Source organism: Urocitellus parryii, chromosome 9 (assembly GCF_045843805.1).
Source record: "Urocitellus parryii isolate mUroPar1 chromosome 9, mUroPar1.hap1, whole genome shotgun sequence".
Classification (NCBI taxonomy): domain Eukaryota; kingdom Metazoa; phylum Chordata; class Mammalia; order Rodentia; family Sciuridae; genus Urocitellus; species Urocitellus parryii.
The window spans coordinates 98,051,691-98,123,779 of NC_135539.1; positions in this window are offsets into that span (position 1 = coordinate 98,051,691).

Here is a 72,089-nt window from a genome sequence, read left to right on the forward strand (position 1 = left end):
CTTTATTGATTCCCCCCTCATTCCATTCCTCACGTCCTACACGGTGGGGCGGCACTCTGGTGGTAGCCCTCTGCCCTTCCATACTCTCAATTGGAAAGTGGCTCTTCTTAACCTCAGTTATCATTTCAAAATGTTCCCTCTGGAAAGATGAGATGGATAACCCCTAATCTAACATTCCAGCTCCAAAAAGCCTACTAGACACCCCTTTTAACTTCATCTTGCTGGGCCATAAAGTCTTTATTTATTTAGTGTGTGTGTGTGTGTGTGTGTGTGTGTGTGTGACTGTTTTAGAGAGTACTTAATTTTATCAGCTAATTTGTAGGTATAAATAATCCAGTTAAAAACAAGAGAGATGCTCAGGCCAGGCACCTAGAAGTTCAGAATAATAAGATCACCATGAAGGAGAAAAAAGGAAAAAAAAAAAAAAAAAAGAAAAGGAATCTGACCAGTCAGGCCATGGGTCTTGCTGCTACCCTCCATGAATGTGTACAATATTAGGGACCAATCCCTGAACAGGGAGTACTAATACTTTTTTCTGTTAAACTCATGCAGCTTGGGAAGGGGTAGATGCTGTTCATCATCTACATCTATGAATGTAAAATGAATGTAACCAGACGATACTTTTGTCTCTCCAAAAATTTAACCGCTGAAATCAGCAGCACTGTGACCTCCTATTAAGTAGACAGGTTGGCACCCTTACCCTACCCCCACCTGGCATTTTTTTCCAAAAAATATTCTTTGGTAATATTCAAAGCGCATCTATTTTAATACTAAATGTTTAATACATAAATTCAGAAGCAGATACTCTATTTAAATCATGCTATTTTATAAGTTCTGGACTAGAACTTCTCTGTAGGTTTGTGGCATCATTGAAATGAATGATCAGTGACAATGACCCTGTATATAATGGGAATTTAGTGGGAAATAGTAGTTTTTTTCCTTCCAATGAATGTTTCTTTTGAGTTTAAAACTGACTATAAATTTTCAGTCATTAAGAGACTAGGGTTAAATAGACATCGTACAAAAAAATGTTTATAATGACAAAGAGATGATTGGTGAATTATTTTGCCTATTCACCAAGATCCCATACTTAGATTATTTATTTTTATGGGAATTCAATGTTTGGGGGGCAGAGGAAGGTGGAGTTGTTACATTGTTAAACTACACATTTATTCAACAATTGTTTTTAGCTGAAGGACCACCTACTCTGCACCCCATGAAAAGCCCTGGACTTACAAGTAGGAAAGGATTGTTCCCTTAGAGAACTTCCAAACTGTGTGTGGCAAAGGGTGATAAAAAGTGATACAGGACCAAAAGCAAAGCAGAAGAGGGAGAGATCACAGACAGGAGAGTCTCCACGAAGGCTTCCTGAAGGAGGCAGCATGTGCTGAGGCCTTAAAGGAAGATGTGATTTGTACCAGGGAGGACCGTGGTGGGGGGTTTTCAGGGGAATGAATAGATGAGCAGAGGCAGAGGAGGTAGAAACCACAGGCGGCTGCATTTGGTTGGAAAACACTCCAGGGGGAAAGACATTGACTAGGATGGAAGGACTGATTAGTGAGGAGCCTGCTGACTGCATCTTGCCATCTCTTTTAGTTGCAAATAAGGAGATGTTGTAGGTCTTTGGAAAATGAAATGGATTCATCAGGTGTGTGTATTAGGACAATTTTGATGAGGAAGATCAGGGATGGGGGATGTGGTGGGAGAAGAAGGATTTGATTGCCAATAGATTAATCATTCTGAAGTTGGGATGGTGTCTTCATCTGTTTTGTGTGGCTGTAACAGAATACTTGAGTCTGGGTAATTTACAGCAAACAGAAATTTACGAACTCTAGTTCTAGAGGCTGGGAAGTCCAAGACTAAGGACCTACATTTTGCAAAGGGTTTATTGCTCTGTCACCCCCATGATGGAAGGTTGAAGGGAGAGACAGAGAAATGGACAGAAAGACAAAGGGACCAAGTTTGTCCTTTTATAAAGGCACCAAACTCCTATGGCCTAATCCCTTTTTTAAGATTTCACTTTTTACTAGTGTTACAATGGCAATGAAATTTCAGCATGAATTTTGGAGGAGATGGTCTAGCCATAGCAGATAGATTTAATTTTAGCTTATTAAACAGCACAGTGTGATGAAGAAATGCATTAAAAATTAAGAGGTCTGAGTTCTATCCGTAGCTTTGCTACTAATTCATTTTGTGTCAGGATGAGTCATTCGCCTCACTGATCCTTAGTTTTCTCATCTGTTTAGGAGAAGGGGAAGGGTGTGGATTACTTGATTACGAAGGTTAAGTTGAATGATCCCGAGTGATACGTTCAGACATCATTTCCTCCTTTCCTATTTTCATCTAGTAATTTCAAAACAGATCTGAATAGGATGTTTAGCAATTTCTGCCTCATTTTAAAACGAGCCATCTCCCTTGGGATGGCTATACAGCATCTACCTGTCAGATTTCCTCACATTGTGTTTGAAAATTTATCACTTAAATATTTTATCAAGGAAAAGCAAAGGGCGATAACTTGAGGCTACCATGTCTCTCTAAATTTTATAGTCAAAACTTTAGGGTTCAAACACTCCTGATGCTGGTAAAGTGGCTCTTAAGGATAGCTAATAGTTGATGCAAGTGAGAAGGTGATGACCCAAGAGAGAACTAGTCCAGGGTAACAAGAAGAGCATTAACTGTTCTTGCTTCCAGACCTGGCTTGGGAAATTCTCTCCTGTGGTTGGATTTAATCATGGCTCTGCTGTTCAAGATTATGTGCATTTTTCCAAAAGAAGTACCCACAGACACCTCGGACTGCTGTTTCCAAATGCAGAACATTAACAAGAGAAAAAGCATGTAAAGCAAGTACCCATGAATATGCAATGAAGGTTGCTTCTATTAAACACCCAATGCTTAGAAAGAAATGAGATTTCTGTCAATCAATTAAATGACTACATATTTGAAAATATCTTCAGTCAATTTCATATTTTCAAAAATTTTTGTCTTGATGTTTATGTAGTTTTTCTTACCTTTTGTTTTATTTTTATTTTATGTTTCTTTCATGACTAGCCCTTTTCATCAACTTATATTAGTCTACTAAGAAGAGCAATCCCTTTCAGGTGGAGAAAATTTAGCAAAAAGACAGAACCATCAAATGCACATCTTTCTATACTCTACCATCTTAACCAAGAGCTTGTCAAAGCCAGTCTGTGGCCATGCTTTTTCAGTCAGATGTTTTCAATTTGTCTTCCAATATGATGTTGACTCAAACATTTGGCAGATTTATAATTCTCCATTTTCCCCTGCCACTCATTCTCAAGTTTTAGATTTTCTCATTTCTAGTTTGTAGCAGCATTTTACACTTTCCATAAATCTTCATGAAGTTTCTCACCCCGGTGCCATACGAGTTGAGAATTAACTTATCCTTTGAGGAAATGCATGCTATATTTTATAGTTCTGTGTTAATTAATGCTTAGCCTAAGGTAACGAGCATGTATGAGGCTACTGTAACTCAGAAGGCACTGAGCCTAATTATCCCCACGGGGGAACAGAGATGTGACAAGCAAGTTCTCCTTTTTACCCCACATCTGGCCTGAGAGCCCAAATTTTGTTGCCTAAAGATGGAGCATCAGCCACCTCAGCCTCCAGCTTTGTCCTCTTTCCATCCTGTGGCTGCAGTACGGACAGACCCCATTTCTGCCATTTCTGCCTCTTTCTCTGTATGAGCAGAAATTCCCCAGTCTGGTATCTTCATTCCTTCTAGGACTTCTTCTCTATCCTTGTCAGCCACCAGGAACCTCACCTGCTTTCATACTCTTCTTGCACTCACTACCTGGACACAGAATTTTATCTGATTCTGCTTTGTATCTCCTTCATGGGTGTTGGGTCTGGTGTCAACTGTTAAGCCCTCAAACTCCCCAAATAAATGGCATGTCCATACTGTATTAGAGATAATCTGTTGTGTATCTCAGCATCTTCCACATTACTAGGCACAGAGGATGCTCCCTTAACTATAGATTATATATCTGCATTTAGAGTAACAGAAAATGAAAGAAAAGAACAGAAGGAACTTCTCTAATCCCATGCACACTTCCCAGCCTGCCATCTCTGGAACTGTTCATAACACACACACAAACTTATGAAGAAGCACTCGATTGTGTTTGTGTGTGTGTGAGTTTAAAATATATCCTTGTGTAACTTTCAGGTTTAAGACAATTACTTTTCCATAATTATATAGCACATTATATTTATGTTTAGGGGATGCCAACTTTCCTTTAAAGGGGTGACCTGTCAATCCTATAGCATCTCCCAAAGAAAGAGCTTTCCTCTGGTTAGCCATCAGCTATTATGTGAACTTAAGTATGTCCCTATTTACACACCTCCATATCTTCTTCTGAAAAATGGAAAAAGTAGACCCATTGATTTCAAGTTTCCTTTCAAATCTGAGTCTTTAGCATTAGGTCATTTCTACCATTGTTTCCACCCTTCTTCAGAAACTTAACAAAATACCCTTGCCAGCAGCATCCATCAAGTTCCACTCTGAAGTTCAAGGGCAGAGTTGAGCAACATACCCTGGAATTGTTCCAGGCTGCCTCTGTCCTCTCTCACCCTCCTTCTCATGCACTGCTTTGTTGACATTTGCCTTTCCCATGCCATCAACAGAAACATCAATGCAAAGCAGCCCTTCCCACCCCTTGTAACCTCAGAGCCATGGTGGTATAGAGGAAGATAATGCAGGAGAGTGGCTTTTGTGTAATGAATAAAAGAATAAGACTAGCTGTAATCCCGAGCCACAGGCATCTGGGTGGGATCTTGGGTCTTCATAATTTTGCCTCTTCTGGGAATGTCAATTCCCCTCAAGTTTAATGACCATCCTCAAGTGTCAAAGATAGTCTTGTTAAGCACAAAGATATATGAGAAACAAACCTACCTTTCAGAAAACTATATCATAGTTGGAGAGTAATACCAAGCAATGTGAGAATGTGGGGTACATGGAGGTCTAAACAGCATGCTCACCCCTGGAGGACTGGCATAGTGCTTGATGGGGTCCAGGAAGAACTGCAACATGAACTTCAAGAGTCAAGGGCTGTTTTTTGAAACTGGGATTCAGAGGTTTGAAAAGAGAGGATACAAAGTGGCCACTTCCATCAGAGCATTGTTAGGTGACTCATAAACTCACATTGAAGCCATTTCTATCCAGAATCTGTATCTAGAGACTTACAAAGTTTTGGTAGACAAACATGATTTTGGTTGAGACTGGTTAGTGCCATGCAAATGTAACCCATTTAACCCAGTCTAGGGAACTTGTACTAAGATCTTGGAGACATGTTTTTAGGAAGATTGATAACATGTCAGTCTTTGGGGGAACTTTTTAACCTGAATTATGATGCTAGTGAGGAAGTAGTTACATCCCACAGCAGCCCTAATTGCATAGGAGGTATACTCAAGCAGAAGTCATTGATGCAGTTGATTGTCACTAAGACAGGCAGGGAGCAGAAAGCAACATAAGTAGAATTCATGAAGAACTTTCTATGCTGTGCTAGAAACTGAGGGCCCAGAGCAATATCCCCTATACTTCCTACACTTTCTACCTTCCAACCATCAGCTCTTGCATTTCTTTGCTCGGGGACTTTCTCCGTCCACCAGATACTGGTTTTCCCATCTGTGCAATGAGCCAGAAATGCGAGGAAATGAAGGCTCCCTTCACAAGAGCTCTTCATGGGCACTGATGGAGTTATGTGTCAATACTGCACTTCCTCTGCCTCTCTGGTAGTGTCCTCTGAAACATGTATTTCCTGAAGTTTTCCTGAACTTCTCCAACAGGAGTAAACCTCAGTTGCCCACCATGGTAACTAACCTGATAATAAGTCAGTACTGGATGCCTTCTCTTCCCTGATTCATATCGTCAACACCGGTGTTTCCTGCAATCATCTTTTGAATGAACAACTTGCACCCTAATCTTTGTCTCAGCACTTCCTTCTGCAAGGAATGGGGAGAAGAACTCAAGTCCAAACTTCAGCAAGACCTGGAATCAGGCAGGTAAAACAAAGTTAGAGTCACTGGATGCTGAGTGACTCCATTGGGACTCATTTTTATGAATGACTTCTGCTCCCACCAGAATTTTCAGTTTCGTCATTGCTTCCGCTCCAATATTATGGGATGATGGGGAAATGAGGGTTCAGGAAGTAGAAACAGGTCCTTATAGAAAGAACAGAAGGAATAGGGTAGGGCAGAAGGAAGCAGCTTGCATGACCTCGTGGGTTGGGGAAGAAACACGAGATGGAGTCTCAGCATAGTAGCAATTATCTGAGAGTACGTCCCTGTCACTGTTGTGACATTTTTCACCTACAAGTGAATCCTGTTTACAAGACAAGGTGGGCAGTTTCTTGCACTTTGAACTTCTACTACAGATGCTTTACCCTTCGGGCTTAAAGTCCTTTGGTTGGATAAGTGAGTCTTCAGAATTATGAACGTCTACAGAGGCCCACAGGCCCTTGGCCTTCAGCATTGTCCACTGGGACTTTCTTTTCTGTTCATAACTTGGATATTTCTTATATGAGTTATGCTATAAAAATAAACTGGTGGTCATAAAATAAGAAATGCCAAACTTAAAAAAATAGCAATAGTAAGTCGCCTGATTTGTCTGCTTAAAAATTCCTTAAATTCAATTTAAAGAAAATTATTAGTAACCTTCAGTTTAGTGGCTTCCACTCTGACACATCCCCAGGTCTCTTCAATGGCTATGGATAACTTTCCCTTCAATTGTGTACTCTTCCCTCCTATAGGTCTTTGCTTTTTTTCCCAAAGCAGAAAAACCTAATAACAGTACTTTGGTAAGCTCCCGGATATGCTCTTAATTCTACATAACCTACTCTCCTCCAACCTGGTTTGTGGTAGGTACAAAGTCTGGGATCCAGCCTTCACTCTGGGGCACTGCCCTGGGAGAACTAGTCCTCCCATTCAAGGCCCAGTTATTTCCTTCACTGACTGACTGCTGAGGATGCAGTTTTCCTGATCTTGCTAATAGGATTGCATGTGATTCACAGAATAGCAGGTATGGGGGCTGGAATCAGGGAGGGAGGCCAGTCAAAGTTGATATATCAACTCTGCTGCTTCAAAACAAAACAGCTGGATGTCAGTCCAACTTCCCAGAGCTGCAGCCTTCAACGTGAGATGGCAAGGTTGGCTGGCATTTCTCAAGCTGACTTATCAGCTGAAAATTGAACAACACTTTGTTGGAAGAAAAGAACAAAAGGGATATTTTTGAGAATCATGAGAGCCCTTGAAAATCAGAACTATGGACTTAACTTAACTCTTCTGTCTATGACACCCTAGGATTAGTTAATAACATATATGATCTCATTTTTCCTCCATTCTGTCTCAAGGGAGATCAAAAACGGTCTGATCAGGATATTTTATAGGAGCATTGACAATGGTGCAGAACAGCCAAGCTACTGATCATCACATGGCCAGTGAAGACACCTTGATTCAATTGAGGAAAAATATTAGAAAAAGGAAAATTTAAGACTTTTATACTTCCACAATTTAGACTTGTTTGAGAATTATGCTTTTAGGCTCCTCCAGTTGGATCTTTTAGTTGTGAATAACAGTTATTTTCTGGAGCAAAGAAAACCGCTTAGATATTTTTACGGGATTTAAAATGTTTTCAATGGAAATACCTGATCTATTATTTTAAATAATATGGAGTGTGGTTTATTAGTAATTGCCATGGTTGGAATGTTTGTGTCCCCTCCAAAATGTATATGTTAAAATCCTAACTCCCACTGGGTGCAGTGACACATGCCTGTAATCCCAGCAGCTCAGGAAGCTGGGGCAGGAGAATGGCAAGTTCAAAGCCAGCCTCAGCAACACTGAAGTACTAAGCAATTCAGTGAGACCCTGTCTCTAAATAAAATACAAAAAAAAAAAAAAAAAAAGAGGCTGGGAATGTGGTTCAGTTGTTGAGTGCCCGTGAGTTAAATTCCTAGTACCACGCATTCCCCCCAAAAAATCCTAACTCCCAAACTGATAGTATCAGGAGGTGGATCTTTTGCCAGGTGATGAAGTCATAAGGTTGGAGTCCGAATGAATGGGACTAGAATCAATATAAAAGAGACCCTGAGAGACCCTACCCTTCCCACCATGTGAGAACGTAGTGAGAAGCCCCCTGTCTAGGAGGAAGCAGACCCGCTGCTTCTGCTGGTACCTTGATCTTGGACTCTGACTCCAGAACTGTGAGAAATAAATTCCTGTTGTTTAAAAGCCACCCACTTGATGGTATTTTGGTAGACTAAGACAGTAATTATAATAAGTGAGAACATATTTGCACATTTATAAGCACAGATGAACTTCACTGACCTGGAATTGTGTATCAAGGACCCAGGGGATTAATAGTACCCTTATGACTATATATTTTTTTTCCAGCTGACAAAGTACGTTGGCATCTAATTTCATATATAAACACTTGGTGTTATTTTAATTATGTTAATGAAAATAGTGAGTCTAGATTGAGAAAGGCAACCGGCTGGTAACAAGGTACAACTAGGTCTCTTTCCTTCTCTCTGCCTCTTCTTTATCTGGTCACCCACTCTAGTGCCTGACATGGACTTCTTGCCTGACCAATCTGAGGATTCTTCACACTAGTAGGAACTGCATTCCTGTCTAGGACCAAATGAGTTCATATTTCAGTTGTTCAAGTTGCTCTAAATCTCTAACCTTCATGCCTGGTCTACTCATTTCCAGACTGGCGAGACTTGTACAGAACTTGATAACTGTTAATAACACTGTTTCCCAGCTTTGCGCTACTTTCTAAAGTAATAAGGGAAAGAAAATATGTTAGGACTATGGTTATCAAACACCTGAGATCAGGCCTCAAACTGAGGTTTTTCTTGACCAGCTGGTTTTCAGTCAAAACATGATCACACCTGCCAGTAATTTCCAACACATCATATTTTTCAAGGCTAAGAAAAACACATTTTCAAACTCAGTTTAATAGCCACAGAAGTAGACTGATGGAACTATAAAAACATAATTAAACACTTGGGATAGATGAGGTTAAAAATAATCATTCATATTTTTCAGACCCTGACTTAAAACTCACACTATTTAGGACATCCTTCCAGATTAATGGGGTACATGTGGAACCTATGCTTTTAACCCTCTATTTTTGGCATGTTGCTGTTAGTCCACGTAAGTTAAGTCCTTCTCCCTGTTCTTAATTGTTCTGGAGTCATTTTACTCTTGGTAATCTGGAAGGCTAAAATCACATTTTTAAACTCCCTTCAATCTCTTCATACTCCAAGAAGAAAAAAAAAATGTTGAAAAGTAATAAACACAGGATCTGCAGTTAGGCAATTGTGGATCAGTGTCTTTATTTGACCAACCACCATGTGGGTTCATTATATAGCTTTTCTAAGCTTCAGAAGACTTGTCCTTAAAAATAAAGATAATTTAAAAAAAGAAAAATAAATAAATAAAGATAATAACATTTGCCTAAAACCTATTGGGGAGATTAAATCATTCAGTATATGTGAAATACTCAGTTGTAGTGCCCAGAATTCAAGAGACGTATGTATTTTAAGGGTTCCATGTTTATTGCAAGGCTCCTAATGTGCTCTGTACTTTTGGACACTTATTGTGTAAATGTGCCGCAGTCTGGCTGGGCACAAATCACCGAGCCGCCACAAAGCACTTGTATGTTCAATCAGGAAACTTTATTGCCCGAACTCCACCAGCACTCCACGCACACTCCCCGGGAACTCTCCCAGCTCTCCCCCGTGCTCCGGGCCTACCTTCTAGGACCCAGCGAGAACTCAATGGGAACTCCAAAGTAGCCAGCGCCCAATGCAGCAAGAGCCGCCCTATTGCCAGACAGAAAAGGTCTATATACAATTGAATACACAGTTTAACATAACCATAATCATCCCAATGGCTCGCTGGTGTTACCTCTCAACCACTCCCTTCTGGCAAAATGCCATGCATCATTCCGACTGGGCTGTGGCCCTCAACATAAATGTTTACCCCATATGTGCACCTAGACTTAGGCATTTGCAGACAGAGTTGGTTCCATGATCACTGTTTCCTGCCTGTTTACCTGAGAAAAGTTGCTTTGAACAACCTCAGAATTAGAGCCATCTTCCCTCTGTAATTCAGTTGCTTTGTACACGGGTCCCCTATCCACTGGGTTCTGAAGGTATTTGGTCTTCTTCAGAGGGTGCCATCATGCCAATGAAGTGAGAAAGCAGCCACTGCTTCACAAATGGCAGTGCACACAAGACTCCATCTTTTAATTACCAGATTGCAGGTATAATTGCTCAGTAATTGCTTGAACACATGTAGTGACAAGGGTGTGCTTACAAGTCATTGGCCGTGCAATAAATGCCCCGCTAATTCACATTCCTCCCAAGCAGCATTGGCTAGGGTTTTGAAGATCCAAATGCCAGCAGCCCTGACAGTGAGCTGAAAGTGCACAGCACGTTTATTTCCAGTGTCTCTTTGGAATATGTTTCTTCACGTGTCCTTTCTGAAGAAGGGCATTCTAATCATAGACGGAAGTCATTTATTTTTCCCTCTGCCTCTTAAAACCCCAAGTAAACTTTACTTCAACAAATATGCAAAATAGTCCAATAACACACTAACATTTATTCTTTCATTTCTCAGAGCTGCATTAATCAAACAGAATCAAGTGAAAGAGACAGTTTTGAGCAGGCAATGTCTGCTGGTCTCTGTGATGATGGCATGAGTATACCTAATGGAGACCTAATTGTGATGTATCATTAGGGCCAGGCATGAGGAAATCATTGAGTAAAGACTAGTCAGATTGAAACACATTTTTCACGTCTTATGCAGTTAAGTATGACTGTTAGAATGATTTCTTTTTGACAATGAATCACTTTTGGACAATGAAAGCCATTGACTTTTGGAGCATCTGACTGAGGGTTTGCAATTGAAAATTAACAGCATATGGCTCTTGTGATCAAGCTTAAGTTTTGGGGAGACTAACCACAAAATGTAGTGAAAAGTTGGAAGAACTGTTTGGAGTCTAGTCTCTGCCATTTGCAACATGCATGGCAATTTACTTCAATTAGTTAGGTCCTACCTTATCTATTCAGGAGATGATGGATTTGGAAGGATTGGTGGTTTTCACAGAATAAAACCTATGAAACTCTGGGGATCCTGTTGGGCAAAGTTCTTAACCTTTCCCACAAGTCAGCTCTACTTTCATCTGTTTGCCATACTGGGTTTCCCTGTTCAATTATTACTTTTTAAAAATAAAATAATTGCTGAATTTTGTTGGAATACCATTGGGCTAGATGATCACACTGTCACTCTGAGTTTTTTGACCTTCTTTAGAGCTAGAATTGCACTCCAGAATGTTTAAGTTTGTGAGGCTCTTCATCTGCTCCCTATATTTGCCCCAAGTGATGATAAATTCCTCTTGGCTTGGGGACAGCTCCATTGAGGTCAGCTCAGCCATATTGTCTGGTTGAGTGGCAGGACCCTTGAAGCTTAAATCTTAGCTTTCTTTTCCACATTTCACTCCTGTGTGTCAAGAGAAGCATTTGGAAACAGAATCCAGATACTTGAGGGGATGACCAAGTGAGCAACAACCATGTACTCTAGAAACCAAAGAAGCTGAAGGACTCATGGCAGTCCCCTCTGTCTCAAAATAGCAGCAATCACTCCATTACCCTCAATCTCTGAAGATGACCACCTCCCAGGAGGGGAGGCAGAGGTATCTGAAAGCCAAGTATTCATTGTAAATAATCACTAATGAGACTATGTAAGTAAAAGTTTGAAATTTCTAGGTTCTAAGATTCTCCCCCACTCCAGCCAGTCCGTAAGCTCTCAAGATAGAAACTATAATCAATCTAGACAAAATAAAGGAATGTGTCTCATGCATGTGCATACTTGAGTTATAGTGTGAGCTAAATTTGTGATCTCACTGTACTCAGAAACTATTACAACATTTTGCTGAAGATCATCCTCTGGGGTTTGAAGGACTGTTTAGTTGTTCATTTCTTTCCTTCCTGTGTGCTTTCACCTCTGTATCAAAAAGCACTTCCTTTTGCTTTTTCCCACTCTGAGAGCCAGAGTGATTTTCAAGTCTATTTTTTTCTGGGCCCCTGAGGAGTCATATTACCCTAGAAGACCTGTTTGCATGGATGTCATTGTGTGTGCCTTTTGCATACATATTGGCTGCATGGGGGATTTGCTCACTCTGGCCTGTGAACAAGACAGCTCCATTTTCTCCTTTAAGTAACATGATGGACTAGACTGAACATGAAGGGTCAGTCTCCTCCTGGTGGGACTGAATGTCCTGCCAAAGTAGCTGAAGAGCACTCCCCACACACAGGTATACCTACCATCCTGCCGCTGGCTCCCTGCTCCCTGACCCCTCCTAAGAACATGTCCACACCTTCATTGGTGCCAGAAAGGGCTTCATTCTTCGACACAGTGATCCTCATAGGTTAATGCAATTGTAAACATTGAGTCACCGCCAGAGAGTTTAAATACTGGAGGAAACACAGCCAGCGGTGAAAAGATGACCTCACAGACCGTGGCTGCCAAATGGAGACATCAGACATCACTGCTGGCAGGCAATACAGCCAAGAGATGAAGGGCAGAGGAGCTTTTAAAGAATAGTCTCAGGCTGGGCATGCTGGTGCAGGCCTGTAATCCCAGCTATTCAGGAGAATGAGAAAGGGAGATCACAAGTTCAAGGCCAACCTGGGCAACATAGCAAGACCCCACCTCAAAAAACATAAATAAGTAAATAATAGAGAAAGAAGAGTCTCTCTGAGAAGGATAATAGAATGAGTCGGACATTAATACCCCATGTGCATATGGGACTACACAACGGGTGTGATCCTACATCATGTACAATCAGAAGAATGAGAAGTCATACTCCTTTTATGCATAATATATCAGAATTCTACTGTCATGTATACCTAATTAGAACAACAACAAAAAATGTCTCTCTGAGAATGAGCTGTGTACCCCAAAGGGTCAAGCCATAGGTAGTGGCCATAATGAAAACCACCAGGGACCAGACCTTCATTCCAGGTTGGAAGACTGAAAAGTGAATTCTATCCTGTCCAGAGATTCTTTAAGTGCTAGAATTGTGAGAGAAGCTGCATTTACCAAATTATGCACTACCAGTGAAGGGGAGGTGGTGTGCAAGCTATTGTAAAATGTTCTCAAGTTCTCTTTTGGTGATTTGAGGTATCCTAAAGAATTGTTCTTAAAAAGTCAAAAGAAGTCAGTTGCTAGTTGATGCTGCCAATGGTTAAAATACAGGAGATGACTTTGAATTTGCATACTAGCAGAGGAAGATAATGCTTAGTGGTGAGGTCTCTATTATGGTCTCTACAATTACACAGCAATTACATGACACACTAAGTGCTCAACCTGTATCATAATGGGTAGAGGGAAATGAGCAGGAAGGTGAGACAAAGAATGCAAAGGGATTTTTGCCTTCAGGGTGCTCAGAATCTTGTTCCAGAGAAGCAATTAACTCATAAACAACCAAAGAACATGGAGTGGTTCTCATTATCATAAATGCTGAGAATCCCAGGAAGTCTTTAAGGAAGCTGTCAAAGATAGGAGCTGGATTTCAAAGACTGGCTGTGTGTATGTATGTATGTATGCATGTACATGGGTATGCATGTATGTGTGTTTGTATATAATACCTTTGTAATATGTATGTGTATGTAGGTATAAAACTTCCATGTTTGCGTGGTTAGCCAATTAGGATCACTGGGGCACTGGCTTTGATCATACTGGATGCAATCTAGTACAGGTGGAATAAAGTATAATAAACCAAATGTCATAAAGTATAATCAAAACACTGTTTCTCAAATAAACAGTTTTGTTTCCTAAAGAAATGCTTTGAAAGCTGAAATATCACCTTTCCTCCATAAACTGTAATCTGTAATTGTTTTTCATTGTTAGATCTTTTTCTTTTGTTAGATCTTTTTCATTGTTAGATTCTTTTTCTTTTATTTTCTATTCATGTGTGTGTGTGTGTATATGTGTGTGTGTGTGTGTGCATGTGTGCATCCGGGATTGAACTGGGACCTTAGGCCTGCAAAGTACATCCACCCTATCACGAAGTTACACTTCCGGCTCATACCTGGTTTATGATGAAGGGAAGATTTTCACATTTGCATCATATCTAACATTTATTAACATATCTTGGCTCTATTCAGCAACCATAATCAAGAAAAGAACAAGAAGTGGAAAAATTATATGCATATTCCAGTGGGGAGGATCTTTCTTTCTCCTTCTTTCTGAGTCCCAACCTCTCTCTCCCTTTCCCTTCAAGGAGTTAGCATGAAATTAAAAAAAAAAAAAAAAGAAATAAAAATAAAAATAAAAAGAATCTGAACTGCTTTCCTTTCCTTAATGGCTGCCTTTTCTTCCTGTGTCTTTGATTTCCCTGCACCTCAGGTTCCAAGACCCTCCTAACTGCACAGATAGAGATTCTGGGGTATCCTCTATCTCAGAATCTTGCAGTCTCCAGATCTCTGTGTGAAAAAAAGAATAGAAACCAAAGCTTTGTGAGGGGAATGTGTGTGTGTTCATGTAAGGACAGTGGAGATGGTAGATTAGTTTGGGTCCAAGGAAAGGTACATCCAGTCAATAAGCTCAGTTTCTTTCCAAGCTCTGAAGAGCATGTACATTACAACCTGGGTCCAAAACAAGTTACCTGAGTGCTGCTGGATGCTTCTTTTCTTCTGGCTATCTGCTTATGGGTTTAGGTCTTTGCCAATCTAGAAGCTGATCATTTGGAGGAGAAACAGGGCACCTAGAGTAGATCTGATGACAGGACACTAGTCAGTCTCTTTGTGATCCTCTGTCATATGTTCTTACTGGGGCTAATGAAAATCAGCTTATTCTGCTGGACCAGTCTCTTGGGTAATCACTGGGAAATGGGGACTTGAGGTCATTAAAACAACCATAGCAATCAACTCCCTTTGTTGTTTACTATGATATCCATTGTGCTGGTGCTTTAATTGTGTTATATCATGAACTACCCTATTCTTTCTATTTAATACCCTATTCTTTCTATTTAAAACAAAAATTGAGAGAGGTTAAGTAACTTTAAGTGATATAGACTAGTTCTCTTCCTTCAATACAATATTTATTAATAATATGTATGTGTGTGTATAGAGAGATAACTTGTAATATATAGTATATATTTAGTATAACATAATGCATATTATTAAATGATTGCATATATTTATATTATATGTGTGTGTGTGTGTGTATGTAAACATGTTTTTTCTTTGGGAATGGTATTTTATCCGATCCTTGGGAAGAGCACAGGAAGGTAAGGACTCTCCAAGATTAAAATTTCTAAGTAGAAAAGGTGAGACTTGAAAATTATTCTTGTCAAATAATGACATAAAGGCAAAAAGGTCAGATTATTTGGTCATTAGAAAGAAAGAGATAGCTTAGGAGTCACATTTCTACCTTCAGTATTCAAATCTCATCTCGGAAATGAAAGAACATGAAAGGTGTCCATGGCTTTGACCATTCCATTTAAAGGAAAATCTCCTGAGCTGAGAAATGGACGAAGTGGGTGTGCCTGGGAAATTGAGCCACAGTGAAAAATTGCCACAAAAATAACTTTATCAGAAGTAAAAATAAGTAAATCAGTCAAGGATATATGTTTTCAATGGCATATAAATTGTTTCAAAGCTACAAAATGAAGGGAAATTTCCAAATTCTTTTCATAATATGCAGTATAGCATACTGATAAAGTAGCATAAGAAAGTTACAGACTAACATGACATTGATATGAGAATTGTAAATAAAATTTTAGACTCCCCAACTCTAAAATTGCACCATGTACAAATGGGATTTGTGCTAAGAATTCAAAGAATATTAAATATTAGGAATTATACAAATGAAATTCACCATATTAGTATGTCTAAGGGGAGAGACCATATGATTATTTCTAGAGATGCTAAAAAATATCTTTTGATGAATTTCAACATCCTTTTTAAACTCTTGAGAAAATATGAATGTATGTATATTTCTTTTAAAAAGATAATATAAGATATATACCTAAAGACAGCATCTTAATAAATGAAAAATTCTAGGACATTCCTACATAGAGCAGGAACAAAACCAGAATGCCCACTACCTTCACTCCCAATTAACATACTTCTGAAAATACTGGCAAATGTCATTGGACTATACAAAACAAAGACAAATGAATATTATAATAAGAAAAAAATTAATATCTAGTTATAGAAAACATAACAGTAAAAACTGAAATAAAAAAGAGAATTCCAGACAGCAGCAAGATATAAATTTAACATGAAACAAAATTCACATACTCAAACAACCCCTAGAATATATAACGAATGAAAAATCTCCACTTAAATTTAAAAAGGAAAAAATAAAGCATTTGGTAATAAAACTATATCTTATTAAAAATGTGCCCACATAAAATCTTACATGCTCATAGTATCTTTATTCATAATAGCCAAAAGTTGGATACAACTCAAATACCCTTTAACTTATTTTATGGGCAGACAAGTACATTCATATAATAGCAATAACAAGGAACAGATTTGTGTTTGATACAAAAACATACCTGAATCTCAAAAGCTAAACTACAAAGCTAACTTTCTATTTAATTACATCACATGAAATTCTACAAAGGCAAAAACCACAGAAAAACTAATGATTGTCAAAACTTTGGGGTAATAAAGGGACAGTTTCATAACTTGATTTTAGAAGCAGTTCTATAGCTCTACATTTACCATACTTATGGGACAGTACACCCCAAATTGTTTATCTTTATTGTGTATAAATTATACTTCACAACTACAGCTCTTGATGAGAGTACCTTGTTTTCTGGAATTTTCAAGACAACCAGCAGAGAGGATCCCCAAGGGAAATTGAGGCAGAAATGGATTATCTTTGTATAAAATAGTCAAGTAGAGTGTGAAGATGTAAAGTGGATGCTTTTAGGCAAAATTCTCAGTGTTATCAGGTCATATCTCTGGGACTTAAAGATTCTGAATGTCGTGGTATTTCTGGCGAAGCTCAGGGTAGATGGAAAGTAATAGGAACATTGGGAGCAGTTCACAGCCCTCTCTCTCAGGGCACCAAATCACCCACTTCACTTATCTTCTCTTCTTCCTAATTCATCCCTCATCCAAAATATTTGCCTCACATATGGATGGGTTTGGTTAGGGATGAGATGGGCAGGATCAGGGACTAGGGGTGTGTGTGTGTGTGTGTGTGTGTGTGTATGTGTGTGTGTGCATGCACACGTGTGCACAAACCTCCATTTCCTTTTGTCCCCATCTCAAATCCAGGATTATTTCTTATCCTTTAAAAACTGTGCAATCTGATTTTTTCAATAATTTTTTTTCTTAAACAATTTACTCTGGCTTTAATCTTATTCCCAATAAAGAAGAAAATAGGGGAAATTGCCTTTTCTGCATAATTTATGAGGACGCTCATGCATCCACATGTTCTTCCATTGTTTAAATAGAGTATTCACTGCTGCTGATTGAGAGTCAGTAAAATGTTTTCTTTGGTTTACACACTTAAGTCTTAGGTTGGGTTTCTTCATTCTCAATTTTTTAACTGTCTCTATCTCACTTTTCCTTGTATCCTTGGTCTGGGAAAGAAGGAATGGTTCATGGAACCCAGAAGGGTTCACTAGCATGACTGTAGGAACCCTTTCCTTTTTTATCTAAAGTACACAATAAAAATGAATTAAGGCCTGAAACTAAAACTTGCATGTAAAGAGTCTTCTTAAAAAATCAGTGCCTCATTTATTTTATGGATTGTTTTACCTTTTATTCTCTTTTGTCTTTTTCTTTCTTATAATTGGTGCTTGCCTGTGTCTGTATATCTGGTACTATCATTTCAATTATTGATCATCATCTTTTAGTAATTGATGGTCTTGTTATTATCCATTAATTGACCGTGGAGAACCAGGACTCAAACTTCATTTCCCAGCAACTTCTGACCCTTAAGTGGTGATATGAATAAAAACACCAGTGTAAGAAAAAGGGGTGGGGGAGACTATGTCAAGTCTAAAAAAATATAACTAGCAAATATATCCAGCTCATAACACAAACACCAGGAATCTTGCTGTTAAGATTTTGCAGTTTGCAAAGTAGACTGAAGCCCGGGACCTTCATCTAATGGTCAGTTAGCTATGACTTGCCCTGTCAGAGAGAAGAAGCAAGGGATCTCCTAGAATTTTATCCACTTCTAATCTTGGTGAGCATTAAGTTCCATCTCAAAAATATTTTGTTCTCCATGAAAGTAGTTTTGAACTATTTCCCATACATTTTAAATTTTATTGTATAGACATATAGGTAACCAAATCCCATAGTTAATCCCAAATCTCTATTAATCAATGTGTTGGTGACCCTAGTGAGTTAGCAAATTATACTAAGAACAAACAAGAGATTTGAACCTGGGGTACTAAAGATGTAGGAGAAACCAGGAATAAGTTTTATAACAAACAGAATACCTTCTCCACTTTTGAACCTATCTGTTAAAATCTGAGTTTTTTTTCCCCATGATTATAAGGTTTAACTTACAGAACTTGCATGTAAATCAGTGTTTTGAATTCCAACTCTACTACAACGTGGGTAACCTCTTTGGGGGCAATGGCAGACCCTGTACAGTCTGCAGCTCTTTAACCAGCAAGCCTGGAACCTGCTGCTTCCTGTAGGTCTAGTTCAGGGACATTCCAGTTCCCTTTCCTTCCTCCCTTCAACCTGGAGAAGTCTTGAGTCTCCTTGGCTTAACACGGGTGAGAGTAGAAAACAGAAATGACCAGGAAAGTGAGAGATCTCAACAAGAAATGTCTGCCACCTGCATCAGGCCAGGACATGACTGATTTGTCTGAGGTATTCCCTCTCCCTTTTTAACGTTAGTTTAGAGCTGTTGGAATATTAACTGCCTATTTAGGTATCATCATACCATTCATTGTTCTATATAAATGTTTATTCAGATAAAACAGTTTTCTTCAAAATCAGGTGCTAGAAAAATTTGAGGAATACAGGTTTCTGGCCTGAAAAGCAATGAAAAATGTGTAAAAGATAGTAAGGGAAATAAAGGCTGCAGAGGTTAAGAGATGCCGGATGATAGGAGGACTTCGGTGTCTGAGATTTAGCTTGCAGCCACCTTCATGGAATGTGTAACTAAACAGGCAGCAGGTTGTAGCATACTGATGGAGGTTTGTGGAGCAGGGTCCCCCTCCCTACTCTGTCAATTTTGCAAAGCCAAATATCAGTGGAACCTTTAGTAGCAAATCCATTTTAAGTATGAGAACTTAATTCACTATATCAAAGATTTCATGAAAATAGAAGGAAGATTAGTAGAGGAGAGAAAGGGAATGGGGTGGGGGGAGGAGAAGCAAGGGGGAGTTGCTATTGTCAATGAAATTGACCAATTTGTGTCATGTGTATGTATAAATACGTAACAATAAATAGCCCTATTATATATAATTATAGTGTACCAATAACAACAACACAAAGATCTCTAGTAAAAAAGAATCCTTACCAAAATGAAATAATATTTACAAATGAAATGTACTAGCTCCCTATGAGGTTCTGATTTGTGAGTATATGCATGCAGGGCCCATGATCTTGAGAAGATTTTTCAGGAACCATAAAAAATAAGCTTTGGGGTTGGTAGTTGACCAGCAGAATCAACCAATCAATCCACATGGTCTCAGCACTGTGCCACGGGTGCTTACTAATGGTTCTTCAAACATACCAAACACCTGCTAATCTTAGGGCCTTGGATCTCACCTTTCTTTGTCCTGAAACATTTGGCCTCCACATACGCACTCATTTATATCCTCTCCTCTGGATTAACTTAGTTTAAATTGAAAATACCCTATGATCTGCAGCCAGATCCTCCTCGCTCTGATCTATTTTTTCCTTCTCCCAAAGTACTTCCCGTGCTCTAATATACCATATATCTTATTATTTAATGTGCATATTTTACCAGGGCCTTTGGTTTATTTGCTGATACATCCTTAGCATCTGGATCAGGGTTTAACACACAGTATAGGTGCTCAATGAATATTTACCCAGGGAAGGAATCAACAAATGGCATCTAGGGTTTCTGCCATTGAAATAACTAAACAAAATCATTTTAATGTTTTGTTTTCTAGCTCAGTCTTTTAGTGCCACACAGATAATGTTACATAAATTAGCACATTTGTGACTTGTGGCTGATTCCAACTTAAGGATGCATAGGACTCAAGAGTCCAGTCCCAGCCTTTCCAATGGCTTGGACTTGGGCCTCAATTTCTTTATCATGATAATAACCACATTACAGAGTTTTTATGAAGAATGAGGTAACATGTAGGAAAGTGTTTGTACACAGTAAAATGGGATACAGGTACCTTTTCCTACTTAAAAACACATAGACTTTTGAGTCTTTACCATACATAAAATTTTCTGGCCTGGCTTGCTCATTCATTGTTAGTCTGGTTCTCACTTGTAATCTCTCACTTCATCGACAACCTACTGTGTGGCAAAGTCCCTGTCAGGCAGTTGGACACATTTTCTCTTCACTTAGCAATTTTAACATCACCATCCCACTTTAAGGTGAAGGAGAGAAGGCTCGTGACTTTTCAAAACCACTTGGATGGTGAATGGCAGAACTGAGACTCCAATCATTGGCTGCCTGACCTGACTCTCCATGTCTATGTCCTATTGCCTGTTGGACCTCCTGGACTCATCCTCTCTCTCCCTATCCATCTCCCCTGCCCACTTTCCTGCCTCATGGTCACACATGCACACATGTGCACATAAGCTCCAGCTCCTTTGGCTCAAAGGTCCCTGACCTGGAGGAACGTGAGATGTGCTAAATCACCAGCTCACAACATTGACATCACTGTCCAGCTTCAGCATATGAGCTATCCTGGGCTCTTTTCTCCTCTAATCCCCCTGAAGGGTTATCAGAGGAACACTTAAATTTTGAGTTATGCTTTGTCACATTTTATGGGGTAATTGTTGTGTCATAATAGTATTTTAGGCAGTCAGAGATCTCTGTCCCATGTAAATGGTGAAATAATATCATGTATCCTGAGGCTGTCAGCCTTGACCAGGGTTTTAATAACTAATGCAACTTCCCTGGAGAGTGATCTGAAGCCAAAGGGGCCATCGGGAAACACCGGTAGAGCAGTCAACCTAGTGGATCTTGTCCTGTCATCAAGCCCGCAAGTCACATGCTGACCAAGTCATGGTCCTGCTTAGGTCCCAGCCAATAAGTGTCTATGATACACAGTGATCTCCCATGGGGCTTGCCTGAGACTAGAGAAATCATTTGTTCCATTCTTAAATGCCTCTTTCCCTCTCTTTCCCCAGGCTTTGGAAATAGTGCTATGGTTTAGATGTTGACCATCTCTCAGAGGTCCATAATATAAAGGTTTGGTCCCCATAGTGGCAGTGTTGGAAGGGTCTATGGACCTTTAAGAGGCAGAGCATCATTAGGGCATTGGGGGCATCATTAGGGCATTTGGGGCATGCCTTCTAAGGGGATTGTGATGTTTTTCTGTCTCCCCCTTCCTCCTCTTTATATTTCTTTTTTCTCTCCTCTTTCTTCTTTCTTCCCTCCCCTTCTCTCTAACCTCACCCCACCACCCATCCTCCAGTTTGAGATGTGACCATTTGTTCCTACACAAGCTCCTGCTATGATGTACCTCCACCTGCTACCCACTACTCTCACCAGAGGCCAGTCAATGGGGCCCACCTGATCCTGGAGTTTGAATCTCCAAAACCGTGAGCTAAATAAACCTTTATTCTTTATAAGTTAGCCTCCTTGGGTGTTTTGTTATAGTAAAACAAAACTTACTGATACAAATAGCCCAACCAACTGATAAAAGAAAACATGTATGGAGAGAAGACCTGTGCTAAACTTTGAATCACACTCAGTTTGATGAATAAAAACTCCTAACTTGTGCTCTGTTGGAGCTTTAGGACAATGAAAACCCCCCTGCATAGAAGCTGCATGTGCTCATCTCCAACAGAGATCACCCTATGTTAGTTAGGGAGTCTATATAAGGCAAAGTCGTACGAGTCAAGCAGGAACCTTGACTAAAGGCTCCTGGAGAGAAAGGAAAGAGAAATGACTGATATGTACTATGGTCTTGTCATTGGTCCTATGAGTTGGTATCCCATGGCCTGGGGTAACATTTAGCTGGGTACAGGACATGTGCTGCATCCAGCCTAATTTGTTGTGTTTGGGGTGAGTCATTGAGAATACAGACAGGAAACATCCCTGAACTTGGCTCTCGAGTCCTGAGCCTGTGACTGCACAGCTGAGTCTGAACCTCTTCAGGTGACTCATGGGGATCCTCACGGGGCTGCTGAATGCAGGGTTGGGAAGGCTCCTAAATGGGTAAAGGTTTCTTCCTCCCCAATAAGTTAAATGAGATTCAGTGAATTGAATCTCCAAAATGCTTAGCCTGGAAAATCACTTTGGTCTTTGGTAGATAAGAAGATAAAACAAAAAGGGATGATTTCTGATACCAAAACAAAGTACCCAAGATAGATTTGGCAGGTCCAATTGAAACCAGTCTTCCATCCCCTGGAAGGATTAACTTTCTCACAATATTCTAGTCCTTAGAAGTAGCAGGGGTTTATGTTGAACCACCATGATAACTAGCAGGTGCAGAGAAAATGCCTGTCCTCTCTGTTACCCAGGGCTAGGATACTCTTCCTCCTCCTCAGCTTGCTCTCTGGGATTCTCAGCCCCTTTGGCCTCAGCTCAGCTCCTATATTTTCTGGACCCCTCAGTGTGGCTGTGGCTCCTGTTCTTTTAGCCCCTTCCCCATTTTTAACTGTGCCCTGTTCCACCCTTGCTGGTGAAGAAATTCAGAGCAAGCCACCCCAAAATGTGGCACCTTAGTATTTGAGAAAACAGCAGAAAAAAGATCACTCTCTCACCTTCTCCTACCCTTCTTCACTGAACCAGGCTATGAAACCGAGGTGGAATTCCCCAACCTTATCCTGAAGTCATCAGACCTTCCTTTCATGCCCTTTCCAATCCTGGAGAAAAGGGACATCCTTGCCTGGAAGACACAGAGACACAGACAGGGATTGGAACAAACAGGTCTTGCTTAAGTACCCTGCAATTCACGGTCGATTCACTCTTCTCCTGCAATCCTATTTCTCCATGACTGTTCACTTTTCATCAAGCCTAAACCTAAAAACCCACAAGATTACCTGCTTCTTCGAGTCTACATTTCCAAAGGCTCACAAGTCACATGAAAATTGCATTAAGTCCATTTGTAGGCTGTTCTCCCCATGTGCTGTTCTGTCTATTCTTGTTGTTATCGGGTCTTCACCCTGGAAACTAAAAAGACTTAAAAATAAAACAATTCTTCCCTCCCTTATATTGATGAGCCACATCTAGGTCCTGACTCCAGTTGTACCAGGACGATAAACTCTCATTTGGCTGCCCACCTGGCGCACACATGTCCTGAATCCCCAAATGGAAAGTCAGGTCAGGAGTCACTCTCTGCCTATGGTATTTTCTTCTTGTATCATTCTCATCTCTTCTTGATGAATTGCTACTGCCATCCCTTTAACAAGCATTTACGTGTACTGAGTGCCTGCTGTTTGACAGGCTTCAATGTCATCTCCTCTGTGGAATTTTCTATAACTTCCTTGCAGAGTCACTTCCTCCTCTGTCTTTCTAGGGCACTGCGTTCATGTCTCCTATTGCATCTCTTAAGTATGTTCCAATCATATGTCACTCTCCTTTTCTACCCTGTACAGCCCTGATATCCCCGCTTAAAGGGAGAACCAGCCTTTAAGCTGGTTCTTACATTTCTTATATTCTTATATTAATATAAGAAATATATAAGAAAAATATATAAGAAAATATGTGTATCTTTTTATTTAAAAAAGAGAGAAGGATTTGGGACAGTTTCCACCATGTCAAATATTAAGGTACCCATGAGATAAATGGTAATTTTTAGGGAGCTGGCAGCAATTCCTAGTCCAGAAACATATAATTTTTGAGACCATTTAAGCAATACTGAAGTTTTACCAAAAACATCTTGAAAACCTATGGAAAGAACTTTCTCTAAGGACCCCTTTGACCGTCATCTGTGGTCTTGCAGCAGGGCCCTTCAGCTCTCTGCGCAAAGTCACAACTCTGATTGTAATTAGTCGCTGAACGCGTTTGGAAAGAATCAAATGAAGGGGAGGAAAGTGCCTACTATACATGGACCACAGGACCACGTATAGTGGAAAAGTCAGAGCACACAAAATGCTGCCTCATCTATCTACACGCCAGGTTGAGGAGCTTAGAGAACACCATAAAGTAAAAGGAGGTGAGTGGAAAAGATACTAGAGAAGGAGATGGACTGTTCAGAGTAGGGTGAGGGGAATTCAGTGAGCTCTAGGGACATGAAATCTAGACTTGTTCGGTTCCCTGCAACTTCCTAATCCTCTTTGCCTAATCACTGGTTTTCCCTGGATGTCTCATAATTGGATTTCCAGTTTCCACCTCTTTTCTATTTTCTTCTACCTTCTCTCTCACTTTCTTAAAAGTGGAGACTGGCCTTGACGGCTGTAGCCAGAGCCGACATTTAGTGCCGTGCTTCTCAGAGTCAGCTGTGGGAGGTCCTCTTTTGCCCCTGTAGGTCCACTTGCCATCCCTGGCCACCTGGCCTAGTGCCCAGGGCTTGGTGTGTGAGTGCTGACAGGCTTCCTTACCTGATTCATGATTCAGCCAGTGGGCTGTTGCAGCAGATCAGTAGTCAGAAACAAAATGTGGTTGGGGTATTTATTCCCCTTGAGGCCACCAAGAGCTGGCCCAGTCCTTCCATTGGAGACTCCCAAACACATCCTATCTGTTGGCCTTTTCCATCTAGCCTCTCTGCTGAGGTTCCTGTAACCACTGGTTCCCTGTGCCCTGTCATATCAGAGCATAGCACTGATATGAACATATCATATCAGTGAGGCTTCTCCTCGCTCTGGCTGCCTCTTTGAAAATGGTCCCTTTGTTAACCTCTCCTCAAATTGTCTTAACTAAGTGTGTCCGTCTCCTGAAAATACACTGTCTTCACAAATCAACAGAGGACTTGTTTAAAATTCAGAGTCCTGAGTAGTGACTGCAGAAATTCTGAATGAATAGCAAGTCTAGAGGGTCCGCTATATTTTTAACAAGCACCTAATTTCAATGCTGGTGGTTCAGAGGGATGAATTTGAGAAGGACTGAATATGATCTTGCTATCACACTGGACGTAGTCCAGATTTAGTCAGACAGTAAGATAATGCAGCCCCCATAGTTCCCATTGCTTAGTTGTCTCTTCTGAGGAGTCCAAAATTTTGTATGAGATCATTATGAGCTAAGTTATAAATGGCAGAGTTTCTGAACCAAGTCCTGGAATCTGTGGGAGGACTCTGGTGTCTGGTAACCCGAAAAATAGTATTGTACAGTATCCGAGCTTGTGACATAGAACTTCCCAACACCTGATTCATTTATGCTGCCACAGTTTACCTATAGCTAAAGGCTCTTGAACTTTATTTGTATTGATTAGAACATCACTGGCAAGAAAGGGAGATGGAATAGATGGCAGATGCCCAGACCTGAAATTAAAGAATGGGGTCCATGAAGTCAGATCTGCATACCACTCATTCACCCAACAATTGCTCAAAGGAGTTCTCAGCCAAGAAGAAAACCCAGGCAACGAACGAACTGGTATTAGGGAAGCACAAAGGAGAACTAGTCGAGCAATAGGGAAAAAATCGAAAATCAACTTGAATTGTGATATCGTGTGGACTTACCATTTCAGATGCCTTCTTGGAAGTTAACTATTTCAGATAGTTAGGATAATGTTTGTCTAGGCAGCAGGGCAGATTTCAGAGTCATTTGGAGAAGAGCAATGCCTCTTTTGGGAATTGTAACCTCCCACTGATTTTCTGATACATTTCTTGGGATGGTAACTCAGAAGGTAAAAGTGGTCGGCTCAAATTTTCTTCCACAAGAACACGCTGTAGAAATCTGTCCCCACCACAAGAGGCCGAAAGAAAGGTCTTCAAGCAAGAATGTGGTCATGGATACCTCCTGGAGAATAATCTAATTTAATTCATTTGCTCTTGCCAAATGATGCAGAAATGATTCCCTGAGTAAACAAACTCATGATGACATAAATGAAGTACACAATCTCCTGGCACTTTTTCCCCACTATCACATGTCTACAGCATTAATTCCATGGAAATTATACCATAATTTCTCTGGAAAAATACCATAACATCAAAATATTGAGTTCAAATATTGACTCTGTCATGCGTTTTAAGAAAGTTTTTTTTTTAATGATTCTGATTCTTTGTTCCCTTATTAACAAAACTGAATAAGATCAGGAACCTCATAAAAAGCTATAATAATTAGTCACATTTATATATCTAATAACGACAGAACAGCTACTATAGGGGGGTAGATTCTTGGTACAGGAGACCGGTTATTCTTGTTGTGCTTCTAGAAGAGCTAGTAAACTCCACATGGCCTCTTTCCTTCCTGTTCATCAAAGCACCTGGTCAGAGACACTGCAGCCAAAGTGACAATCTTTTTTTCAGGAAAATGTCAAATCTAAATGTAAAGCTCACCTATCTGGTTTGGGGCTCAGAGAACTAGACACTCTATTCTGAAATATCTAGGTTCTAGGGTAACTTAATCTCTGCACAGGAAATAATCTTAACAATGACTGTCACATCTCTCACTGACTCCAGTGTCCTGAGCACCAGAGACTTCTGCTTTCTCTATGGGGAGCAGCCCAGAAGCTATAGACCAAATCTACTAAAAACTCCGTGGTTCTCTTTCAGCATGTCCCTTATCTCAAGTAGAGTCAGGTAGTCTGTGATAAGAGGCAATTCCTTTGCATGAACTGTATCTATTTTTTTTTCTCTCTCTCTTTTTGGTAAGAAGTCTTCAAATTACTAATTCAATCTGTTTACTTGGGTGCTAGTGCCACATGTAACTCCTAGAATCATGTGGTGCCTTCTTTTTACATATTTCCTGAATACATTTGAAAATATCCTGAAATTATTGGATTCATTCCTTCCAATCTATCATTTTAGCACTGACTTGCCCTAAACCACTATGTGGGCCCAATCAATACTCATAATTCTGGATTGTTTTCCTTCTAATTACACTAGCAAAACATCCCTGCCTGATTTTTAACATTAGCATCCATCCATCATAATAGACATTATTAAGTTCTCGTCACACATGAATGCTCTCTTGGAGCTGGAGATGCCTGGACAATTAGATGATATCTGTTTTATTGGAAGAAACATTAAATCATCAGACTGAGGATTAAGTACTTGATCTTGGTGAATATATCTGTCCCCCCAAAACAAATGACCCCACAGAAAGTAGAATCAGTCCAACCCCAATCCAAGCCACTGGAAATATACCTCTGTTCCTACTCTGGTACCAGGCCTCTTTTTGAGCTTTGCCCTAGTCTGGCCTCTCAAAACACTAGATGAACATGGATTCGTCACAGAGAACCCCCTGTCTCTCCAACAGGTGGGTAATAACAGCCTGGGCAGAAGCTTCACTTTGCAATCCCAAGGAGCTCTCAGCATAAACCTCCACCCAGATTAAAAGTGTTTTGTAAAGGATCCTTTCAAAAAATCATATGGTGTCTCCTTCATTATACATCAGTTTTTAATTTTTCATAGTTTTTTTTTTGTAGTTAAAGGAAAAATGTAATTGCACAGCTGCCTCATGCTCCTTGCAAGAGGCTATTACATTTAAAAGAAAACCTGAACTCTGGGTACTACTGTCACCAGCTCCTACTGTTTGCATTACACAAAAGGAAAATTTAGACTGGATCCTGACCATTTCATTAGGCAGATTAATTAGGGGCAGGAGGTGGGAGAGAAGTCAGGTCTAGGGACATAACAAGAAATCTGGCTTGTCTTTCTGCGGGACTGTTTTTGTTTTACTCTAGTGGAGATAAACAGCAGCAGCACACATAGGAGTGTCCTGGAGAATATAGTGCTTGAGAGATTCTCTGCCCCTTCTGTAATTATACACTTATTTTTTAGTTCACTTCCTGGGCCTCTCCTAAACCATTCACTGTAACCTGAGTGTCTTCTACTCTTTCTGCAGTGTTTTGCATCACGGCTGCTTTATGTTACATAGCCAAGTTCCCTTTACATCTCTTTATGTTGTAGTAAATTACTTACTTTTAAAATCTCAAAGATAATTACTGCATTGTCCCCTCCTTAGACACAGCCAGGGCATCGGAAGGAACTTAAATTCTGCCAGTTTTTCCTTCTGACATTTCAATGGGGTTGGTATTCCTAAGGCAGTGGTCCCTGCCTCAGGAAGGAGATTAGATTCTCAATGACAGCAAAGTTCAGACAAAGCAGATCTAACCTGAAGCCAAGGTATCTAGTGACAACTCATACAGTCGTAATTGACAGGAAGCAAGGAGAAGGCTGGAAGCACCATCCGGGGCGGCAATAAAATGAGTTTCCTGGCAGAACCCCTTCCATGCTTGTGGATGCCGAGCAGATCATTGCAGCTAATGAGACAAAGAAGGCAATAGGAAATGATGAGCTATTAATTCTTCATTCTTTTCTGACTCTTAAAACCACAACTGGCACCACTGATGGAAACTCTGTGGAAGGAGGAAGAGGGGACAGACAGTTGAGGGTGTAGCGGGGGATGGTGGAGATGGGGCAGGTTGGAACTAATGCAGGTAGCCTGAGGAACACCAGGCCATCAGAAAGGAAAATGTGGAGTGCTTGCTATGTGCTAAGCACCGTGCTGGATTCCTTTCCTATATTATTTCACTGAGTACTCAATATTGGGGCAGGCCCTAAATGGCTGCTGTAGTTACACTCACTTGCCTAGGCTTCTGGTGAGCTATATTATGTTTTTAGTATGAAGCCAAGGCCATGAGTGTTCAGTCAACGTCATAAATACCCTGATTCAGTGTATGTACTCAAAGTTCTAAACATTTGCTTGTGGGCATGTGCCCACTTGTGTAACCAGTTGGCAGTTGCCTTTTTGTTTGATGTACATATTAAAAAGGGCCTATGAAAATGGCTTGGAGTGGGGCTGGCTCGGGGCTATGGCCACCTCTGAATAAAGGATTACCAATATTCCAACTGTGCCTCGCATCTTCTTCCAACTGCCAAAGCTCTGAACTTTGCTTCCCTGGCCTGAGCCTCACTCTCTGCCCCATATCACTACAACCCTATAAGGTAGGAATGGTTAGAATCCCTTGGGGCAAATGGATTCCATATAGAGAGTGCTATTATGTGTAGAAAGTAAAATTCCATGTAGATTGATATTACATGTAGACTGGTAAATTGGTATCATGTTTGTGGATTGCATACAGAGGGGTGCACTGGAATCAAAAAGGGTCACTTGCAATGATAGCAACTCTCACTGAAGACCTATCTTTCCCTGGGCTCATTCTTCAAACCAGAGTACCTGCTGACAAAGTAACATTGTCTTTCTGGTAAAAGCAGTTGGGTACAAAAGAAGCTGAGAGGAAGCTTTTTAGTTTGAATTCATCCCATTTATTGATTCTTGATTTTACTTCTTGCACTTTAGGGTCTTGTTGAGAAAGTCAGATCCTCAGCCATCATAATGAAGACTCAGACCTACTTTTGTTTTTCCTAGTAAAACAGGGTCTCTGTTCTAGTACCTACTAAGTCTTTGATCCACTTTGAGTTTTGTGCAGGGTGAGAGATAGAGGTTTAATTTCATTTTGTTACATGTGGCTTTCCTTTTTCCCAGTACCATTTGTTGAACAGGCTATCTTAACTCTAGTGAATGTTTTTGGCGCCGTTGTCTAGTATGAGATAACTGTATTTGTCTAGGTTTGTTTCTGTGTCTTCTGTTCTGTACCTTTGGTCTATGTGTCTGTTTCAGTATCAATACCATACTGTTTTTGTTACTATAGCTCTGTAGTATCATTTAAGGTCTGGTATTGTGATGCCTCATGCAGCCACATCAATGTTTACAGCAGCTCAATTTGTAATAGCTAAACTATGTACCAACCTAGGTTGGTGAATAAAGAAAATGTGATATATTCTATGGAATATTACATATATATATATATATATATATATATATATATATATATATTCTATGGAATATTACTCATTTTTAAAGAAAAATGAAATTATGGTGTTTACCCGTAAATGGATGGAGCTGGAGAATGTTATGATAAGCAAAAAAGAAAAAAGAAAAAAGGCCAATCCTGAAAAACCAAAGGCCAAATGTTTTCTCTGATATGCAGATGCTAATTCACAATAAGGTGGGGGCACTCTAGGGAAGAATAGAGTCACTTTAGGTAGAAGGGGGTGAAGAGAGGGAGGGGCTGTGGGGATAGGAAGAATAGTAGAATGAAACAGACATTAGTACCTTATGTACATATGACTGCATGACTGATGTGATTCTACAACTTGTACAATCATAAAAACGAGAAATTATACCCCATTTATGTATGATATATCAAAATGCATAAATGTATTCTACTAGCATGTATAACTAAAACTAATTTAAAAATTTAAAAATAAATAAAAATGTAATTTAAAAAAAAAAAGAAGTTGGATGCTTAGAAAACAAAACCCAGAGAGGTCCTTGTATCTGCTCAGAATGAGATTTGAAATAAAAATGAACGGCATGGTCCTCCAGGAAGCAAAAGGCTTCACCTTATGAGGAGAAAGAGGAGCAATCGTCAATGTGCCTCAGTTCCTCAGGTGCAGGGCAGGACATTCAGCCCTTCAATCACCTTCCCCATTTAGTTTGCTAGTAATCCCTCCACATAGCAAAGGCTGGCACACATTATCTGTAAAGTGTATCTGCCTATGAATTTATTTATAAGACCCTTTGTTAAGAATTGGTTTTGTTAAATTGGAAGGGAGAAAGAACCTGGGGATAACAAACACTTGGGATAGAAGGAGAAAATACCGCAGGGTGGGGGTATAAAATATATGGGAAAGACAGAAGGGGACATCTAAGAGAAGCACCATGTGGTTTTCCCCAAATGTCCAAGCAGCCCTGAGAGGAAAGGGATGGAGCAATCTTGTATAAAGATTCAAGATGGCCTTGTACACAGACCCATTCTGTGGGCTCCTTGGTGTGCCCACATTTATGCCACAGCAAACACACGTGCTCTCATTTATATGCCTCATGCCCTTGCCTATGTTTCTGTAGCAGAAAAACTATAATTAGTGAAACTTAGGGCAAAATGTCATTTTTCGAAATGTTTGCTTTTGCAACTTTTCTCTCCTCAATGCACAGCATGGAAAGATAAAAATGTGTGATAGCACAAATATTTGAACATCCTCATCCACAAAATCTTCTCATCCTTTGCAAAAATCAGAGTCCTCTTCCATCTCCCACTAATTCTTTCAGTAGTTAGTCATTTTTTTTTTAATGTGGTGCCGGGACTGAATGCATGCTAGCCAGTCCTCCTGCATGCTAGCCAGATGCTGTACTACCTAGCTGCATCCTCAACCCCAGCAGTTAGTCATCTTAATCAGAGTGAATCTTTCTTAGTCTCATGTGAACCTCAACAACCAAATAGTATTTTCACTAACCTTTACCTGTTAACCAGTGGCTCTAGTCCTAACATTGATTTTATCTTCACAACTACAGTGTCTGGCATAGTGAAAGGATTAAAAAAATGTTCATTGAAACATTGAGTTACTATGTTTAGAAATATACGTTAAAATATTCAGTGAGAAGTCTTAGCTTTGTATCTAACATTGGGTTAGGTATAGTAAGGTACCAATGTGGAGAAAGTAGATGGTTTCTGTCCTCTAGGAGTTTACAAATCATATGTTCATGAGACAGATAAGTAGCATAGACTAGATACTAAAATTAGTCATCTGTGTTTCTCATTCCTAATTGTGCATTAATATCTCCTGTGAAACTTGGTAAGCCCACAGATGCCTATAGCTCATCCACAGAGACTCTGATTAGGTGTGTCTGGTCAGGGTCTATATCTTATAAATAGTCCCTAGGTAACTCCCATGAGTACCCAGGATGTGAATCACTGTAACAAGTGCTAGAGAACATAATTAAAAGGCATCAGTGAGAACTACAGTAGGGAGGGAAATCTTATGGCATAATTGAAACTTGTTTTGAACCTGGAATCATAGAGTGGATTGGGATGGGCAGTGATAGAGCATAGCATTCTGGCTCTGAAGGGGGAGTGGAGACATTGTGAGTAAAGGAAGATGGAAATTGAGGATGGGAAATGATTGGGGATTAAAAGATACAAAGTTTCATTTAAACAGGAGAAACATTTTTAACAGATCAATTGTAAAATATGGCAACTATAGTTAATAACAATATATTGCATGCTTGAAAATTACTTAGTATATTTTAAGTGTTTTCATCATAAGAAATAAAGATGTGAGGTAATAGATATGTTAATTAGCCATTACACAAGGAATACATATTTTAAAATATCATGTATACCATAAATGTATGCAAGTTGTATTTGCCAAATTAAAAACACTGAAAATGCCAAAGTATTTTAATAGTTTAAATAGTTGGAAATTGATACATATTTGCTGGGTGGCAACTACATTTCAGAGGAAAGGAGCAGAGGTACCTGTGTAAAGAAAGTTGGAGGATCTGAGTAGAGCTACCTAGTTCATGAATGGTAGAAGAAGCAACTTTAGTGACCAAGGAAGGGTCACAGGAAAAATACACATTGGTCACCAGCCCAGGATGTAGTGCCTCAGACTGTGCCCACAAATGGTTGTGGGTGGCTATAAAAATCAATCTTGAAGAAAGAGTGAGATCGACAAAAATGCATACGTTCTCATTCCAAGATTCCATCACCAAGACCCTTTTAAAAGGTGTCTGTGTTTGGGACATGAGGCTCTTGGAGCTGTTACTCTTTGTAGCTCCTCCAAGAGTTGAGAGTGTTTCTTTGGCTTTCCTTAATCACAAGATGGGTCAGCATTTTCTTCCTCAGTGGCAAAGTCTCTTGTCTTTGTGTTTCCTTTCAAGGGAATTATAAAGAATATGGGTGGAGATGGGATCCAGGGTCATCAGAAATAAAAGATGGGTTCAAAAAGATGAACTTCAAATACCTTCAGTGAAAAGAGTGCTCCAAGTGGAGAGTCAGGGAGGTGTGTTTTATTCCTATCCATTAAAGTACAAAAGATGTTTTTTTTTTTAAAAAAAAGAGGTAATTGTTGGTGCTACTCAGATGGTCAAGTAAGAGATTGTTGATCACATCCATCAAATTTAATAGGCTCACCTAGGACACACATTGAGTTCAGTTTTATTACATGAAACAGCAGGTGTGGGTCAACTCCAGATGAATTGTTATTTTGCTCATTTCCTCCATCAAGAGCTTGGCTATTTCTCTACTCAACTGAGGGCCAGGAGACAAACTAATAAATAATCTTATAATTTAAAAAAGAACTTAGATACAAAGGTAAGATCCCAAGATCCTAAAATGGTGAGAAGAATGCTTGGGTCCTGTCTGCCTAACAATGACCTATTGTTAGAATGTTAGGAAACAGCCACAAATAAGGGCTGCAGATTTTGCCCAGAGGCAGAGCAGACAAAAGGAATAAGAGTTTCCCAGGAAAGCAAGATGATTCCAGATTAACTCATACAACAAAGCTCTTCCGAGAATGAGCCCAGAATTCCTAACTGCATCTTGGAGTGAGCTGGAAGCGGTTCCATTGCAGTGATACCAGCTGTTGTCTTGAGTGCCATGCCAGAAGCACTGTCTGCAGGCTTTGAGGAGGTGTGCTCACATGTCTGTTTGGGCCAAGCCTCAGTCTAAATTAAGACAGTCGTCTGGGTCCCCAGGTCAGATCTGGCATTCCCCAAGCCCTCATAGTGAGAGCATACTGCAGAGGTTTCAGCCTGTCTCGTGCCCTCCCCCAGCAGATCTGAGATGTCTAGAGCCAGATTCGATGATTCTGTTAGGTAGGAGTTCAGGAATGCCAAGATGGTGGACACAGGATTAGAAAGATGCCCCTAAAGGACAAGACAGGGAGGCGAATCATCAAGTCCCATTTACCATGACAACTTCTGCCACTGAGGACGTTTCACCAGGACAATCCCTGCCACAGATCTGATATTTTAAAATGACCTATGGGGGTAAAATGGGCAGTATTCTAATTAGTATTTTTAAAGTGACCAGTAGGGGGAAATTGGATAATATTCTAACCAGGTATCATGATTACCATGATTACCATGGGATCAAATGGGGTAAGGTCTTCAATCCAGTCGGTATAGGAAAGAGGCATACCTCACAGCTTGGCATAGAAGACACTAATTTCCAGACATTGGGTGCCTTGAGCCTCTTTTTCTGGCTTGGCCCACTCCTCTCTGCCTTAAAGAGTGCTACTCTCACCTTCACCTTCAATAAATCTGTACTTTGCCTGTTACTTGTGTGTGCCTTGCTCAGTTCTTTGTTCTAGACCCCAAGGAATCTCACTGGACATCCCAATAATAACAATTCCTCCTACCCACCAAATTCAGGACTCAGTCTCCAGACCAACATGGGCTTGAGACAGAAAACACTGAATGTAGTTCAGTATATCCTCACCACCATCCTCTGCAGCACAGGCACCTCACCATTGAGTCCTCCTCTAGATTAGGTTGAAACAGTGGACCCCTAGCTCTTTATCTGTTGCCTGAGTTACCCTCACTCTTTATTAGCCCTAGTACTCCCCAATGGGCTTCCTCCCCTTTTCTGAGTGTTGCTCTCTGATCTAATAACCTCTTCTTCTTAGCATGCTTTACTTTCTGACCTTGGTTTATAATGCCAGATTCGTGAAACCCCAATAGACTTCCAGGAGCCGAATCCGATGCAATCACACAAGAGTCTTTATTGCAAGCTCCAGCCTGGACTCACAACCGTTCCTGACGCAGTGGTCCCAGGGAGTGAGTCCCGGTCCTTTGTTCAGTGAAATTTTATAGGTTTTTTGGGGGGATACTCTCTGCGTCACAACATCACACAGCAAATCATTCCATACCACGGGAAAATCAAACAACAACTCTTTTTTTTTTTTTTTATTGATTGTTCCAAACATTACAGAGCTCTTGATAAATCATCTTTCATACATTTGACTCTATTGGGTTTTGAACTCCCATTTCTACCCCAAATACAGATAGCAGAATCACATCTGTTACATACTCACATTTTTACATAATGGCATATTAGTGACTGTCTTAATCTTCTACCTTTCCTATCCCCTACTATCACCCCTCCCCTCCCCTCCCACCTTCCCTCTCTGCCTCCTCAGCTGTTGTTCAATTCTCTCCCTCTTTTTTTCCCCCTCCCCCTTGCCCATCATAACCTCTTATACTTTTGTGTATCATTGAAGGTCTCCTACCATTTGCAAATCCTTTCCCTTCTCCTTCCCTTTCTCTCCCCCCATTCGTCTTTGTTTACAGTTAGTCTTTTCCTCATGCTCTTCCTTCCTGTTTTGTTCTTAGTTGCTCTCTTTATATCAAAGGAGACATTTGGCATTTGTTTTTTAGGGCTTGGCTAGCTTCACTTAGCATAATCTGCTCTAATGCCATCCATTTCCCTGCAAATTCTATGATTTTGTCATTTCTTATTGCTGCATAATACTCCATTGTATATAGATGCCACATTTTTTTTTATCCATTCATCTATTGAAGGGCATCTAGGTTGGTTCCACAGTCTAGCTATTGTGAATTGTGCCGCTATAATCATTGATGTGGCCGTATCCCTATAGTGCGCTCTTTTAAGGTCCTCAGGGAATAGTCCGAGAAGGGCTATAGCTGGGTCAAATGGTGGTTCCATTCCCAGCTTTCCCAGGAATCTCCATACTGCTTTCCAAATTGGCCTCACCATTTTGCAGTCCCACCAGCAGTGTACAAGTGTACCCTTTTCCCCACATCCTCGCCAACACTTATTGTTATTTGACTTCATAATGGCTGCCAATCTTACTGGAGTGAGATGGTATCTTAGGGTGGTTTTGATTTGCATTTCTCTGATTGCTAATGATGGTGAGCATTTTTTTAATGTACTTGTTGATTGATTGTATGTCCTCCTCTGAGAAATGTCTGTTCAGGTCCTTGGCCCATTTGTTGATTGGATTATTTGTTATCTTATTATTTAATTTTTTGAGTTCTTTGTACATTCTGGAAATTAGGGCTCTATCTGATGTGTGGGGGGTAAAAATTTGTTCCCAGGATGTAGGCTCTCTATTTACCTCTTTTATTGTTTCTCTTGCTGAGAAAAAACTTTTTAGTTTAAGTAAGTCCCATTTGTTTATTCTTGTTGTTAACTCTTGGGCTATGGGAGTCCTATTAAGGAATTTGGAGCCCGACCCCACAATATGTAGATCGTAGCCAACTTTTTCTTCTATCAGACGCAGTGTCTCTGGTTTGATATCTAGCTCCTTGATCCATTTTGAGTTAACTTTTGTGGCTGGTGAGAGAAAGGGATTCAATTTCATTTTGTTGCATATGGATTTCCAATTTTCCCAGCACCATTTGTTGAAGATGCTATCCTTCCTCCATTGCATGTTTTTAGCCCCTTTATCAAATATAAGATAGTTGTAACTTTGTGGATTAGTCTCTGTATCCTCTATTCTGTACCATTGGTCTACCCACCTGTTTTGGTACCAGTACCATGCTGTTTTTGTTACTATTGCTTTGTAATACAGTTTGAACTCTGGTATCACTATACCTCCAGATTCACACTTCCTGCTTAGAATTGCTTTTGCTATTCTGGGTCTTTTGTTTTTCCATATGAATTTCATGATTGCTTTATCTATTTCTTCAAGAAATGCTGTTGGGATTTTGATTGGCATCGCATTAAACCTGTAGAGAACTTTTGGTAATATCGCCATTTTGATGATGTTAGTTCTGCCTATCCATGAACAGGGTACATTTTTCCATCTTCTGAGATCTTCTTCTATTTCTCTCTTTAGGGTTCTGTAGTTTTCATTGTATAAATCTTTCACCTCTTTTGTTAGGTTGATTCCCAAGTATCTTATTTTCTTTGGGGATATTGTGAATGGAGTGGTTTTCCTTATTTCCATTTCAGAGGTTTTATTGCTGATATACAGGAATGCCTTTGATTTATGCATGTTGATTTTATATCCTGCCACTTTGCTGAATTCATTTATTAACTCTAGCAGCTTCTTTGTAGACCCTTTTGGGTCTGTTAAGTATATTATCATGTCATCCGCAAATAGCGATAATTTAACTTCTTCTTTTCCTATTTTTATGCCTTTAATTTCTTTTGTCTGTCTAATTGCTCTGGGTAGTACTTCGAGAACTAAATTGAATAGAAGTGGTGATAGAGGGCATCCCTGTCTTGTTCCAGATTTTAGGGGGAATGCCTTCGATTATTCTCCATTTAGGATGATGCTAGCCTGAGGTTTAGCATATATAGCTTTTACAATGAAACAACAACTCTTAACATTGATTAGCACATTCACTGGCGGGAACAAGTTGGGTAGGGGTGATTGGTTAGTACAAGAGGGGGATTCCTTTGAACTGATTGGTTTAGGCCAAGAGGGGTGTACATGCTAATCAACATGGTTTCCCAACATGTTATCAACCACCATAAACTACTGGGGGGGGGTCATCTGGCATCCCAGGTATTTTCCCTGTCTCATGCTGATTGGTGGTTGCTAGGGGGTTGCTATGGGTCCTCACCTAGCCTAACTGAGTCAGGGACACCAGGCGCCACAGACCTCTCCTGTTATTTGCTGACAAACAACTCAGCAGGGTGGGTATGTGCCTAGGAGTGCTCTGTGGGTTTTTCCAAAGACAAGGATCAGGCCCTCTTCCTTGGACAGGCTTTGAGGTAGAAGCTGTTTTCAAAAATGGAGTCACATCAGTTTCTTGGGTTCCCATCCCATCTCTTGTCCTGTTCTTGTTGGCTCTCTCTCCGTTTTTGTAGGTAGGGTCAGGAGAGGTTCTGGCTTTAAATCTTAGCCAGTCCTGGGCCTAGATTCCTGTGGACAAGCCTACTAGAGGCTGGCAGCTTTCTCTGACTTCCAAGAATTGCCTATCCCCAATTTCCAGAGGGCCCAATTCTCCTTTTGGCATAACTTACTCTTTTACTTGGAGCACTTGGTGCCAACTATTTACCTGAACAAGTGTATGGAAGGCTGAATCTGCACCTGTGCCTTCCCTAGTCTCCTGTTACTGTTCCTCCCTACCCTGTTGGGCATGTCTAGTACAAGTCTCAGTCCCTTTTCTGCCTGCTTTGTCTTGCTGCCAACAAACCTCACACCTCTGATCAATCCTGGTACAGAGGAGTCTGTGTGGGATAGGGCCAGTGTCAGAATTTCTTCTGAAATGTGGGTGACAGGAACTGGAGAGCAGGGCTCCTATTCCAACACCCACCTTACCTTGTTTTTCCTTGTGGATTTGATAATTTTTAAAAAAATTACACATCTTGCTAAATGAGGATTACCATATCAGTTGCATTTGACTTTCAATAACAGACTAGAAAATATACAATGTCTTCTAGCCTCCTACTTAGAATTAAGGCATCTAATTCTGTCCTGCAAGACTGACTTTTTCTCATCCCAGGTCAAGAGGCTAGAGGAAGTTAAAGTCTTCCTGCTCTGAAGTGGTCTCATGATAGGGCTGACCCACAGCAACTGAAAACACAGATGTCATTATTCTGGGACATAGGCTGGTCCAAGAGAAATCACAAGATGCTGGGGAGAGGGCAAGTATGAGCAGTGACCTTGAAATTTTTAACCCTGCCCAAAAGAGATGTGTCCACGATTGTCAAGTTTTCATCAATGTGTCCAATCACATACGTCATTTCTCCTATGGGGTAGGAAAGGGATGGAAATGAAATACAGCCCAGAAATTCTCACCCCAGCCCTTCCCCCAAATGATGGAAGTATTGGTAGAAGCACCTCCCATTATTTGCTGTAGAGAAGCTGATATAGTCAAACCAAATGTCATATAAACAACAGAAACTGTCCTACCCCCCTATGAACTGTTGACCTTGTCTCTTCCTCATAGAGTCATTTTTAGAACACTGTAGTCAAGAAAATCCCCATGATGGAGACTGGGGTGAGCAGGCTACCTCAGCAGGCCACATCACTTCTACCCCTTGCCTGCATAAATTAATGTTATATGGGTCACTAGATACTGGGCAGTCAGGAGACTCCTGACAGCAACTGACTCAGCTGAGTGACGTAATGACAAGCAGGCATAGAAAATCAAGTTCAACAAAAGCCTGGCAAGCTCATGCTTCACTCTGCTCTCACGTATTTTTCTGTATGCAAATTCTTTCTAGCATTTAGACAGAACTAATGCTATATCTCAAGATCACAGAGACCATGTAATGGGCCAAAGTTTTTTTGTTTTGTTTTGTTTTTTATTTTTTCCTAGGAAAACATGATATCAATGCTCTGAGGTTCAGAAGAAAGAGTGTGGGTTATGAGCAGCCCCTGTGGTTGAGCGATGGAGAACTTGGAAAAAGACCAAGGTCTTGGTTACCCTTTCCTTGCCTCTGCATACCAGAGAATATGAAAAATAATCATTTTCAGCAGAGGTCAATTTCCCACACATTTGCATAGTCCCCACCTCACCTTCTGGAAGCAAGCAGCCAGACTGCCTGAGTTTTCAGGGCAAGAGCACAGAAAATGGGGCACACAAGGCTCAAAGGCAATTTTCAGTCACCGTTTTGATTCTTGGTAAAATAGGAATTTATTAAAAGTTATCTAGGTACAAGAAAGTCTGATTTCATTTATACCCTTCCAGAGTTATCTTCCATGATCAGCCTAAGCTTTCCTGGAATCTCTCATTCCTGGATGTCAGAACCCAGCAGCAAGGCCCATCAGTTTTAGATTTATGCAATGGAGTGTTTCTGCTTTCCGTATCTTTCACATGGTCTCATCTGAGAAGTGCCTCCCTACTCTTGAGTGCTTTCTCTCTTTCAGTGATTCTCAAAATGTGGTCCTTGGCCCAGCAGCATTGATACCACCAGGGAGCTTGCTTAAAAAAAAAATAAATTATCAGGCTCATGCAGGTCCTACTGAATCAGAAACTGTGGGGGTCAAGTTCAACAAACTGTCTTAACATTCCCTCCAGGGAAATTCTTATGCTTGTTAACTTTGTGTTCTAAGGCAACACTGATCTTTTCCATTAACTCTTTCTACTAATAAGCTGGACCAAAGACCAAGCCATGATCCAATTCTATTAAACATTAAATCAGTACACAATTAATATTTAGGTCATTTTGTAGCCCACTTTGGTCACTGGAAATTCATTGCTTAAAAAAAAAAAACAAGTTCTCTGAAAATTTACTTGTCACGACACTCAACAGCTATATTTTATCATCTTTGTGTACTCTGGATTCTATAATTTGGTATCCTTGGCATGGTTTACTTTGTCAAATAGCTCTCTACTGCTTTTCTATAATAAGAGCCATTGAGAGAGGCATCAAATAAATGTTTTGTTAATGATCTATTCTATTCCCACTGTGAAACCCCTTGTCCACTAAAATTGGCATGGTATCAAAGACAGTCATCAGGTTTTTCTGAAAGATCTCTTTGTTTCCTTTATGTGCAACGCAGAGCTCACCTATTTGTACTCTATGAGCTCAGTTCCATTAGTCTTACAAGTGAAATTAAATGAATGAAAGGTCGTTCCTTTTAGGATCCATCTTTAATGAATTATCTCCCATATCAGAGACCACCAGGAACTTCAGGCAAGAGATATCAGGCAGGTAGTGGAAAACTGCCTAGTCCCATAAATTTATCTTTTATACTATTTATAATTGCTGGTTTCTGGTTTGGCTTGACTCAGAATTTCACTCCTTCTCCAAATGGCAAATACCTATTAGATCCCTTTGGCATTCACTTCTTTTATGCAGCCTACTTCCCAGTATTGTCCACTTCTGTCTCCACATTTCAGACAAAAGTTATTAGTGCTCCTGTCACTGACCACACTCACCTCTATTTAAAAAAAAAAAAAAATCCCACTACTTAGCTTAGCATTTCTCAAACTTTGGTGTATATCTGATGACCTAGAGGGCTTGTTACAATACAGATTGATATGCTCCACCTATAGTGTTTCCAGTTTAGTAGATCTAGTGTAGAGCCCAAGAATTTTCATTTTGAACACATTCAGGTCAGCCTGATACTGCTAGTCCAGGGACCACACTTTGAGAAACACCGATGTAAGCTGGCTAATAGCAAAATCTGGTTTCTATTTTTGCAGTCCTGATGCCCTTCTATTTTCAAAGCAATGCTTTCATTTATCTCCATGTTTCATTCTTGGGCTTTACCATATCATATCTCTTGCAAGTTGCCAGGCAACTGTGATCAATTGTTTGGGTAAGCAAAGTAATACAAACCTCGCCATCTTCCCATAATTTTTATTTGGCACAAGGATGATGTGGGAAGCCACTCTGAATGACCACACCTTCCAGTCCTGAAGCACGAGGCTCTGACCAATCACTACAGTTCGTGGGGACTTAGGCGTCATCCCAGATTGGATAGCAAGGCATATCTTCATGTGTAGGTGTGTCACCCGTGGGAGTTGAGCTACACTCGCCTATTCTTTTGTAATCCTACCCTTTTGCCCTGTTGGGGATAGAATGTTCCATGGAAACTCCCTTTGTGTGTCCCCTTCTCTTGCTCTGCCTTTGGGTGTGGCCTTCCTAGATGTCAGTCCCCCTGTTGACAGCAGACATCATGAAGCTAGACTCAACTACCTGAAACCTGACCCCTGGCCTCATTTGAATGGCTTCTCCTCAATAAAGGGTTCAGCATGTGCTTTTTCTTTCTCTTTCCATGGACCCCTGAGGTCAGAGGAGCCATCAAAGGACCAAAAGTAAAAGGTATTTCTCTATCTCTGTGTGATTATTTTGTGCCAGCCCAGTTCGCCCGGAGTGACCCTGAGTGTTCGAGTCGTGAGAAATGCGACAGACTGACTTGGCTTCAGGAAAGCAATTTACTTCTTTGCCAAAATAAAAAGTCCTTGGAGAGTATTAAAATCACATGTTATCCTTTAGAAAGTTAGTACATTTTGTGGTATTTACTGATAGACACCCAGACACATGTAATAGGATTATAGATCAGCCTCATTTAAGATAAAGTTTGCTGGGGGAGATCAGAATTGCTCCCTGTGGAACTTAAATTAGGTACAAAGCAATTAACTTTAAGCAACCAAAAAATTGGCTCTATATAAATTCCATTTTAAATTAGCTCTTAACTACGAGCTCATTACCAGGTAACTTCTCTACATAAGAGAAAAACAAGTCTCTGGAGAAGGAAAACTCAAACTCAGTTTTGAGACGCTACCTCTAATAGGGAAACTGAGGAAGACTTAAACCTGACCTCTTACAAAGGTCAGCTATTTCTGTAGACTTTCTAAACTTTTTCAACTCACCCTGGCACTCAGAAATAATAAACCTTTTCATTCCTGCTGATGGTTCAGTTGTGTAATATTTTAAAAAATATTTTATTAGTTGTTGATGGACCTTTATTTATCCAACCCAGTGCTTCACGCCTGCTAGGCAAGCACTCAGCTACTGAGCCACAACCTTAGCCCAGTTGCACAACCTTGCACCAGTTGTGCAATATTAAATACATTCAATTTCATTCCCCTATTATCTCTTACTGTGAGAGTTTTAGATAACTTTTATAAAAGTCAATATGCCAGTTCAATAGATCTTTATGTTTGGAAAGTGTGCTTTATTGCCTGGCATATGGAAAGAATTTGATAAATGTTTAACAATCAGAACATTAACAGATCATTGATTAATTGTTGAACTAATAAATTCATGAAAGCTATTAATTTTGTGTGATTATAAAATTAATGCAATTTCTTTAAGACTTGGAAACAGAAAAATATAAAGTATTCATAATCTCCTAACCTGCAGCTCACTTGTGTTAACTTTTGACACATTCTTCCCCTCATAGGTGCTTATGTGTAGATATATAATATATATATGTATATATATATATATAATTATATTTTATAGCCATATCATTTATAAAATGTTAAATTCAAGAAGTGACATCAGCAAGATGGGCAGCACAGTTGACTGTTTCTCATCCTCTTCCCACAAAAGGGACCACAGCAAAGAGTAAACAACTACACTCTAACTGGAATGACTAAGGAAGTATTCTGGAGAATAGGAGGGCAGCAGTGTGGTCGTTGTGGAGCTCACAAACCAGGATAGTACCAGACAGAGAAGAGCAAGTCACCCTCCCACACCCACACTGCCTCTCCATCCCAGAGCAGCTCAGAGCTGAGATGAATTTCTCCTTATGGTGAAGAGGTAAGCTGAAGACCCCCGGCAGTACCCACTGCTGCCACAGGCTACTGCACACGAGATCCCTGAAGCTCTCACAGATCCTAAACTTAGTTAACAGGGTTGCTTCGAGTTCATGTGACTGTATTTTCACAGGGAAGGAACCAGCATCATACACTCCTCACTTTCCAGCTATACTTTGGCACCTTTGTGCACCTAGACGCACTGCTAGAATGTGCTTCACCCTGGGGCTCATAACCATAGTGCATCTTTATCCTTGAGACTCTAGTGTCACTCTGCCACACTCGCATGGAGGGCTGCAGCACCATAACCCCAGCTTCTCAGAGACTAGGCTCAGCAGAAAAACTGAGACTGCTGTCTTCCATATGGTGCCCCATCCCCCAGAGAACAGACACACTTTGCACAGCCATTGGGACATGTGCATGTGCACCTAGCCAGACATCTGCCTCATTTCCCTGGTGAGCCTGCTATCCAGAGACCTGGCATGTAAGTCCTGTGCATGCCTGACCCGGTCCAAAAGCCATCCATGAGACAGCCCTAACTCCTCTACTACATTTCCAGCCAGCCCACAGCACTGTGCACGTTCTACCCTAGTCTGATATCCAGCTAGGTGGCAGCTCTGACATAACCACAGACATCACTGATAAGGATTATAACTGAAGAGATTGCACAGAGACTGGTATCAAGGAAAACCCTAAATAATAAAACTTTATATGCTCTTAGTTGACTTAAAAGTCACTAATTTTGGAGGTCATACAACTAGACAATACATTATTAGTCTCCTGCCAGCTTTGCTGTAGATCACACATTAACTCTGACATGTGAGTTAAGATGATATCAGCTGTTTAGGTTACTTTTCAGGGATTTGAAGGCTACTTTGGCTGAAAACAGTAACTCTTCACATGGGTCTACAGGTATCTGATGGGGCAAAAAGACAAGGCATCTCTGCTTTTAAATTGTGCCTGTCTCCTTTGCTGCCTTAACTTTTGGGTCAGATTCTATTCAGCTGTGCATGTAGGCATGTTGATCATTTGAGAAATAGTTTTTACAGAAATATAATATAGGGTTAACTTGACCTAGATTTGCACAGTCTCTCTCTTCCTTCTTCAAGGCTAAAGATGCCTATCAGCTGCCATGGCAGGAAACACCAGACCAAGAAAAGAGCCAAAGGTAGTGGCACCTGAGTTCCTGAAACATCTCTGCCTATTCCCAGAAAAAAAAATAGTATTCCTTTCCTTTATTAGTCTATCTCCCCTTCATTATTCCTATCCTATAAATGTCAATCCTAACTCCCAACTCCCTGGAGTTGAGACATTGATTGGTGAGCAGAGCTCCTGGCTCTGCATTCTTTGACCACTAAATAAAGTTTTTTTTCTTATTCCATTACTGTATCTCTTGAGTGATTGGCTTTATCAAATGGCAGTAGAATCAGATCTTTTTTTTAGTCACAAGACTACACTACCAAGTTCACCCAGAATCAAAGCTAAAGCACTATACCCAACAAATACTCTGGCACTCATTCACAAGAAAAAGCATCTCCCTTTAAAAACAAAACAAAACAACCACCTTTAAAAAACCCATAAAATTGAAAAAGGTAGCCATTGCATTAAACGTGTAGGTATCAACATAGGAAAACAGATTCATAAAAAACCTAGAGAACAAGACTCCACCAATGAAGATAATAATTCTCTAATAATTGATTCCCCACCAAAAAAATGTAATTTGTTGAATGTCTGAAATGACTTTAAGGAAGATCAGAAATAATATAAGAGAATGCTGACAATTTAATAGAAATCAGAAAACTTCTTGTATTTCTGAAGAAATCTCAAGAGAGATATACATCATAAAAAAGAGCCAAACAAAAATCTTGAAGCTGAAGAATTCAATGAATGAAGTAAAAGTACAATTGAGAGCCACAACAACAAACTAAATGAAGCAGAAGGATTTCTGCTTCAAATCTTCAGGATTGCTGAACTTGAAGACAGGTATTTGGAATTAACCCATTTGGGAGCAGGGAGAATAAGAAAGAGTGAAGAAAGTCTACAGTCCATATAGGATACCATTAAGAGAACAAATGTGTATATTATGGAGCTCCAGAGGGAGACGAGATGGAGAAAGGCACAGAAAACAGACTTAATGCCCTGGTAATCAAAAATTCCTCAAGTCTTGGGAGAGCTGTGGATACTCAGATCCATGCAGAAATAAACATCCTGAACCACGAAGCAATAAATGCCTACATATAAATTTAGATTTCAAATAGACAACCTAAAAATACAACTCAATGAAATAGAAAATTAGAGCAAAACAAATCTAAAACCATAAGAAAGAAAAGGAATAGTAAAGATCAGAGCAAAAATAAAGAAAATGGAAAATAAATAAATGCAAAAGATCAAAAAAGGTTAGCTTGTGAAAACAAACAAAATTGACAAATCTCTATATAGACTAAAAGAGAGAGAGAGAGAGAGAGAGAGAGAGAGAGAGAGAGAGAAGGAGAGAGAAAGAGGGAGAGAAAGAGAGAGAGAGAGAGAGAGAGAGAGAGAGGATCCAAACAGGTAAAATCATAGATAAAAGTTTGATATTATAACTTATACCACAGAAATACAAAGAATAATTGGGGAATATTTCAAATAACTCTATGCAAACAAATTAGAAAATTGGGAAGAAAAAATCAAATCCCCGGACACATATTTCCTTACAAGATTGAATCATGAAGAATATAAATCCTAAAAAGAACAATACTGAGCAACAAAATTGAATTAGTAGTAAAAAGCCTCCTGACAAAGAGAACACCAGGACTGAGTAGCTCCCGGATCAACTTTACCAAACTTTAAAAGAATAACTAACATCAGCTCTTCTCAAATTATTCCACAAAACTGAAAGGAAGGGGATTTTTCCAAACTTATGCTATGAGATCAGTATTACTTTTATAGCAAAACCAGACAAGAATGCAAAAACAACATAGACTTTTATCCCCAGTGAACCTAGTTTCAAAAATTCTCACCAAAATAATAGCAAGCCAAATTCAACAGAACATCAAAATGATTATTCACCACAATCAAATGGGATTTCTCTCAGAGGTTCAGGGATGTTTCAACACACAAAAATCAATAAGCAGTGGCACAGGAGGCTGAGGCAGCAGGATTACAAGTTCAATGCCAGCAACAGCAACTTAGAAAGGCCCTAAGCAACTTAGTAAGGCCCTATCTCAAAATAAAACAAATAAAAATAAAAAGGCCTGGGATGTGGTTCAGTGGTAGGTACTCCTGGGTTCAATCCCTGGTACCAAATAAGATCATCTTTATGGCTGCAGGAAAAAAAAATGAGTTAAAGTTCTGTGATTCTGCAACCTGTGCAATCAGAAAAATGAGAAATATAATTCAAATATAATTCAAATTCATATAATTCAAATGTATGAACTGTCAAGATCATTGTACTGTCATGTGTAACTAATAAAAAAAAAGTTCCATTATCTCTTCATGGTAAAAACACTCAACAGACTAGGTATGGAAGGAAATACCAATTAATGGCATATATGATAAGCACATAGCTAATATCATACTGAATGGGGAAAAGTTCAAAGCCTATTTTCTAAGACCTGAAACAAGATGAGGATATTCCCTCCACCACTTTAATTCAACATAGCCCTGAAAATCCTAGCCAGAGCAATTAGACAAGATAAAGAAGTAAAGAGCATCTACATTGTAAATCAGGAAGTCAAACTATCCCTGTTTTCAGATGATATGATCTTACATACAGAAAAACCTAAGCACTCCACCAAAAAAAAAAAAAAAAACAACTAATAAGTCCAGTAAAATGGCAGGATATAAGGTCCGCATACAAAAATCAATACATTTGAATACAGCAATAATAAAATTGCTGTAAAAAAATCAGGAAAGCAATCCTATTCACTATAGCTCTTAGTTGAAGGACAGTCTACAGAATGGGAGAAAGCCTTTGCTAACTGTCAATCTGACAAGATTTTAATATCTAGGCTACCTACAGAACTTAATTCCACAGCAACAATCAACATCGTCAGCAGCAAGCAGCAGCAGCATCTGATATTTAGTTGCCAGAAATTTAAAATGTCTAGGAATAAATTTAACCAAGGTAGTAAATAATCTCTATAATAAAAAGTACAAAATGGGGATGAAAGAAATTGAAAAGGGCACAAAAAACATTGGAAAGGTTTGCATGTTCGTGGGTTGTAAAAATTAATGTTGTTGAAGTGTTTATACTATCCAAAGAAATCTATAGATTCAGTGTGATCTATTAAAATACAAGTGGCATTCTTCACAGAAATTTAAAAAAGGATACTTCTGGGCTGGGGTTGTGGCTCAGTGGTAGAGCGCTCGTCTTTCATATATGAGGCACTGGGTTTGATCCTCAGCACCACATAAAAATAAATTAATAAAATAAAGATACTTTTCTTAAAGATACTTCTAAAATTCATTTGGAACTGCAGAAGACCTTGAATAAGCAAAGCAATCATGAGCACAAAGAACAAAGCTGGAGGCATCATAATACACGACATCAAAAATACTACATATTTTGATATTATTTGACACAAATACATGACATCGAAAAATACTACATAGCATGGTACTGATGAAAAACAGACAATGGGACAGAATAGAGAACCTAGAAACAAATCCATGCACTTACCAGCCATGAGAAAGGCATCAAGAGCATACATGGGAGAATCGACAGCCTCCTCCGTCAATGGTGCTAGGAACACTGCACACCTGTATACAGAGGAACGCAATCAGTCCCCTGAGTTTCACCATCCACCAAAATCAACCTAAAAACGAAATCAAAGACTTAAGCATAAGACCAAAAACTTTGAAATTGTGAGAAGAAAATGTAGGGGTAATGCTCTTGGATGTTGTTCTGGGGAAAGATTTTTTTTTTAAGACCTCCAAAATCCTATAGCAAAAAAAAAAAAAAAAAAAAAAAAAGAAAAGAAAAGAAAAAAAAAGAATTAACATCAAAGTAAAAACCTCTGCAAAGGAAATGATAGATTTAGAGGACCAACCTACAGAATGGGAGAAAATATTTGCCAGCTGTTAACCTGACAAGGGATTAATATCTAGACTACATAAGGGACTCAACGTCACAGCAACAATCATCATCATCTTCGTCATCATTATCTGATCTTTTAAATGAATAAAGGATATGAATAGATGTTTCTGAAAAAAAAAATGTACAGATGGCCAAGTAAGTGAAGAAAATTCTCTATCTCACTAATCTTCAAGGAAATGCGAATCAAAACTACAATGAGATATCACCTCACCCCAGTTAGAAAGATTGTTTTCAAAAAGACAAAAATACTCCAATTATCGATGATGTGTCAAAATGCCTTCTACTGTTTTGTATAACTAACTAGAACAAATATAAAAAAGGAAAAAGTAAGAAATGCTGGCAAGTACGCAAACAAGGAGAACTTTCACACACCGTTAGCAAGAATGCAAATTAGTACAACAATTAAGGAAAAGAGTGTGGAAGTTCCTCCAAAAATTAGAACTGTTAACTACTATAGAATCTAGCATTACACTACTGGGCATACATCTAAAGAAAAGGAGATCAGGATATTGAAGAGACACCTACACTCCCTTGTTTACTGCAGCACTCTTCACAATAGCAAAGATTAAGACTCAACCTTGGTATCCATCAATGAATGAATGGATCACACACACACACACACACACACACACACACACACACAGAGGAATATTATTATGCCATAAAAAGTACAGTCATACTGTCATTTTGGGCCACATGGATGGAACTGGAGGATGCTATGAAATAAGTCACTCAAAGAAGGACAAATACCATGTGTCCATGTGTTCTTACTTAAAACAATAGTTGATCTCATAGAAGTAGAGAGTAGAGTGGGGTGAGGGTGACTGAGGAGAGGATGGTCAACAGATACAGGGGTGCATTTGGATAGAAGGAATAACTTCTAATGTTCTATAACACTGTGGGACAACTATGGTTGACAACATTTAATTGCAAAATAGTTAATAGAGAAGATTTGGGATGTTCCAAACCCAAAGAAATAATAAATGTTTGAGTATATAAATATACCAGTCACTTTAGTCTGGTAATATACATTCTAAATATGTATTATAATGCCACATATTAACCCATAAATATATATAATTACAGTATGTAAATTAAAAATAGAAAAAAGAAATTAAATGTCTCTTTTTCTTTTTTTTTTTAAATCAGTCCTATTTTTGTGTAAGCCCATCTATCATTGTTCAACACCATACAGTTACCTTGAACAACAGAAAAGAAACTTAAGACAGATTTTTTTTATTGGTTGTTCACAACATTACAAAGCTCTTGACATATCATATTTCATACATTAGATTCAAGTGGGTTATGAACTCCCAATTTTACCCCAAATGCAGATTGCAGAATCACGTCGGTTACACATCCACAATTTTATATAATGCCCATTTAGTAATTGTTGTATTCTGCTACCTTTCCTATCCCCTACTATCCCCCCTCCCCTTCCCTCACATCTTCTCTCTCTACCCCATCTACTGTAATTCATTTCTCTCCTTGTTTATTTTCCCATTCCCCTCACAACCTCTTGTATGTAATTTTGTATAGCAATGAGGGTCTCCCTTCATTTCCATGCAATTTCCCTTTTCTCTCCCTTTCCCTCCCATCTCATGTCTCTGTTTAATGTTAATCTTTTCTTCCTGCTCTTCCTCCCTGCTCTGTTCATAGTTGCTCTCATTATATCAAAGAAGACATTTGGTATTTGTTTTTTAGGGATTGGCTAGCTTCACTAAGCATAATCTGCTCTAGTGCCATCCATTTCCCTGCAAATTCCATGATTTTGTCATTTTTTAGTGCTGCGTAATATTCCATGGTGTATAAATGCCACATTTTTTTTAATCTATTCATCTATTGAAGGGCATCTGGGTTGGTTCCACAGTCTAGCTATTGTGAATTGTGCTGCTATGAACATCGATATGGCAGTATCCCTGTAGCATGCTCTTTTAAGGTCTTCAGGGAATAGTCCGAGAAAGGCAACAGCAGGGTCAAATGGTGGTTCCATTCCCAGGTTTCCCAGGAATCTCCATACTGCTTTCCAAATTGGCCGCACCAATTTGCAGTCCCACCAGCAATGTACAAGTGTACCCTTTTCTCCACATCCTCGCCAGCACTTGTTGTTGTTTGACTTAATGTAAATTTATCAAGGAACATTTCTCAAGTCATTAGGAATTCCAAGGAGTGAATATTCTCAATTTAATACCTCTACTGTTGTTAGATATTAGAATGTTTCTCACATTACTTCTATGTGTCTCAATAAATATATCTCTAGAAAGATATTTTATTTCTGATTAGAATCTATTTCCTGGGATGAACTGGTTGTGTCAAAAAAATAGGAAAGTTTTAAAACTTTGACTAACTTTGGCAAACATTTTCCAGGACAGCTGTACCTATCTATGTGCATGTCAGCAGGCTGTGAGATCATTGGTCCTGGGTAGCTTTTTCCACATGGGTATCAACTTTACCCACGTTACTTAGTACATTTCCATTGTAATTTCTTTTTTCTTTTCTTTTTTATCAGTGAGATTACTTATGGCAAGTTTCACTAACCACTTCTTTCATATGTGAGCAGGTATATAAAAGATTTGTCCATCTTTTCAGTGGTGTCTGGGATATTTCCATATGGTCTTTATATATAAGAATATCAGCCCAATGTATATCACTTCCCCTTCTACGAGTTGCCTTTGAACTTCATCAATGGTTGGTTTCTTTCTAAAATATGAAGGCATTATTGCTATATAATCTTTGCTCTGGCTTTAAACTTAGAATATTCGCCCTTAGTCACAGATTAGATAAATAAAAACCTAATTTTAATAAAGATTTCCAAATAGGCTCACATGTAAAAGTTAGCATTTTCAAATTTCTAAAACAATATTTGGCATAAGAAGTAAAAAGTTAATTCTCACAGTGATACATACTAAGTAAAACATCTTCTTTAGTTATGATTCTTTAATAATACTAGTATATATATGTATGTATATATTGCACTTGATATATATCTATTTATATAGATTTAACTATATAGACAGACATATAGAGAGACATATATAGACAGACATATATGCATATATATATATATATATATATATATATATATATATATAGTCCTGTGTAATTCATTTTTACTGACTTGCCAACTTATGCAATTGCATCACTGTTTCAATTATTATAGTTTTACAATGTATTTTAATAACTGAAGCAAACACCCTCATTACATTTTGTCTTAGTTCATTTTCTGTTGCTATGGTAACAGAATATTTACTGATACATTATTCTACATTTTTAATATTATACTATAATATTTATCAATGTTAATACAGTGGTTCTATTTGAGCTTCACAGCTGTATTGTATCCATCTTTTTTTCTGATGGACCTTTGCTATTTCATAAAATGCTTCTCATTCCTTCGTGCCTCCTTGTGCATACGTGTGACAGATTTTTTTAAAGATCTATATGACTATACTCAGCTTCCACATTGTTAAATCTTGCCAACTTACTCTTTGCAAGTGTCATACCAATACAAATTTCATCCAGTTAACTACCTGAGCAAACTCTCTTCTTCCACATCTTATTCTGTGTTTGGTAGAGTAGAATTTATTTAATATTCACCAATCTAAAGGATGTGAAGTTCTGTTTTGTCTTAGTACACTTTTATTTTTTATTTGCTCCCATTAGTTAAGCATGACAGCAGAATGCATTTTGATTCATTGTACACAAATAGAGCACAACTTTTCTTTTCTTTAGTTATATATGATGTAGAGTTACACCATTTGTGCAGTCATTCATGTACATAGGATAATAATGTCCATTTCATTCCACCATCTTTTCCACCCTCATCCCTGCTCCCCTTTCATCACTCCCTTCTGCCCAATCCAAAGTTTCTCCATTCTTCCCTTGCTTTTCCCACCACCCCTTATGGATCAGCATCTACTTATCATTTGACCTTTGGTTTTTTAGGATTGGCTTATTTTGCTTAGCATGATATTCTCCAACTCCATCCATTTACCTGAAAATGCCATAATTTCATTCTTCTTTAAGGTTGAGTAACATTCCATTGCATATATATACCACAGGTTCTTTATGCATTCATTTATTAAAGGGCATCTAGATTGGTTCCACAGGTTAGCTATTGTGAATTGAGCTGCTATAAACATTAATGTGGCTGCATTACTGTAGTATGCTGATTTTAAGTCCTTTGGGTATAGACCAAGGAGTGGGATAGTCGGGTTAAATGGTGGTTTCATTCCAAGTTTTCTGTGGAATCTCCATACTGCTTTCCTTAATGGTTGCACCAATTTGCAGTCCCATCAGCAGTATATGAGTATACCTTTCCCCCACATGATCGCCAACACTTATTCTTGATAATTGTATTCTTGATAATTTGGATTCTTGATAATTGCCATTCTGACTGTAGTGAGATGAAATCTTAGAGTAGTTTTGATTTGAATTTTCTAACTACTGGAGATGTTGAACGTGTTTTTCATATATTTGTTGATCTATTGTATTTCTTCTTCTGTGAAGTGTCTGCTCAGTTCCTTAGCCCATTTATTGATTGGGTTATTTGGGTTTTTCGGTGTTAAGTTTCTTGAGTTTTTTTTATATATCCTGGAGATTAGTGCTCTATCTGATGTGGATGTAGTAAAGATTTTCTTCCATTCTGTAGACTCTCTCTTCTCTTAATTGATTGTTTCCTTTGCTGAGATGAAACTTTTTAGTTTGAATCCATATCATTTATTGATTCTTGATTTTACTTCTTGTGTCTTGTTAAGGACATCAGGTCCTAAGCGGACATGATGAAGATTTGGGCCTGCTTTAGTATACTTTTTTATTAGGTTATATTTGTTATGAACCTCAGAATAAATACTATCTTTGGGGGCTGTATATTAGTCTTCTTTGGTTTTCTTATTGTTTGTGTATTTTTCAACAAAACTTTTAAGAATGTAATTAAGTGTATTCTTCACTTTATTTCCCCCGCCCCAAAAGAATGCCTGGATTGAATTTGCTTGTGAGCCAAAGTTTGCACTTTCCTTTACATGAAACCACAGTGACTGAATATCATTTCAGAGATTCATGAATCGCTCAGTTTTCCTCTTTATTTTTCTAAACACAAATTTTACTCACGTTTCTATTGAGTACTCCACTAGAAGAAGGCATACAGGGCTGAGGTTCATAGACACATATAGAAGAATATTTTGTAAAACTAAATAAGTGCTGTACAATAATAAACTATTATTTGAATTAGTAGCAACCATGATCATAATGCTATCAATGTCTCCGTGGGAATTTTTCAGCTGCAAGGTATTATAAAAATTCTCTCAATTTCTCCATTAGTACAACTGTGAGAAAGATTGGAATCTGGTTGCTTATTGTTTTAAACACATTTTCCAAAACTACTTGAGTCTGAGAACTATGTAGTACATATGTTTTATGTTTTTCATGACAATTGTATAAGTGATCTACCCTACAAGAAGAGCTTGATAAATGTTTAGAAATGCTAATAATTGAAGTGGGAAAAGTTTTGAAGAATCCTAAGCTAGGACTGATTCCCTTAGACAAAGAGATACAAAGAAAATCGTGTTGCTCCCTCAAATAGGGGAGAGAGGCTCTGTCGACAGGTGTGACATACATATTACCTGAGTTTCTAGGATTGGGCACCATAAGGCATAGAAAGTTTGAAGAAAGGGTGTTTGAACTCAAATTACAATATCCCAAACTGTATTTTGCAAAGCATTAAACTCAAGAAATAGATGCCACTGTTTTCCTTGGGGGGAAGTTGGAAAAGAGTTTCCTTAAGTTTTTGAAAGTTCTCTTCATGACAGCCAAGTATTTCTCTTTCTTTTCAATCATTGAAAGCTTTTATTTTTATTGTGCATTGTAATTATTCAAAAGTGGGATTAATTATGTCGTCTTCATACATGCATATAACATCATCTGATCTGTGTCATTCCCTAGTACCTTCCTTTTCCCTACCCTCCTCCCTCCCACTATCCCACTTGCTCTTCTCTACTGATCCTCCTTCTATTATTACTTTTAATAATAAGTATAACACCTTTAATAATTTTAAGGTCATTATAATTACATGTATTTTATAATACACAAACACACGGGATTCATTGTGGTCACCCAATTGATTCTTATAACTCAACCACTGAATAATAAATACCGATGACGAATCATAATAGCTTTGCTTGGAGAACATCCTCAGCCTAGAACCCCCACTGCAGTATGATAGCTTTAGACATTGAGGATCAATCCTGGGGATGACACATACATCCAGCATCCCTGGTCCCACCCCGCCCTTAGGTACATCATCTCATGGCCACCTTTCCTGATCCTGACACAGAGACTGCATCAAAATTTTACCACCCACAAACCTTTATCTATGGACAGATATTTTCCCCATGCAAATGTCTTCAGAAAGTTCTTTGAGTAGTTTTTCTCTGTTCTGGGTCCCTGCCTCGACTCTGAAGCTGATCCTGGAGAGTAAGATCTTCTCTTAAGCTGTGTCTTGGCTTCACTGCTCCAGCTGATCCCCAGGGAGTGGTCCCAGGATGGACAGGCAGGGTTTAACGCCATCCTTTTATTACCACCATTATTCACCTGCAGGGGGCAGAGGTCAGGAAGATGCGAGGATCTCCTCCAGGGGCTACTGCTATGTAAGTAATGTCTTCATTTTAACTTTCAAAAGGCTGAAGGTACAAATTTGCTTCCTGTCTAGTGACAAGGGCCACCAGAGTGGTAGCAGTTGTATTAGCAATAAAGAAAAGTAGGGCACAAATGTCTGCCATGCTGGAGAAGATGTGTGCAGAGGGACAGGTTAGTTGGATTTTAAAAAAGCATACTAAGAAGTCCACATAAAGCAGTTTTTCTTCTTGGGGAGATTTCCCTAAGGAGTACTGCCAAGCAAGTAAAGAAAATGGTGACAGATTGACACACAAAGGACGTAAAATAATTTCTAAAACGCTAGACTCGTGATAATGAAGAAAGAACACAGACACTATTTTCTGACCTTGGTCCCAAAAGCCCTATGATTGACCAACTGTGTCTGCTTTGGGAAACGGAGAGAGTAAAGACACAATAGATTATCAAGTGACATTGCCCACTTTTTCTTTCACAGAATAGGTGAAAGAAACACCTATACAGAAAGGGCATCTGTGTTTGATTTTGACCACCCTCTTCTCTGTTTAGGTGACCAATGGTCATTAACCTTGAATATCTTTCCCAGGGGAGAAACATGGATAGGGAGCAGATGGAAGCCTCTTCAGAGGCACATGGAGAGCATTCACCCATGTCTTCTCACTCCCCACTAAGAAAGGAGCTTTTAAGATCAAAAACATCAAAGGCGTTAAAAAGAGCCACAAGGGTATGTTACCTGGGACACAGGACGGAGACTTCTAGGCAGGGGTGAGATTGTTCTTAGTCTCATCTTCTTTGCTTTCTCATTTCCTTCTAGAAAAGCATTTGAGTGGTAAGATTCAGAGGTGTGATTAGGGTGTCAGAAACACCATGTGCTCCTGAGGTACAAAGCCAGAGAGCTCCCTGACGCTGGAAGGCAGAGTGAGCAGGTTCATTTTCGAGGACTCAGGGATCCAGTAAAGACATAATAGATCATCATGTGAAATGTGGCCTGGCAGTGTCTTTCCTGGATCCTGGAATGCAAGCTTGATCCCAGCTAGGAGAAAGCCTATGTTTTATGTCTGAGAAAACTCAAAATATGGCAGCAGGTGACAGGGTGCTATGCAGAAGTAGCCGGCGATGAGCACACCAAAGAGGCCTTGGGTCCCTGTATGGAAGCAGAAAGGTCGTAAGGGATGACAGAAGCTTAGAGCAATCGTGTGAGTTTCAGGTTGCTGTCAGCTGGCTGAGCAGGGCTTTCCCTTCTTTGCTTCATGATGAGACTACTACTGGTATCAAGAAGAAAAAGTCTCCAACTCTTTGACCTTGGTAGCTGTGAATATTTTCTAAAAATATTGGTAGGTGGTAGTATTTGTTTTCATTACCAAGTTAATGTGGCCATTTGAGGAATATCATTAAATATTTTTCTAAGACAAAAGTTTTTAATGACTATTGTATATTCCATAATTGATTTTTCCTATTGACTTTTAGATGTTTTTCTAATTTAAATGATTTCGAGATGAACACCTGTATGTGTGCACATGTCCTCTATCACTGAAGTGAGATTGCCAAATTTTAAAAAAGGGAGGGTTTTGAAGACTGTAGATACATTTACCTAAATTGTTTTCCAGAGAGCTATACTAATTAACGCTCTCAGGAGCAGGTCAAAGAGGACTGAGCTGTTTGCTCTTGTGACTTCCTCAGGATGTGGAGTTTGCAGGGAGAAATACTCACTGATCCTGGATCTCTGGGAATGGGTATTTGTGGGATGAGGCGGGAGGTCAGTGTCCAGCTAAAGAAGAGGAAGTGAGGTCAGACTAGATGTACAGGTGGAAAGTGCATCGTTTCACTTGAATGCCAATTTTCCCCTAATAGACAATAAGGAGCTGGACTTCAAGTACGAAATCAACCAGGACCATAGCCAATGATGGACTAATCTCTTCAAGTGAGCTGTTCTGGAATTCCTGGAGGAGGTCAAAGGGGGTACCTGGGGCATAGTAAAGAGGAGGTTTGTGCCCAGTGCCTGCACACAGTAAAGGGAGGTGTGTCCCCAGTACCTAGATACAGTAGTAGCGTCCAGGCAGCCTGTGCTCAAGTGAGCATGGTACCCAGCTTATCCATTCTTCCTGGGTGATCCTCTCCATTCTTTCTTCATTCATTCTCTCCTTCCTTTAAGGTTACTTGAGCACATGATGTCAGGCATTGTGAAGGAAGATGAAGTACAAAAGTAAAGGTTTCTCCATTTTTCCCCTACCCGCCTCCCCCCCACCATTGCCCATTATGGATCAACATCCACTTATCAGGGAGAACATTCAGCCTTTGGTTTTTGGAGGGATGGACTAACTTTGCTTAGCATGATATTCTCTAACTCCATCCATTTACCTGCAAATGCCATAATTTTATTCCCTTTTAATGCTGGTAATATTCCATTGTGTATATATATACCAGTTTCTTTATCCATTCATCTATTGGTTGCTTTCACAGTTTAGCTATTGTGAATTGAGCTGCTATAAACATTGGAGGTGGCTGTGTCACTATAGTTAAGTCCTCTGGGTATAGACCAAGGAGTGGGATAGCTGAGGATGGGGAGGGGTCATGGGGGCAGGAAAGATGGTGGAATGAGATGGACATCATCACCCTAGATACATGTATGGCTGCACATATGGTGCAATGCTAAAAAAAAAATAAAAATAAAAAAGTAAGGGTTTGCCTGTGTATGTGTCTTTGAGCAAAGTTGAGGGGTTGGGAGTAGATCTCTAACATGCAAATAGACAGTTTCAATGACACTGTGCCATTGGAGAGTAGAGCAACTATCCAAGCATCAGTTTAAAAAAGACTTCCCAGAGAAAGACCCTTGGAAGCTGTGGAGAATAGATTTAGTTCTACCAGAGAAAAAGAGGGCCTTAGTGGGGCATGGTGGTGCAAGCCTGTAATCCCAATCACTCGGGAGACTGAGGCAGGAGGGTCACAAGTTCAAAGCCAGCCTCAGCAACTTAACAAGGCCCTAAGCAACTTAGTGAGACCCTGTCTCTAAATAAAATATAAAAAAGGAGCTGAGGAAGTGGCTCAGTCATTAATTATGCATGGGTTCAATCCCCAGTTCCAAAAAAAAAAAAAAGAAAAAGAAAAAGAAAAAAAAAGGGCCTTATATCAAAGCATGTCAGTGAGTTCCACATGCTTAGAACTACAACAGCATCGACCAAGGTGGAGGAGGAATTGCAGGACAGGGAAGGGTAGGGCCCCAGTGACAGGAAGTCAAACTTTATATTGTAAAGTCTTTCTATTTCATTCAAAAGGATGTCTTGTAGAAATAAGGAAATCAGACAAATATCTTAGATGGCATTAATATGATCCTCTTTCTGCTATAAAAAGATAACCAGTAGCAGAGTAAATGGGCTGAGAAAAGGGAGAGCCTGGAACAGGAAGTGACTAAAATCATGACACAGAGGCATCACCATGCATAGATTCTGTGGTTAAATGTATTTAAAAAAAAAAAAAAAAACAGAGGCCAAAGAAAGAAAGGATAGGACAGGAATGACCAAAGATTGCTGATGAGCTCATGGTAGACAGTGATGGAGCTTCAAGCTGGGGTAGCTGTCACTGCAAAGAGTGAAACGCAGCCAAGAACATCCCAAATACTAGAATAATGTCTTTATTGTTCCCTTACCTATGACAGCTGAAGGGCCAGCGTGATCTATGATCTTTCTGGGCCTTTTATTAAGTTTTCATCACTGCGCTGTCTGTGCAATCTACTGCCTCAGGGAATATTTGAGATTTGAATTTGAAAATGAGATTCACAAAATTAGATATTTTTCATAAATATATATATATATATTTTTTTTTTTTCTTTCTTTCTCTAGCTCCAAACTGATTTCAAACAAAAGGTTATAAAGGACGGGCTCTTTGAGTCCTTTAGGCTTCAGCTTTGAGATAGCTAATTTTTGTTCCCCAAGCGAACATTTTAGAAATGACTCCCCAGTTCTTCATTCTTTGCAAATGCATATTTTTTCATTGGTCCTCCCTTTCCCTCATAAAAAGATAAGTCTGTTTAGTTAGGCCAGAGGCTCAGAATCTCAGAAAGTTAAGGGAGAGGCAAGAAATCTTTGGAGGATGTTCTGAAGGCAAACAAATCAGAGAATACACTACTAGGAGACCATGTTGGAGGCAATTCAGTTAGGCAGGGAGCACAGAGGAGTCAGACCCCAGAGGAAGTGCCCTGAGAGCTTTGGGAACATGAAATCAGGAAGTGGCCTGAAGTGGTTAATCAAGTCCTAAAGATGAGTGGCCAACGATGAGACTCAGAAAAAGAATGAGCTACGAAAGTCATTCTGAAACGGGAAATCTGAGTTCCTTGTTCTCTCTTCTTATCACATGATTTCTTGGGCTAGTTCTCTGTATCACTAGATAGCTGGAGGAAAAGTGAAAACTTTAATGAACAATGTGAACATATTCATGAAGATAGAATTTTGAGGTCCCTTGGAAATGACCTCTGGTTAACTTAGTGAACTTTCTCCTTTCCACTGGTGTTATGAGCATCTCTGGTACTTGCTGATTGTCACCTCTGGAATTTGCTCTACTCCCTATTGTTTGATCTTGACCAATAGCTTTATAAAAACATGTCTACCTTGGCAGTCCTCTCTGCTCCCCACCAAAACCTATTTATGGGCCTCTGACACCTTCATATTTATATAGCCTGGGACCCTACCCCCTGACTTGTTCTGCTCTTCCTGATTTTAAATTCCTGTTTCCATAGTTGCCCATAATTAGTGTTGCCAAAAGCTTAGTCTTGTTCCTATACCAATCCAATAACAAGGACATGATTTTGAGAAAAAGGAAAAAGTTTTATTGCTCTGCTAGGAAAGGAGAAACACAGGAGACTTCTGTCCCAAAGGCTGTGATTCTTCCCATCAGCTGGAACAGGAGACTTTTAAAGCGATGATTCTAAGGCTACATTCCATGTTTTCTCTGTTGGAGTTGTAATTCACTTGCTAATTTGGGAGACAATCATTTCTGAGATCTTCTGAAACCATCCCCAAAGTTTGGAGTACTTCTTTCCTATGATAGGTGTGTGCTCAAGAACAGATAAATCTGCCTAGAATGAGGGGAAGAAAAAAAAAAGATAATCATATTTCCCCTGAGATTAAGGAGGGGGAGAGATTAGGGAGGAGCAGGGAGAGAGGAAGAGGAAGAGAAAAAACATGTCAATTTTAAAAATAAGTTGCAGTGGCAAAGCAGCAAGGGGCTACATTCAAATCATAAAGTGGACCACTGTTACATTTGGATTTTCCTTTAGGTCACACTAGGCATATAACCTATGTAGTACTCAATGAGCGATTTCCAGTGGTCTTCTAGATTAATCCTAAGCAAATCTCACCATTCTACAGATGATTTCCCAAAACCAAGATGGGAAAATGTCTAGGACCTCAGGACATTATGCAGACCCCTACTGTTGACTCCTCCAAGCTGTGAACATGCAGGTCATGCCACAATCCACATGTCCTGGGGATGTGTACAATGCTCTGGGATGCTCTGGAGAATGTAAAATTATAAGAAAGAGAATGAAAATTCTTGAGACTTGGAGAATGAGAATAAGAATTTCTTCACCACCAGTGTTTCCAAAAACTCGGTCCTTGCCCTTATGCCAATCCAATAATGAGGACGTGGTCTGGAGAAAAAGGAAAAAGAAGCTTTCTTGCTTTGCTAGCCAAGGAGAAACAAAAGGGACTCTTCTCCCAAAGCCTGCGATTCTGCCCATCACAGGGAGCAGGGGATTTTAAAGAGGTGATTCAGAGAGAATGCAATTAGAGAGGAGAGATCAGGAAGGAGAAGAGCAGAGAAAAGAAGATTAGAGAGGAGAAGATCAGGGAAAAGAAGGTTGGGAAGAGGAGGAAAATGTGTAAGCCTCAAAGCCACAAGGGACATAGCCAAAGCATCAAGTGAACCCCTGTTACCCCAGGAACTCCACAGCTGAAGCTGATTTTCCCTCCAATGCCCCACTCAGTCGTCTATCCTTGGCTGCCAAACCAGCATGAACACACTGGCACAGATGTGACCCAGAGAACTTACTAGAAAATTCAAGCAGGGAGTAGTTTCTCAATGCCCTAGAACTTTACTTTTATCTTTCTCCAAGAGGTTAAATGATGGAGTGACAAAGACAGAGTCTCCAGGAAGGTACAAGAAGCACATTTTCATATTCTTTCATTCAGATACAATTTTTTTTTCCTTCATTAGACCTCAGTGTACCTGATCCAATGAGCTGGAGTCTCATGAGACTGATCCTTCCTGTAAACTAGGGACCATTATGTTAAGCAAAATAAGTCAAGTCAGAAGGTCAAGGGTCCTCTGTTTTCTCTCAGACGTGGAAACTAGAGAGGAAAAAAAGGTAAAGAAATCAGATTTTATAACAGGGGCTCATTGGATGCTTTTACTAAATCCCTTGTGGCTTTGAAACTTACATGTTTTTTTTTTTTCTTTTTCCCAACCCTCTTCTTCTTGACCTTCTTCTCCCTGATTTTCTTTTCCCCTGCTCTTCTCCTTCCTGATCTCTCCTCTCGAATCTCATTTTCTCTGAATCACCTCTTTTAAACACCCCCTGGTCCCCATGATGGGCAGAATCACAGCCTTTGGGAGAAGATTCCCTAGGTGTCTCCTTTGCTAGCAAAGCAATAAAGCTTCTTTTTCCTTTTTCTCAAAACCATGTTCTTTTTCCTTTTTCTCAAAACCATGTCCTCCTTATTGGATAGGCATCAGGGACAAGGACCCTGAAGATATCTCATGATAATCAAAGGGAGATTGATAGAAGAAAGAGACCAAGTGGTGGGAGGTGGGGAGGGAGGACACTGGGAAGTGATGTTGGCCAAATAATGTTGTTATATTTGATACGAATATGTAACAACAAATCCCTTTATAATGTAGAATTATGATATGTCATTAATAAAAAATGGAAGGAAAAAAAGAAAGAAATACTTCATGTAAGCAAGTCAATCATTTTAGAATTCCAGATATTTCTGGTATTAGGTAGCTCCCTAAGTCACTGACATTGCCATTGACATTATTTTTGATCATGACAATTCCTTTTTTATTTTCAATTATGGATTAAGTGTGCATAGCATAAATTTACCAATTCTATTATTTTTAAGTGAAAAGTTTTGTGGCACTAAGTACATTCACATTACTCTGAATCTCCATCAGCACCATCTATTTACAGAAATTTTTCATCTTTCCAAATTAAAACTTGGAATCTCTTAAACACTAACCCTCCATTCCTTTACTCCTCCTCAGTTTCTGGCCACCACCGTTATATACACTGTCTCTGGTAATTCTGTAGTCGCACAGTCTCTGTCCTTTTGTGACTGGCTGACTTCAGTGATAAATCTTAACCAATTCAGTTTATGTCACATAGGTCCAGATGTACTTTTGGTGTAATCCAGGGTCCAAACATCCTTTTTGACATCATAATCTGTCAGTAAACCAGCAAAATTGTATTGAATTCCTTCCAGGTGTTTTTGTGAGTGGGTACCTTGAGAATATAATAATGTTGAAAAGTACATCATTATCCCTGTTCTTGAACATTTAAGTTTGTGTATCTAAAGGCACAGTGAATACCCATAAAGTATTAAATAGCATGTTTTCATGTGTTTTTATACAAATGCACACTTACATAATGCAGATCTCTGTTCTTATTACCGTTATGTGATATGAAGACTTTAGAAGAGGTGGTATAAAGAACATTCCTGAAAAACCTAATTTGTCTAAAGCAAATCCAAGTGCATTTGGGGACACAGTATTTAGTGAACTGACTTTGGGGAATTCTTTACATGGGTCAGTGGTTTGGGGAACATTTTCATTAAAATAAAAATCTAAATAGATGCTAATTATCCAGGGATTTTTTTTTTCAAAAGGGAAGCAGGAATGTAGTTCACACATCTATCTTTCAATGTGCCTCGTCACTTCAGATATTTCATTGAATCCTGCTAAAGAGCAGTCAGCTATTTGCCATCTGTACTGAACAGCTGCAATTTCCTTCCTATCCAAGCATAACATTTTATTATGGAGAAACTGGCATATTGTGTTTGCTCCTTGCTTTTTTGCGTATCCTGGTCTATGGCTAAACTAATCAGGGAAGGAGAAATGGCTTCATGTCCCACCTCCTGGCTAGGTCAGGTGAATACAAGTCACATCACGTGTGTCCTCTTGGCCAAGTTAGCATTAATTTGCTTTGCCAAACCCTTGAAGCTTCCTATGTGAAACATCTGTGCCCGATGGTATTTATGAATAGGAGCAAAATGTATAAATAGCCATAGGACTTCCTGTTAAATGTATTGGATTGAATGCAAATATTTATCTCTGCTGCTTCTGAAATTTTGTAAAATGAGAGTAGGAAAAAGAGAGACAGAAAGATATAAAGCAATAAGGAGGACAAGAACAGGAAAGATGACCTCATCAAATAAGAAATATTGACAAAATTTTGCAATCTGGAAACATAAAGATGAGTGGGAACTAATTTATTTGGAGCCCAGAAAGGATGTTGAGGAGGGAGGTGCAAGAAATAAGTTGAATAGTGTTGCAGAGCCCTGGAAAAGTTTGGGAGTTTCAGGCAGTAGGTATTCTGAGGCTAAAGGAAGGGTCAGGCTTAAAACAGGAATGTTAGGTGAAAATCTGTGTAAGGAAAAATGAGACTTCCGGAAGTCTTCCTCTCCCTCATCACCAATTAGCTATCTCTTCTTCACCTGTCAGGAGACTGGAGGCCTTTCTCTTGATAAATTTAAGCTGAATGACATTATTCCAGTACCCAAGCATAGGGCCAGGTTGAGACAGGGCCAATGAAGAATAAGGTTGATTAACCATGGTGAGCCATGGCCCCCAGAACACCGGATGCCATTTGTACACTAACCCAGAAAGAGTGAAAGACTGCTCTTGGCATCAAGAGATAAAGGGGCCCAGAATGTTTATAGATCATAAGTGGGTTCTCATGAAATGACTGGTTCCCATTTTATCACTTTACAGCAAAACCACCCCACATTCATGTTCTCAGAGATTCTAAATCCACTTTTACTCTTTCCTTTTTCAGATTTTAAAAATATTCACAAAGTATTATGTTTATTGTAGATAATCTAGAGAATATAAAAAAATTACAAATCATATTTCTATTTTCGATAAATAATCATGGTTTATACATATCATGTAGGCTTTTTCTGTTTTTCTATATACCATAAATATTATTGTCAATGGATCTCTATTTTTTTTTTACACAATCAACAATTGAATTGTCTGGACTTCACAATGAATCATTGACATCTTTCCTTTCATTAAGCACATTGCAATGATATTATTTCTCACACCTGAATAGTGTTCCTCAGATGGGTCTAATCATACTCCATTCTGTTAATCCCTAATATTGCATGTTGACATTGTGCCTCATTTACTGCATAATAAACAGTCCTGGAATGAATTCGATTTTTTGCAAACTTGACTATTTCCTTAAGATTATTAGAAATAGAATTGCTGGGTCAAAGTATACAGTAAAGCTTTTTCAAAGCTTTACTACATAAGCAGAATTGTTCTCCTGAAAATCTTTAACAGTTCGTAGTCCCACCAGAAATGTATGAGAGTATCCTTTCCTCGTCATTGGCAGCATTGAGAATTATCACACACTCAAACTTAACAATTCAATATTAAATGTGGCATCTTGTTGCTGTTCAAATTTATATTTGGTTACTAGTGCAGCATTTTGAAATGTTGTTCGCTATTTATAATTTGCACATTGGTTTTCTATGCCATTTACTCATTTTTATTGAAATATTTTTCTTACCGATTGACTTATGCCTTTTAGGTACATAAATATTGGTCACTGTACTGTCCAATATAACAAATATATTTTTCTGTTTTGGTATTTTCTTTTTGTTTCTGGTTTTTATTTGATTTTTAGTGTCCCAGTCTTAAATATGAACAGAGAACCAGTGATCCCCAAGCATGTTAAGGAAGAATTCAACATTAAGAGACATTGAAATAAAACAAAATAAACAAAAAACAGGAAAAAGAAAGAAAGAAATTGGGAAGTACAATGGACTGAATATTTGTGCATCCCCAAATTTATGTTGAAATCCTAACCCCCCCCCCACCCAGTGTCAGGTGAGGTCTTCAGGAGGTGATAAGGTCATAAAACAAGGAGGCTCCTGAATGGGACTGGTGCTCTTATAAAATGAACCTCAGAGAGCTCTCTGGCCCTCTTTCTCCTAGATGAGGATATGAAGAGAAGTCTGTAGTCTGCTACCTGAAAGAGGGTTCTTATCAGAATCTGGCTATAGTGGCAGCATGATCCAGGACTTCCAGCCTCCACAGTTGTGAAAAATGTTTCTGTTGGATGCATTAGCTACCTGATCTATGATTCTTTGTATAGCATCCCAAACTAAGACATGGGGTGGGGGGAACTAATGAGGAAGAGACATAAAATTTTTAAGAAATTATGAAAAAATTATGAATCTAAGAGAAATAAGGTAGCATAATCATGAGAAGCAATGCTGTTGAAAAAAATCTAAGAACATGATAGAGAAGATAAGAACACTAAGAAGAAAGCTATATATTCACGAGAGCAGTTATAAGGTAGCACTAATAAGGGTATAGCAGAAAGCGGAAGAGGAAAAAAAATAGGGGAGAGAAAGTAGAAAATTTAACTAATAGGAGTGCAAAAGGAAGAGGCCATCGAAAACAGATGGGAGTGAATTATCAAAGAAAAAATAATACCCAGTTACAAGAGACTGAAAAACCTTGCCCAAATCCCAGACATAAGAAGCACACATGCCTTTTAATTAGCTACACATTGCCATCTTTAAGTGTTTAATTCGCAACAGATTAAAAAAAAAATCATTGGTCTTTTCCCACTTAAGTATGAAACTGTCTGGAAATGTGAAGCTGGGGGCTAGGGAGAGGACGTTGTTCTTCATCTATTGACCTCATCTATAGCAAACATTTCCTAGTCTCCTTCTCACTTATCATGTCTTTATCCCTACACTCACTGGAACTAATCCAATTCTATCTGAAGAACTTTGCCTCCTGTAGTCATAACAATCAATCAATCAATCAATCAATCAATGTTTCAGACCATACATAGCATAGACCATAAATAGGAGTGAAAAAAAATAGGAGTGAACACTTAGGGTCTATATATGATTTTTCTTTCTTTCTTTGTTTTGGTTTTATAGCTCTCTAACAATGAAGACGGTGACTGGTTTTTAACCTTACAAGCAAGTTATAATGTTCATGTGTTTTTTTTTCCCTAGTTATGCAGGAGGGCACAAAGCAGAGGGAAGTGAGCAGGCTTGTGTACCTTGTTCAGGATAGATGGGATGCTGCTATGCTGAGTATTTAGAATCAACCATAACTGTGCTATAAACTTTTTACAATATAATTTGTCAGATTCAGCCAATATTAGTTGACTATAAAAATCGCAAACAATTAGAAATGCCTCGAGCATCACTTTATATATAGTCAACTGCCAATAAAGTTTAACAAAAAGGTCTGAGGAATGGCAGGTCAATAGAGGGTTTAGTTAATGAAATCTTATCTACCAAACTACTTGCCTTACAAAAACTCAAACCTATTGCCACTGGAACTTTTTAATTCATTTAGTCATTGAATTTTACCTAATAATAGACAAACTCCAATTTAAAAAAAAAAACTGACTCAATTATGGCAATTTTTCTAGAAAAAGAAATAGAAAATCAATTGCTTAATGACATCTTACATGACTCATATATAATAAAACTTGGCTAATATTGCAGACCCATTTCTTTGAAACTAAAGTCAATCATTGTTGTATCTTTTGACTCTATCAATAGATCATTAATAACTCCTGGTGTGCACACTTGTCCTTTATTATTAAAGACCAATAAAGGCAGCCAAAATGGCATATTTTGGGGTGCCTTTTTAGCCAGACTATAATTGTACTTTTCACCTGACTTTTCAAATGGAAATAATCAGCATTATCTAATAATGTCATAAAATAGCTCACACGGAGATGCTTCTCAGAACAAACAGCCCCTGCCAATAACCATTTCACTCACATATTTGAGGGCTGGCTACCTCAAATATACTGTTATTTTTACTATTTTTTTGTTTCCCCCCATGGATCCAGCCCTATAATGCTTTGAAACAAGGGCCATAAACACAAAAAAGCATTAGCAGAAAGGGGGCGGGGTTGTGGCCATCCAAGCAGCATGGCTGTTAATACAAATTATCCTAGTGAGTCACCTCTTCTGAATCACTCTGTGAGTCCCTGGCCCCAGAACCCAAGGACTATTTACATCCAGGCAGCTACTAAAGAAGCTCTGCTGGGACCCATGTCATCCAAAACCTCAATTACAGGTGGTTAAAACTTGGGGTTCACTAATCTGGGACATGTTATGTGTCTATGGTCTCTCATTGCTGAGTCAGTTTTGACAGCAGGCAGTCTCATCATCTGAACCCACTAGATTCTGGATTGAAATAGGGACCATTCGCTTCTCCCTGGGCCAACACTGTTTCCACAGCCCAGCTTCCTGTCATCTCCCAAGGTCTTCTATCATCTGCCCCTGCAGATGAAATACACAGGTCTCAAGACTTACTAGCATTGCTAAAAAGAAGCAAATCCCTAAACCAAGTAGGAAAAAAATAAATGTCTGTTTTCTGAAGATATTTGAATTGAGAAGGAAACAGAACTCTAAGTTACTGCAAATGTTTGACCTCTGTATTAGATGCTTTGCTTTTATAGTTTAGTTAATCAAAACAACAATACTGCATAGCATGATTGCCAACAGGAAACTGAGACTAAAGTAGGCCTAGTTGTGGCCCAAAATCACAAAGCTGGTTAATGACTGCTACAGTTTGGATCTGAAGTGCCCCCAAAGACTTGTAAAGGCTTGATCCCCAGCTTGGTGCTTTTGGGAGATGGTGAAAACTTTCAGGGATGGAGCTGAATGGAGGGCGGGGGCGGGGGGGGGGGGGTCCTCTGGTCATTAGGGACATGTCCTTAATGGAGATAATGGGATCTGGTCTCTTCCTCTCTATCTTCCATATCCTGGCCATCGTAGGAGCAGCTTTGATTCACTAGGCACTCGTGGCCATTATGTGTCTGCCTCATCCCAGGCCTGTAAGCAAAAGGACCAACAGATCATGCAGACCAATGTGATCATGGCCAATTGTAATCCAAAATAGTCCTATTTACAAGTTGGTTAGGTCAAGTAATTATTACAGTGAGAAAAAGCAAACTAACACAGTGACCCAAAAGGAATTTATTTATCTTTGTATGCCTTACTGGAAAATTGGTCCACACAATTCTGAACTTTTACAAATAATGTGACTGATGGGAGCCATGAGGACAAATTGCATGGTTGTTATTATGCATCATGCACAGCAAATGAAGTAATGTATTTGAAAGGACTGTATGGCTATAAAGTACTACACAAATGTTATTACCACCATTATGATTATATTTATTGTCTCTTTGCTTGGGGTGAAACTGCATACATCACAGAAAAGACAAATATTCAGAATCACCAGTCCCCAGTGAAGCATGATTAAGGTTGGGAGAAGCCACCCTCTCAACAAAGCAGAGAGATGGACCCTCAGTGCACAGTACATTCCTTGACAATAACTGAGCTTCATGTAAATCATAAAACTTATCTTTATTCTGTCTTTCACATCTTTGATTTTCCCTTAGGTCTTTTACTTAGCTGTAAGAGGGCCGATGATTTTGATTCATGGGCTACAGTAACCAGGCAGCTTTAGGGCTGCATGCCATCAGAGTATATAATAGTTTATAAGAAAGTACTGTTTTAAAAGTTAAACACTTTAATGTTTCTGGCCCTTAACTACCATTAGAAAAGAATTTTTAATAGATACTTGATTGAACAAATCTGTGTGATGCTTTATACCATGAAATAAATACATTCAGATATGAAAAATTATTCAGGATTCGTTAGTAAATTTTAAAAACTCAGTTACATTAATATCATTTACAAATATATGTCTTAATATATGTAAAAGGAAAAGAGGTGACTTGAAAGATACATAGCACATTTTTAGCTAGCTGTCTGAGGAAAGGAGTGGGAATACAGACAGTGAGAAGGAAAACATCGTTACTTGTTCATAATATTACTGTATTATTTGAGTAACATACAAGATGAATAAATGCTCATATTGTTTATGTAATAAAAATCAATTTTTAAATTATAAAATTAATATCAAAATGCTAAATAAAATAAATGATATTTTATTGTTGAAATTAACTAAAATTTTCAGAGAGAGAACAAATTATCAGAGAAATAATACTTTTTTAAAAAATTCTGTAACTGAAGAATGTGAGTTTCTATAATGAAAGGACCTATCCAGTGCCTAGCTAAATGAAAAAGTGAATACATACATAAAGTGCTCGGTGTTATTATCTTTCTATCACTGTGACAAAATACCTGAGAAAATCAATTTAAATGAGGAAAGATTTATTTTGGCTCACAATTTGATATTTCAGTCATGGTCAGCTGAATCCATTTCTTTAATTGTATGTGCGACAAAGCAGAATATGATGACAGAGCAAAGTTTCTTTTGTCCAGGAAATAAAGAACAAAAGGAAGGGAATTTGGTCCTAGTATCTCCTTCATGGGCATGCTCTTAACTTAACTTCCTCCAGATAGGCTTTTCCTCCTAAAGTCTCCACAAACTCCCAAGAATATCATCAGCTGAGTTCCAAGTCTTCAACACATGAGCCTTTGAGAGACATTTAAGATACAAATCATGTTCTCTAAGACAGATTATTATGAAATTAAAAATAATACCAGTAAGGAGAATATCTAAAAGCCTCTAAAGAGAGAATAAAGTATGGCCATAATATCCAGAATCAAAAAGGTATTGGACAACTTATAGCAATACTAGACATTAGTAGTGCAGCAATGTCTTAAAAGTTCTGAAAATTTTTCAACTTATAATGCTATACCCAGCCAAACTGCCTTTCAATGGTGATGGTTATGGGAAAATAAAGGCATTTTCAGAAGAGCTAAGGCTAAAAATTATGCCTAGGGGCTCATTTCCTCCAAAAGCTTTTGGAGCATATTCTTTTTTAAACAACGAGTACACCAAAAGAGAGCAAGCCATGAAAGAGTGTACATAACATGGGAGGACATAAAAATAATCATAATAATTAAATTAATAAGTCTCTGTGTTACCATCAGGATGTCCAGCTGGGATCCAAGTCCTTGGTGTTCCAAACAAAGAACTGAGTTAGACACACACAAGTTAACAAGCAAAATACACATTTATTGAAGGTGATGGTGAAAGCAGTACTCTGTAAAGTGAAGGAGAGTGGGCCAAGCAAGAGAGAGAGGCTCAAGACCCCAGTGTTTGGAAAATACTGTCTTATATTTTGATCTGTGGGGTGTTCTCTTCCTATATGGGCCTGATTAAAGACTTAACCTCATTTTTCTCCCATTGATTATCTTATGATACCTGATTAGTATATTTTCTAATTTTCTCCCATTGGTTACTTTAAAACCCTAATTAGAATACAGCCCATTTCAAAATTTGAAATGGCTGGGAGTTGTCATGCTGATAAGTCCTCAGGGGCAGGAATTGTCATGGTACTGGGATTTATGATAAACAAGGACAGGACCCCTCTCCTTGTCTTGACCTCCAGTGGCTTCTTTCTAATACCGTGTCTCTGCCATCTTGGTGTCCTTGAACTCTGACCTAACATTTGAACAACAGAAGTGACCTGAGCTAGAAAGTAACCAGGGAAGTTAGCACAGGATAGTGAAAAGCCTCCATAGAAGTTCTATGACTTGATGTATTTAACAATGTGGGAAAGTGTAGGCCACGTTGAGAATGAAATATGACATCTACATAGAAAACTAAGCAAACAACAAAAACAAAAATATCCAATTATTAATCAAATGCAAGTAAAATGTTGCACATGTCAAATTAAATTTAATCATAGCACACAATTTGTTTAAGCAGAACCAAACATTTCAAAATCACCATAATATCAAGGCTGAGTCTTGATTTAACCAAAAATTGTGATTTTATTCTAACGGGGGAATTTTGAGAGGGGTATATGGGAGAAACTATTGGGAAAAGAGTAATAAGTCTTCTTCTCTTATCATGTGAAGTCACTAGCCTTGGTCATAAAACTGATAAATTGAGGATGGGTGTATAAGAACATAATTTTGAAATATAGAGGTAATTACATAAAGAGATAGCCAAAGTATTAGGGAAAAAAAATCTGTTATTAGAAAAGAAACTCTGGAGTAAAGAAGGAAAGGAAAAGATTTGCTGTTTTCCTTCTAAAAGTTTTGTAGTTATCCTTTAAAGTTTTAATCATATGTACATATGCTATATATATTTGATGTCATGATTAAATTTTTTTATTTTAAGAGGATTTTTCTTGTCATTAAAATTATTTAAACATGATTTTTAAAGGTTGTAGACTCTAAAACCATGTACAAATATTGTAAGGGTAGTTGCTTTCAAATTAACTTTAAGGTCTTTATACTAAACTAATACAGGACTGCAGAAGCCAAGTGCCAATGACTCGGCTTGGCACAGAATCACGAGCCACCACACAGCTCTGTAGGTTCAAACAGCAATTCTTTATTCCGGATCTCACACCAGCCTCCACACACGTTCAGGGGCAGTCTCGTTCTGCCGCACACTTCACCTACTCCACGAGGCTTTTTCCAAAATCCCATTTGAATCTCACGAGAACTCAACGGGAACAAGCAACAGGAACACCCTAATCCCAGCAGCAATAATCTTCAACCTCAACTTCCCTAAAACCCATATTCTTAAACCGGGAAACGCCTTAAACCGGGAACACCCTAAGCCCAAGGACCGGGATACTTCCTCAAACCTGCAGGATACTTCCTCAAACCTGGATCCACCCTCGATCACCTTGAGCAGGGTCATCTTTCTCAAACACACAAGCAAGGTCGCAGCAAATTTCCAAGGCAAGTCCATTTAACATGGGGTACACTGGCAAGGATTACGATGCGTCAATACCTACTTGGTAATGGCCCTCAGCACAGGACATATTTTAAAATTTATGATCCCACACTAAAACAAACAAAAAACCCAAAAGAAAAAGATTGGAAAGAAATGCTTATATAAGCAGTTATTAGCTCCCAGAGTGGAAATA